General features: G+C 44.2%; 3 protein-coding genes and 1 long non-coding RNA gene across 4 annotated transcripts; 1 reads left to right on the top strand and 3 right to left on the bottom strand.

The window, feature by feature from the left end:
* Positions 1-14,507: 14,507 nt before the first annotated feature.
* LOC309891532 (medium-chain specific acyl-CoA dehydrogenase, mitochondrial) lies at positions 14,508-29,465 on the bottom strand. The gene is made up of 12 exons (XM_082785894.1): positions 29,331-29,465; positions 26,380-26,479; positions 26,026-26,123; positions 25,848-25,917; positions 24,335-24,435; positions 24,168-24,248; positions 22,299-22,429; positions 20,989-21,097; positions 20,037-20,177; positions 19,864-19,959; positions 18,974-19,222; positions 14,508-15,836 (listed from the first exon to the last, which is right to left on the bottom strand). The coding sequence occupies exons 1-12, from the start codon at positions 29,352-29,354 to the stop codon at positions 15,765-15,767; spliced, it is 1,272 nt and encodes a 423-aa protein (XP_082642020.1). The 5' UTR covers positions 29,355-29,465; the 3' UTR covers positions 14,508-15,764.
* Positions 29,466-29,582: 117 nt separating this feature from the next.
* LOC309891533 lies at positions 29,583-34,201 on the top strand. Its single transcript, XR_014319528.1, has 4 exons — positions 29,583-29,719; positions 30,167-30,224; positions 30,867-30,978; positions 34,087-34,201. It is a non-coding gene; the product is annotated as an uncharacterized lncRNA (long non-coding RNA).
* Positions 34,202-42,070: 7,869 nt separating this feature from the next.
* On the bottom strand, positions 42,071-45,706 carry CARD8 (caspase recruitment domain family member 8). Its single transcript, XM_082785957.1, has 3 exons — positions 44,429-45,706; positions 43,683-43,814; positions 42,071-43,599 (listed from the first exon to the last, which is right to left on the bottom strand). Exons 1-3 carry the CDS (start codon positions 44,966-44,968, stop codon positions 43,309-43,311), a joined length of 963 nt encoding a protein of 320 aa, XP_082642083.1. The 5' UTR covers positions 44,969-45,706; the 3' UTR covers positions 42,071-43,308.
* Positions 45,707-66,313: 20,607 nt separating this feature from the next.
* On the bottom strand, positions 66,314-67,249 carry LOC309891608 (olfactory receptor 14C36-like; the record flags this gene model as incomplete). Its single annotated transcript, XM_082785956.1, has 1 exon — positions 66,314-67,249. The coding sequence occupies one exon, from the start codon at positions 67,247-67,249 to the stop codon at positions 66,314-66,316; it is 936 nt and encodes a 311-aa protein (XP_082642082.1).
* Between the last annotated feature and the right edge of the window lie 6 nt (positions 67,250-67,255).

Genomic DNA, 67,255 nt, shown 5'->3' with positions numbered 1-67,255 from the left:
ATGCCTTGGGTTGGAAGGAACCTTAAAGATCATCCAGTTCCAATCCACCTGCCATGGGCAGGGATGCCACCCATTAGATCAGGTTGACCAGGGCCTTGTCCAACTTGGTCTTTGAACATTTCCAGGGATGGAGCATCCACTTCTCTGCACAACCTGTCCCAGTACCTCACCACCCTCTGAATGAAGAATTTCCTCCTAATATCTAATCTAAATCTCCCCTCTTTTAGTTTAAAACCATCCGCCAGTGTACTATCATTATTCGTTCATGTACAAAGTTGCTCTCCATTAATTCACCAGTCCCATTTGAGTATTGACAGGCTGCAATGAGGTCTCCCTAGGGCCTTCTCCAGGCTGAACAACCCCTGCTCTCTCAGCCTGTCTTCATAGGAGAAGAAGCCCCTTGATCATCTTCATGGCCCTCTTCTGGACCTACTCTAACAGATCAACATCCTTTTTGTGTTGGTGTTGCCGGACATGGATGCAATACTTCAAGTGTGTACTTTTCCAACCTTAATGATGCTATGTGGCCTCCCAAGGGTGGAGCAGAGGGGGACAATCCCCTCCCTCCACCTGCTGCCCATTCTTCTGTTGATGCAGCCCAGGATGCAGTTGGCCTTCTGGGCTGCAAGCACAAACTACTGGCTCATGTCAGGCTTTCCGTCCACCAGAACCCTCAAGTCCTTCTCTGCAGGGCTGCTCTCAATGAGTTCTTCTCCCAGTCTGTCCTTATGTCTGGGACTGCCCCAACCCAGGTGTAGCACCTTGCACTTGGACTTGTTGAACCTCATTATGTTTATGAGGGGCCACTTCCCAAACTTTTTCCCAGGTCCCTATGGATGTTTTCCCTTACTTCTGTTGTATCAGCTGTGAGGTGCAGAAATCAAACTTTACAATTTGAGGAGAGTTATAAAGCAGGTATGTTTATTGCAGCACTGGGTGCAAGAGGGATCGCTCCTCCTAGCTTGCACACCAAGGGTTACTGCTAGGGTACTTATATTAATGGAATATATACATATTAATCTCACTTCACCCCCTCTGGGACATTGTCACTGGGATATGTGCTCAGATTTGCTACTGGCTGAATCTGCGAAGGGGAAAGCAGCAGCAGCATCCCCCAGCCTGGGCAAACCCCAGGGCACTGGGCAGGGCCCCAGCAGCCTGGCATGGGCTGTGGTGGCTGCAGGAGGCACACTCTGCACCTCATTTAACACCCTGCAGGCTCTGCAGTGCCTGTGACACAAAAAGTCCAGGCTGGCTTCTAAATGAAAATTTCAGAATTGAAACGTGTCCTAAAAATGGAGTCCCTGTGTGGTGGGAAAACAAAATAAAACAAAAACAACAACAACAAAACACTAATATTTAAGATATAAGAGGTCTGATGAAGAAGTTTACCTAGCAAAAAGAACATCGTTTTCAACCAAAACCTAGCAGTTTGATTATTCCTGTTTTCTGAGCTAATAATACTGGGTGTGACACTCCTACATGTCTAACCAGGGTGTCAATTGTGGCAGTTAACAAGATGCTTAAGGAGTCCACCCCTTCCAGGAATGGGTACTTCCTTCTTAAGATCTAAATGATATTCTGGAGTCCATCCTTCCCAGGAAAGCGCACTTGACTTTGTTAATGTTATAATGTTTTTTCCTTACCTCTTTCCTTATTTTGAAACAGTGTGTAAATCGGGTCTCTGCAACAACCGAGTAGAGAACACGAGGACAGAGAGAGGTGCTGCCATTCTTTCCCTCTGAATACAGTTAATAAAGCTTCTTATTAAATTAATAAAGCTCTGAAATCCTAAGTGTGTTATTATTCACTTGGAGTCCTGATATTCTCCAACACTTTATATGTTTAAAAATGACTCTTTGCAGGAATGAAAACCAGTGAAGAATCAGTACATTATGCCTAATGAGGTGTGAAAATCCAAAAAATAAAATACTGTTTTGCAGGATGTTGGCCAAATAGTGGGCTGGGGAGCACTGCTTTGCTAAAAGGTTCTTTCCAAAACGGAAAGATTGCTTTCTGTACTGTTGGCAATTTATTTCTACTGCATGAAATGACTCCTTTCTAGACCGTCTCCACTTCCTTGACTGTTTTCAACTCATCCACTCCCTTATTACGTCATCTGTCCTCTATGACCCTGTCTTTACAGGTTCCAGCTCCGCCCTTTCTTCCTACACTTGAGTTTGACAGACAGTTCTGCCTGCTTGTGCGTCCTCTCCTCTTGCTGCTGCTGCCACCACATCGGTTGGGGTATTTGATTTTTAATGACAGGTGGTAACATTCACATCCTCTCCTGTAGTTCTTGGAGTTGACTTACTGTCTCAGGATCCTATAATTTCTCAAGATTTAGGACCAAATCCTTACCACAAGATTTCTGGAAAGTACTAATGTGAGAAACACTCCGTAGCCAATAACTTAGGCTCAGGCGAGGATCTCAGTGAAGTAGTAATTTATTCGCGATTGCAATGGCGGGCGCCCCACAAGCAGGAGAGAGCGCATCTACTAGTTCCAAAACACAGTTTATATACCTTTTGATGGCAGGACCCTCCCCTGTTTCCCCACTGAGTGGGTAATCCAGATTCACAATCTATCTGATGCTTCACAAACAATGCATGGCCTTCAGTCGCCGGCCTGTTAAATTTCAAATTTCTTTTGACATTTTTACTGCTTGAAGTGGTAATGTTTCTTCACTTATCTGACTTGACTTGACACCGTGATTTTCACCTAATTGTCCTAAGGAGTCTGATTGTCTGCATTTTACAAGGTCGCCTGCTAAACTTTCTTATCACTGTAAGCATATCTCAGTACCACATTCCCTCCTTCTAAACAATGTAACTCTGCAAAAACAACATTTCTATTCCCACAATTCCCCCCTTTTCTTTTTTTTTTTATAAACTGTTGATTTTTGCAGAAACTCTTTTTATTTTTATTTATTTATTTGTTTTAAGTGTAATTTGGTAAATATCTTCCTCTTCACTTTCTTTGCTCTCCATTTCCTCTAATATCATTTTATCTGAGTAGGGTGGTGGATCTATGGTCATTTGTTTCAATAATGTGGTTTCAATTAACCGCTGGACAAGTCCCCTTACACAGGGGATAATGCAACAGCCAATAGCTGTCAAAACTCCTGCTACTATAATTGAGGATGTAAATATGGACGTTACCATCCCTTTCCATTTACCAAACCAAGATTTCAACCATCCTGTGATGGAAGTGTCTGCTCCCGAATTTTCTGCCAATTCATTGGCAAGGGTGGTAAGCCCTTGCAATGCTCTTGTTACTGTGCCATCCGGGGCAGTATTGTTACGGATAAAAGTACAACAGTTGCCCAGCATCACGCATACACCACCCTTCTCCACAAGCATCATATCTAATGCTATCCTGTTTTCCCAAGCCATTTTGCTGATGACATCTAGTTGTTCAGCGATTCCTCTCATCGTATCCTTGGTATAATTGATGAATCTCTGCTGATTATAATAGAAATAATTAATCCAATCCACATTTTTATTGATTGTTACCCACCAGAACAGTAACTCAAACCCTGCAGCAATTTAATTTCTGGCTTTATATTCATCCCGAACTCCTCTAGGTACCCCAATAGAATCTATGTATACTCTATCATCAAATGATATTCCTAAGCTTCCTTTACTTCTTCTGGGTATTTGTGATGTTTCTCTTTCAAATGCCAGGGTGAAGGGTATAGCTGATTGAACAAGTGCACAAGTGCCTTCCCAATTAGATGGTAGGGTGGACCGTAAGATCTTCCCTCCACTGTACCACCAGAGATCTGCCCTGGGGATCTCTAGTCTTGAGCAGTTTCCCATCAAGTCCTTGGTAGCACAAGGCAAATTCTCCCAGATGCCAGGTAGCACTCACACCCTGCCGTGAGAGGCAAGCTGTATGGTTACCTATAGCTGTAGAGAATGCAGGGGGAACTGTGATATTGTTATCATGCAAGAAACAGCAAAGAGAGACTTACAGGCCTCATTTCCCCAGGCAGTCTTTTCTTGGTACAATGCAATCATACATTGCATCCCTTGGGAGTCTTTGGTCCACCCCCATGGGAAGGGCACTATCTGGGCAATCGGTCATCCCAAGGCACAAGCATAGCAGTAGCTACGGTTGAGACTCTGGACAGTATATTTGACCCATTCTATCCAGGCATTCACGTCCCCATACCCTGTTTGAATCTCAAATGTTTGAACTGCCACATTTCAGAGGGCCTCCTGTTTACTCTCCTGTTTTCTCCTTGAGTTTCTCCCTTTCTCTGATGGCAATAGAGGATTGTTTCCATACAGCTATTCTCAATCTGGCTGTTGTGTCTCTCCCAGTTATTTGTTCTTTCTGCTCAATTGTCATTGGGCATTTAAATCTCCACAAGCTAACACCTCACAAGCATCAAACGTGACGGCTTGTGGTACATAACCCTCTGTCACAGTCACCCATATTTTGATGGGGTATCCCATTTTTGCTATTATCTGGTCATGCCTTTTCCAAGTTACCAATTGACCAAGGCCTTCTCTGAGGCCTAGAATCACTAAAAACAAAATTAGTAATCAATTTTTCCCTGTCATTATTTTTAAACCTTAGGTTTCCAAATAATTATCGATACAAAAATAAGATGTACACTACTACTATAACAACCCCCCCCTTGGGAGCACTGCAGTTCGCTATAGGTCTGTCCTTTCTCTCAATCACAAGTCACACTCGTTAGTTACCTGTGAAAATAAAAGGTTAGTTTACATTGTAAGCTCTTATCCTGCTCAGAGTCCACTACGAGATTTTTTCTCTTCAATTTCAACTTCCAACAAGTCTTTTGTAGGAACAGCTTCCCAGGTACTAGCGTCGACAGATGCCTTCACTCGAGTATAGTGAGTCCAACCTTTTTCCGCAGTTCTTACGGCTGTTTCAGTGGTCAGTAATTGTCCTTCCCATTCAGGCCGGAGTTGACTCTTTCCAGGTCCGAATCAGGACCCGGTTTCCTGGGTGATGGTGGTGAATGGGGAATTCCAAAGGTGGGGTTTGAGCCAACAACCCACAGGTCCTGAGAGATGACAAAGAAGAAGACAACCCCAGAATACAGTTCTTAAGGAAACTCTCTTATTTTGAATTGTGGTATCTCATCCCTTCTGCCCAGATAGGGCAATCTGAACAGCATCTCATATGGTGAAATTCCTATATCCTTTCTTGGTGCTGTTTAAACCTGTAGGAGTAAGCATTTTACCCAAGGAAATTGGGTTTCTAACACTAGTTTAGTTAATTGCTTCTTTAATGTCTGATTCATTCGCTCCACCTTCCCAGAAGAGGAGGGGTGCCAGGGGCTGTGAAAATCCCACTCAATCTCTAAGGCCTGCTTTAACCCTTTCAGTAAAGCTTACACCCATCTAGTCACGTGGTCAATTAGGACAAACAAGTAACTCAGTAAAGTTTACCTGTATACTTTGGAAAGGTCAAACCCCTGGCTCCCGTCCCCCTCTAAATGGGTTACAGAACACCTTTTTATTTACCTTTTGTCATATGGTACATCCTCTACATATGTGCTTCCCTAAAGTGTATATTCCTACACAGACATACTTTCTTAGCACAATATCACACATTGCTTGCACCTCCCAATGACTCTTTTGATGTAAAACAGTTAATATTTGCCTCATTATCACTTTATTCAGCATTTCTCTCCCATCAGGGAGTATCCGTTTTCCTTCAGACTTCATGGCTCCTGATTCCTTAAAAAAATCATTCTTTTAAAACTTTTTAGTTCTTTCTTAATTTTCAACAATTCCCTGAATCCTCTCTGGATTTATTCTTCATTTTCCCTCAGACATTAGATGCCTTAAATACCTGACTTCTCTTTCTCCATATTGTAACTTTTTTTTTTTTTTTTTTTTTTTAATACTCTCAAGCCCTGCTTTCCCAGAAAGTTGAATAGCTTGTTTGTTAGTAGCTTTCTTCACAACTCTTTTCTCCTGTCCTGACAACAGAAAATGATCCACATATTTGTAACATTAATACCTCCTTGGGAGGTTGTAATTGCTCCAAAATCTTTTTTAAAACTTACTCATATAGATAGGTGGCCCTGTAAACCCCCCAAGGTAAAATTGTCCACCTATATTGTTGCTTCCGTCCCCATTTCAGGGTCTTTCCAGTTAGAGGTGAATATACATTTGCTCTCAGGGCCTGAGAGCACTCCATTAATTACACTGTTATTCCAGTCTAATAATTTACTAGTTGAATGCCCAATTTAATCATCAAATCCCTTCCCAACAAGTTAGTCTCTGCCTTGGATACATACAATAATTGCCCAGTGATCATTTTATCCCCTAGTCTCAGCTTGGTATCCCCCCCAAAGTGGCACTGTTATCCCAGCCCCACTTTTTAGGGTTTCATTAGTTAATTTAATCCCTGATACTTTACAGGTCAGTAATGACCTAGCTGTTCCCCAGTGTATTGGGTTTGATGGCAAGGTTCGGGGGCTGTGAGTAGGGGGGTGGGAAACTGCAGTGGCAGCCCCCGTGAGAAAAAAAAAAAAAACCGGAAGCCTCCCCGTGGCAGATAAGGGACAATTTCATCTGGCCTTAAGGGGCCCACTGCTGCCCAGAGCCAAGCCATGAGCAATACAGTCCGTGCCTCTGTGAGAGCACATCCACGAAAACAAACAAACAAAGAAACAAACAAAAACCTGCTTCTCAACAGCAGTTGAGAGAGCGAGAAACCCCCCCGCAGACACCAAAGTCAGTGCAGAAGGAGGGGGAGGAGGCGCTCCAGGCGCTGGAGCCGAAACCCCCCTGCGGCCGCTGGAGAGGCCCCTGGTGGAGCAGGCTGTCCCCCCCTCCCCGATGCTTGGGAAACTGAACAAACACCACAGCAAATATGCAAATATACCAAAACTTCTAGACTGTTACTTAGATAACGCCTACATCACCTTTCCCTGCTCATCAATTTCAAACAGCTCTGTTAAATATTACATGCCACACCTTTAACACCTTCGGCAAGACTTTTAACACTTCCTTTATCTTCCTCCAGCCCGCACTTTTCTAATACCAGCACCAAAGGCTCAGTCAGAGTCCAACTTAATTCCATACCTTTTCCCTCCAAGATACTGAAACAACATATCAATATAGCATATTTCATCCCATTTTCCTTCTTTCCTCCTTCTTCCACTCCAGATATTCCTATTTGAAGTGGCCAGCCTGGCCACACTTAAAACATCTTATCAAAGCCTGTCTCTGCTAGGACTCGGGCCACAATACAGGCAGCCCTCTTTGCCTGCCATTCCTTCATCTCTCTTCCTCTCCTTTCCATCCTGGCCCTGACTCCCCCTGAAGATTTTCTTCATCTTTCTCCAACCCTCTGCCTCACTACCCGCTGCACTGTCAATACCATTAGTTTCGATCTCTTTTTTTTTTTTTTTTTTTCCTTCTCATCTCCCCTCCAGACACACACCTCCAGGGCCTCCCGCAGGAGGGTCCCCCAGTGACTGTTCACTACATTCCCCCACCTTCTGAAGCATTTTCTGCGTATTTTGCAAGACTTTAATCACACAATGAACTTTCAAGAGCCCTTGGGATACTGGGTCCTCAGGTCTCATCCCCAAGTACTTTCTCATTCTAACCCGAAGTCTGTCATATGATTTCTGTGTTGCACACTATTATTATTCCAGCCAGGATTGGCAAATGGGTATTTCTGCCCTGCCGGTATTACCCCTGGTCCTGGAGGATGAGCTCTTTCCCATTCTTGTATAGCAGCTCTCCTCCTGATCATTCACATTTCTTTCCCTGTAAACAACATACTTATAGACATAATTCCCTCCCCCAAGAGTATAAATCAGGTCGTAGGAACTGGTCTAATTGTTCAGCTAGGCTGTTGGGGTCCTTGAATAAAGACTTCCTCTCCTTCTTAAAAAGTCCTAACCTCTCTGCTGGTAAGGAGGAGGGGGTAGTTCACCTAAGAGGATACACAGTTAGTGTTAGTACTGTTAGTATCAGGGAAGGCAAAATTCTCAACATATCTTCTACCTTGTTCTAATTCTTGCCAGAGCCTAGAGTACAATCCTTCTTTAGGGACAGTGTTAATTACAGTCCCTGTCTCCCTTCCCGGAGTGACTGCTGCTGCCACCAGTTCAATATTAAGATTATAGGGAGCATAACTTGGCTCCTTCTCTAAAAAAGGAATCTTATTGTTTACACATAAATTTAAAGCCTGAATTTTCATCAGACCCGTATTTTGGCCAAAATACTGCTGTTTCCTTAATTGATTGTTTTGTCCAGACTGATACACAATGTTTAACCTTTTTTTTTTTTTTTTTTTTTTTTTAATTACTTTTCTTTTACAATCCCTCTAATTTTGGGATTATGTTTCCAATTTCTTATCATTTTTCAGGAAGAACTATTAGTAGGCACTCCCCCAGGGATATCTCCCTGTCCCCTGGAACTCATATTTTCCCATTTTTCCTAACCCTCGCCAGTATGTGCTACAGAAATTTCCCTTCTGCAGTGCACCACACACCAACGTACTGAAAAATGGGGGTGTACCGCCAAGCACTTCCCCGTGCCAGCGTTACCGCACACCTATGAGTTTACCAGATTCCCTGGAACTCGTACTTCCCATCTTTCCTAACCCTCGCCAGTATGTGCTACAGAAATTTCCCTTCTGCAGTGTACCACACACCAACGTACTGAAAGATGGGGGTGTACCGCCAAGCACTTCCCCGTGCCAGCGTTACCGCACACCTGAGTTTACCAGATTCCCTGGTGTACTTCCAAGCACTTCCCCGTGCAAGGATTACCGTACACCAGATTCCCCTGGTGTAGTGCCAGCACTTCCCCGTGCAAGGGCTTACCATACACCAGATCACCCGACCCCCAAGGCAATACTTAATATTTCTTACCTTGGTCTGTGCACAGAGTTACCGGATCGATTCTTAAAAACCCGGAGTGCCTACCTTCTTCCTTTCCCCACTACTTCACGGATCCTGCCTCTTTAACCAGTCTCGGGCCCTCTGTCAGCTTTCCGCAGAACCGCCACCGTCGATGCACAGGACCGCTGAAATCAGCGGGGCATGCCTTCCTGCTGCTGCGGCGGTGGGGCTCCCCAGTAGGTGACTGGATCCCGGACGAGCCCCCAAATTGTGAGAAACACTCCGTAGCCAATAACTTAGGCTCAGGCGAGGATCTCAGTGAAGTAGTAATTTATTCGCGATTGCAATGGCGGGCGCCCCACAAGCAGGAGAGAGCGCATCTACTAGTTCCAAAACACAGTTTATATACCTTTTGATGGCAGGACCCTCCCCTGTTTCCCCACTGAGTGGGTAATCCAGATTCACAATCTATCTGATGCTTCACAAACAATGCATGGCCTTCAGTCGCCGGCCTGTTAAATTTCAAATTTCTTTTGACATTTTTACTGCTTGAAGTGGTAATGTTTCTTCACTTATCTGACTTGACTTGACACCGTGATTTTCACCTAATTGTCCTAAGGAGTCTGATTGTCTGCATTTTACAAGGTCGCCTGCTAAACTTTCTTATCACTGTAAGCATATCTCAGTACCACATTCCCTCCTTCTAAACAATGTAACTCTGCAAAAACAACATTTCTATTCCCACACTAAGATTCCCAACTTCAACGTGGTATTCTCTTCATGAAGAAAATGCATTTTTTTTTTTCCACAAACTTGTCTTTTATTGGAGTAAGTACCCTCAGCTACTTAAAACCTCATCATCCAGCTTCTGGATCCCCAGTTTCTTAAAAGGTAATTGAAGTTCCAGCATATGAACTTCAGCATCTGACTCTTCGTTTTGGGATACATGCAAAAAGGCATATCCCACAAAGTTTTGTGCATTTTTTTTTTCCTCTCCCCTTCCTTCACCTATGAAAGTACTCCTAATTTTCCTTAGTGGCAAAAGGCAACTTGAGCAAAATTAGTACCTGTTTCTTATAACACAAACTATATACAATTAGAGCTTTGGCAACTATGAGGCTGGTTGCTGCCAAGGGTAAGAACTCTTTGCAATATAACTGGAGCAAAGTATTCTAAGTAGCAGAAAAGAGTATTTTGGAAATGTGATGGTCTCATATTATGAAGGAAGCAGCAAGAGAGCTGTCTGAGAATACCAGACTGAAGTCTATGACTTGTAGAATAGTGACCATCTCTTGTGTATTTTTTCTGTGAAAACTTGTTTCTTAGCTTTCCAAATTTGAATATGACTGCACACACCTTTTTTGAGTGTCAATGCCATACTGCCTCCTCCCTGAGTCATCTTGCTGGCTGTACTGGGCTAAACTTGAGCAAACACAATTATCAGTTAATTCTCTGGAATGAGGAAGAGCCCATGAGCAAATAGAGGTGTGAATGGTAAAACTGCTTCTGCACTTCTTGTTTGTGGATCAAGGGACTATGAATACCCTGGGGGCTGCTTCTGTTGTCTGATAAAAAGTTTGGATTCATTACCCAACGTACAATAAGCCAATCGATATGCTAGGTTGAGATATTGTTTATTTCAGAATTGCACAAGTCTGAGTACCATGTGGTTTTCCACAAGGCTGGCACACCTACGGATTTTCTGTGCCACTCTTTATACAATCTCTTATCAATACCTTTATGTTTTTACAATCCCCCAGCCTCTGACTGCTTACATAATTATAAAGCTAACATGACAGAATCATTCTGCACATCTTCAGAGTGGAAGGATTCCTGGTCGGGCTGGGGTCTCACAGCCTAGAGCGTGATTTTTACTATTATAATGAGGGTAGTTGATGATTAAATGGTATTACTTGTAGAAGTTGGAAAGGAACATTTAGAGGTAGCATGCAGTAACTGCTTATTTAAAGCATCTCCATGTAAAGAAAAACTCACCTGACTTGCACACAATTCAGAATTCTGCCTACAATAAATTCCTTCATACAGGACAAAATTAATTATATGGCCTGCCCCACATCAGTAGCATTTACTTTCCCCTGCAAGTCAGAAATGCAACTAAGGTACATCAAGCTCCTTTGTATTCTACCATCCTTTTTAAATACACAAGCTTCAGCAATACGAATGAGAAGACTGTGCTTGTGCAAGTGATTTAGGGCTTGCTAGAAGTACAGCACATGAAAATCTTGTATGTATTTCTCCTAGAATGTAAATTGCAGGGAATGAAATAAAGATTAGTTTTGTCAGCATCAACAAAACCACCTTTAAATCTCTATTGAAAATACAGAACAAAATGCTAGAATACTAGGTTTTACACAATGATAAAAATTAACCAAAAAGATGCCTCTGTACTGTTTTCTTTTCCAGCTGACGGATTATCTCCTCATTCACTTTGTGAATGAGGAGATAATCCGTCAGTCCTAGTTTCATTCACTTTGTGAATGAGGAGATAATCAGCTCAAGCGATCTGGATCTTTACTACACATAACAGTGAACAAATCATTTTCAGTTTATGTATAGCTATATATATGCAAATCAGTTCAACTAGTGGTAATTTGTAAATAGCTATACAATTTTAACATCTGTAGTGCCCCACTTGATAATTGCAGGGCAGTAGATTCTCAGAATACTGGAATTCTTGATCAGCCTTAAGTATTTGGGTTCTCTTTGGTATCTGGGCAGAAGTAGAAACAATTGTTTTTAAAGCAAGACTGACTAGAGCTGCAGATTTTCTTTGGTACACTTAAACCTGGAAGCTAAACCATAAAAGCTACATCCAGCCTAAAACCCTGAGCTAAAGCAAGTTTTAATCAAACTGATTCAAGAACATGATCTTGATTGTTGGATTTTGCAATTCTGTGATTATTCTGGTACACTTACCTGGAAGATGTTGACTTGCGGAAAACGGACTCCACAATCAGTAAGATTGTAAAGCAGGTATGTTTATTCAGCGCTGGGCAGCACAGGGGTTAGTCCCGCCAAAGTCGTGTGCACCTGACACAGCAACTTGTCTTGGTTTTATGCAGTAAAGTGTTACATATGCATGAAGTTTCACAATACACCTATACATATTCATAACCTGTCCCGCTCCATATTAAAAGTAGTTCCAAGGAGTCATTTCCATAAACTCCTCCCATCTGCGCTTGCACAGTGTATTCTGGTGGTGGTCATTGGGGGTCAAGGGGATGAAGATTGATGACTCTTCCTCGTCACCGCTAGTTGACCTCTTGTCTCTGTGCAGACTCAGTTGCTCTTTGGCTCTTGTCTATCCGCAGGACCAATTTCTTAAGATAGGCTCACACTCTTATTAGGAGACTAACCTTGGGGCCCAAGGCTTCTTGCTTTAATTAATTTGAACATCCTAGTTTCATGCTGTCTATCACTTTATCTCTACTTGATAAGATTCACCTAACTTCCTCTCCCAGTTCCCCCCTTTTCTAAAATTTAGTAAATTCTTTTCTAAAAGGTTAGTGATTTATTGTATTCTCCTAACTCCCTCTCTCAATGTGACAAGGCCCTTTATACATACAGGAAACTAAATGGTGTTTTTGGACTAAGAACGTGCACAAGACAAGCTGCTTAAATTTACCATGAGACTTTACGATCATTAGCATTTGCTAACACTTTTCAACTTCGTGTCTCTAAAGCTATATTCAGTTATCATAGAAGTATTTCCTAGTACCATCAGTCATTAATCCAAGAACTACACATCTCTAATACATCAATGTAAACGACCTTACAGTGTACCCCTGCCTCCTAGTGCTGGATTAGAATTTGGAAAAGGAATTCAACTGGACAGCTCTGAGAAGCTCAAAGGTTGGAACCTAAAGAAACTTTAGCTTCCTGGGTCTCTGAGTAATTCTAGAGCTTAACTGGTGATAAACATCTACTTTAGATACGATAATACATGTCAACACTCATCAGGGATCCAAGAAAGCAATATTCTTCTGCCCTAAAGGTTTCAAATCCAACACCTTAATTCCTATATACTTTCTTCCAAAACCAGGATACTATCTTATTTTTTTGTAACACCATTTAAACATTTCTTCCATGAGATGGGACTGGAGATGCAAGTAATCAAGCAATTTTTTTAGAAGCTTTTGAGTATTGTTTTCCACCATGGTTTGCATGAGAAGGAACAGGAAAAAAAGGCATAATAGATGGTTATAAGTTAAATTTATAATGCTAGTCACTATGGTGAAAAAATAAGACTGAGAATAAATCCTTTTTCTCAGGGGGGAGAGTACAAGCCAGATAACTAAAATGCTCATCAGACTGGTATCATTTTTTTTTTTTTTCTTTTTAACGTAAAAGCAGATCTGAGAACAAGAACTGGTTCCTACCATATTTCCTTTGTATAGTACTAAAACGTAGACGTACTGCACTTGAATCATACATATTACATAAATGCATAGCTTATATAAATACCAAGTAATTAAATATTATAAAATACAGTAATTATACAGTAATATGTGCATCTATATAGACACATACATATATGCATAGATATATAAAAATTAAAACAGTACTGGGCTTTCACCTCAATGTGCAGAGAATTTTAAAAATCCAAAGGAAATCATTTAAAGTTCCAGGAGAACCTGTAGCCAGAGTATTACAAAATTTATCAGGAGTGCAAAGTCACCATTATGAACTTTAAAGCATATCATTCTATAATTTGATTTATTTATTTTAGAAAGTGATAGGACTAACTCCTGAAGGTCTGTCCATTAGTGTTTGTTTTTAAGTAACATACTGAAATAGTTTTTGTTATTGCTATCCAAGAGTACTTGTTTTCTAAGTTTGCAATCATCAAAACCATTGATTAGAAATTGCTTTTCTGCAATTTACCTAGACAGCATTGACTACACAGAAAACAAACATCTGACCTGTGTTGGCATTTATCCCACCACTCTCACTGTGACGTGATGTGACAAATACCAGAATCTGTCATCTGTTCCTTCAGTGCAGCTGTCCCATCTGTCTGACATTTAGCAGCCCTTTGACTGTCTCCTGTAGCTCCATCTCTCTCTTATGCTGGGGAGCCCAGAGCTGGATATGGCACTCCAGATGTGGCTGAGTAATTTTTCCAAGAAGTCCAGGGAACATGCGTTCTGCCAGCACTGCCCAGCAGAGTCTAGCCAAATTTCAAACAAAACACAAAATTCTCAAGAATTCCTCTTCCTTTGCTGTTCCTGCTGCAAACAGTTAAGTGCATACACTGATGGAAAGGAATATACCTTTAAATACATTGAATCTGAAATAAAAATGATCACATAAGTCATTCTTACGGAAAAGTTTCACTTTGACTTGAAGTGAATCATCGTGACTGAACATTTACTTAAGCAAGTGCACCAGTCAGAGAGGCTGCATTCCTTCAAGCCGCATACCGTCACTGCTGGGTTGGATCTCAGTCCTCAGAACAGTCGTCATGCAGGCAAAGCCTTCACACTGCTGAACTGCAACAGCCATGCAGCTGTTGTGGGCAGTAGCACAGGAGGAACTGAGGTGAAGCTATTTGCCTGTTTCAGACGCTGGACAACTTATGCAAAATACAATTTAAATGATGTGGCAAACAAAATGAATAAAACCACCACGCCTCTCTGTTTAAAATGAGGTTTTATTCGAATGCAGCAACGGCTGTCAGAAATAACATTTTGATCATCTAACTTTACAGTGAAAAAACATTGTGTTGTGAGGTTCTCGTTTCTTGCCCTTTTTGTACTTGGATTTTTGGAGTAATATTCAAATTTAGAATAGATATATTATAAATGAAAATATGGCAATGTTTATTAGAGGTTATTTTATGTGGCATTGGTTAAAATTAAAAAGTTAAAAATTGAACAATCATTCTTATTTATGCTATAACAAAACCACATAATTACTTTTACCAAAAGCTGTCCATAACACCCAGCTGTAACGCAGATGTCTTGCACAGGAGAAGGCACAAGTATTTTCTTCATGAACACAACAGGTTTCTTTGAAGAACAGAGATAAAGGCTTTCAATGACATTTTTTTCAGTGCTGGATTCAAGTGAATAACGTGGTTAAGAAATTGAAAATAAGCCCTATTATGCTGTGTCTTTTGAAAACAAGAAGTAGGTTTTGTTCATATTGCTTCAGGGACACACATAAAATATAGACAAACTACAAATAGTAATCCTGTCTCTGTTTGAGAAAAATAATAGTGCAGTGTGTTCTAATTTATGATAATACATGCTTTCGAATGGTCCAGAAATTAATATTCTTTTTTTTTTTTTTTAATACAAATTTCTAAAGGCCAACAAAACCAACATGCTATCGTATTTATTTTCAGCGAGCTCTAGGTGACCTAGAGACAATCTGCTGCAACATGGTATTCCTGAGGAATTAGAATAGCATTTGTAAGTAACTATTTCCCTGAGATTTATTAATTTGATATCCATCCAAATGCCAATGATAAAAGAGACGGAACAAATCTGTATCATTATAAACAATACAGAAACTCTCCGTATTTAATTCCTCATGCTGAATTTCCACATGCTGAATGCCTTCACTGACCAAAAAAAAAAAAAAATCTGAATTTTGGTAACTTTTAAAATCAAATAAATCTATAAATTTTATAGGGAAGGTTTTTTCCCTTCCCCCATCAAAGGCTGAATATTTGAGTGAAAATGATTAAGTGGGGAAAGACAACAATCAATCACTTTGGAATTCAGAGGGAGTGGATGGGAAGAAGTAGTGTTTAATAATGTATTCAATAAAAAGATTTTTAAGGAAAAGGACTTTTTTTCCACAAATTTTCCATTGTATTGAGAAACACACTAAAATCCTCTTCCATGAGAACACAGAATACTACCATAGTGCCACACACATTTCTTTAAGCCTTAAATTTGCTAACATGTTCACGAGCTATGATCATCCTTTGAATCTGAGCAGTTCCCTCATAAATCTGAAAAGAAGAATTGAAACAATGTTAGATGATCATTCTTAAAAAGGTTTAAATTGATCTTTCTACACTTTTAAACCTCCTTAGCATACTAGATTACAGTGTGGATTGGAATGTTAAATCCAAGAAAAATAGAACTGAAAAATTCCAATGTGATTAAGTAACTACATTTGGCTAAATAAAATAAATCATACACAAGACACTGAGAGACAGTCTCATATCCTCTCATCTAAATTCAATAATTTTCTCAGGCAAATAGACATAGGGAGCCAAAATGATCAAGAAAACGTGTTATCTGAGGAAGAAAATACATAGTTTAGGTTTTACAAACTAGGTTTTAAAACAATGGGTGAAGAGAAGATGACTTGTGCTGAGTGTTGTATTTTTGTTGTCTAGCCTTTCAAGGTCACATCAAGCATTTGCTTTGATTCATTTACTTCCATTTCTTCTTGTTAACTAGTACTCTCTCCAATACAGTATCCCTTTTTTTCCTGTTCTTTAACCTTACATTCTTGCATCGTCTTCTAGAAACATTCTGCATCATCACCCTGTTTTACATGGCTTGATGGCAGGAAAGACAGAGATGCAAAACACTGTATATATGAAGCTCTAATGCAGTAAGAAGACTCTATGCTCCACAGATATACTGCAACAGGATTTGAGGGTGGAAGTAACACAGCTTAGGGATTCAAGTGTTTCAGTTCCCAGGTCTGCCAGAACTTGGTTTGCCGAGTTGCTCAAATTCAGGTAAATTCACTTTCTGCAGTCATAAAACAGGGACAGTATTCTCAAGAAACTTACAAAGCTTTTTGGAAATAGAACCACTATAATCTGCAGTCACATTAGTTTTTTGCTTCAGAGGAAACTTTTCATTCTCAAAGGGAATCATCGGACTGCTGCTGCTTACCCTACAATGATCCAGGTTATAGAGCAGATTTAGTTTGGTGAAAGTAGGTGCTTTTTAGAGCAAACTTAACTGGAAACTCTACTCCCTCTATACACCAAATATGGTCCAAATCCTAATGAAGCCAAAATTGTCTAGGCCTATAACGATTTACAGATTTGTTTACAACTTACAAGCCTTTACAATTACACACATAATGGGGACATTCAGTCCAAGTAACCAAACAGGCATGCTGTGAACTTAGCCTCTCCAAACTGGATATAGTGTAGCTGGAGGGCATTCAGCAGCTATTCCTGCAATCTGCTAATTTCCTCCTATTGTACTAAATTACTTGCTGATGAAGACAGCCATGGAACTCAAGTGTAAAGACATCAAAACTCTCAGTCTGCTTAAATAAATGCAAAAGAGGTTTTGGCTTATAAGCAACGGAAGCAGCTTCTAGCACCACCTTCAACTGAAGGGAAGTAGTAGAACTGTGTAATACTGAGAAATATCAAATATATGGAAGAAAAGAACAAGTGGAAAATGAAGTTTTATACATGAAACCCATGGCTAAAAGCATGTACCATGTGGAATTGGGCCATAATATAGTAAAGCATTATCAAGAGACATGGGCAAAATTATTCTAAAGACAAAATCCTTCCTTGTATTCTTTTAACGGATGAAGGGAAGCAGAAAAACAACAAAAAATAATACTAAATCTTATTAGATTGAACAATTAGAAAAGTCTACCTTGACATGCACCTGTGATGGATCAGTATAATAGAAGATCTAAATAACTAGAATTCTGTAAAATTAATCTTAACTTTTAAATAAGCTTCCAACCCTCACAACATCTTTCTCTAGAAAAACATAGAACCTGACAGAAAAAAAGCCCAAAGTAAAATTAATTATATTACTCATTCATCTTGCTTGCAGGACTGCAATTAGTACTAAGGACCTTTAGATTCCAGAGTAGTAGCTGTCTTTCCTTAAACAGAGAAAACCAAAATATTGGCTAGGGAGAATCATAGTTTTCATTTTAAAGTCAGCTATAAGAGAAATGCTAACTACATAGGATCTTAAGAACGACAACTGTTATAACTAACTAACCTTTCAGATTATGGTTCACATGCATTTCTTGATACCTATTCTGATAAGTTTTACCTAGCCGCTATTACTATCAGAAAGAGGTGAAAAGACTACTGGTTTTGCTGAGCATAATTAAAACATTCTTGCTGAATAAAGAACTGCAGCATAACATATCCCAAGACAAGAATTATGACATAACATGGAATAATTTCTCAGCAATAATAATGCAGAAAAACCTGGGAATTATGAGTGACTACAGGCTAAACATGAGTAAGTATAGGTTTGGTTTGTTGTTAAAAACAGGCTAATCGTTCCAGGTTGTGTCATAATTCTGTTAATACAACATATGCAAGACCACGATATAGTCCATGACACTCAATGTTGGTGATATATCAACTGAAATATTCTGCCTGGGTTATGCTACCAAAGTTTCAAACATAAGGTTTGGAGTACAGCCAGAAGCAATGAAGAGACTGGAAACAGAAAAGGAAAAAATAAAAATAAAAAAGTCATTCAGCATGACTGATGAGGAAAAAGGTGAAGAAGCCGCTGTAGTGTTCTCTTCTAGACTAAGATAAGAAAAACGTGAGAAGCTCCTAAAATGTCATTACCAATCAGTTGTTCTGCATACTGTCTTTGGATCTGAGGTGTAAAAGGAGATAATTTGCAACAACTGTTATTTGAACTAGGTATCAGGCTGAAGGAAAAGCTAAACTATAGGCAGGCACCAGTCTATGATACATATGGAAAATCAGAGAATTTCCAGCACCGAAGGTTTTCAAGAACAGCATCATACATAAACTACACCTACTTATAGAATACCAGAGGAAGTATTGGTATTTTGAGTAGTGTTTTCAACAGTGTTTGATTCCAAAATGAAGAAGATTCCAAATGAAGAAGAGCCTAAGAATTTCAGAGTTACCATATACGGAAAAAAACACACCATTAAATTTATTTGTTACATGTAGGTTAAGCTGTTGATCTAGTGCATAGTATGCAAGAATTTGCCCAATTTGAGTTTCCCTTTTTTTAAATTGAAGGATACTTACTGTCATTCTAAAAAATTATTTCATATGTGTACATCAAGATTTGAAATAAGTAGCCATTAGGTATTTCTATATAAAATTTAGGCATTATTGTAGAGATCACATTCTCTTTTACTTACCTGGTAGATTTTAGCATCCCTCATTAGTTTTTCTACAGGATATTCAGTATTAAATCCATTTCCTCCAAAAATCTGCACCGCATCTGTAGCTACTTGGTTTGCAATGTCACCAGCAAATGCCTTTGCAATGGAAGCATAGTAGGTATTTCTGCGGCCAGCATCAACTTCCCATGCAGCTCTTTGGTAAGCCATCCTAGCAAGTTCCACTTTCATTGCCATTTCAGCAAGCATGAATGACACTGCTTGGTGCTATGAATGATGAAATACACTAGATTAACATTGCCTGCTTAAGATTCTGTGACATCCAAAAAGAATATAATCTTTTTTATACACTAATACCTTCAACAAAGTAAATTGTACAAGATGAGTTCTACAGAATATGGATCAAGCTGTCATAATTCTGTGTTGAATTAGACTTTTAAGGTTTTCATTCTAAAATTCATTTAGTCACAGGGATTAAGTACTGAATTATGAAGTTGTGTTTCAGTATTTATGACATCTTATTTAGCTAGCTGTTTATTTAAATTTCTTTAAAACTGGTAAATTGTGTGATTGGTAACATATTCTAAGTTTTTATTAATACTGTGTATTGTTTCATATAGCTCAGAGAGGCTTATACCTTTCCTGAAAATCCCTATTTATTAGTATTGAAGAACTTACGTATGTCTTGAGAGTTTAGAAGAATTCCTGGAGTAACTGCATGGCTAGATTTACTTAGATGTCACTGACCTATGTATTTGAGAACCTAAGCAATGGCAGAGATACAGTAACTCATACCCTAAAAATCAAGGAACAACCCTGAAAAATCACTAGTAGTACATCTACTGTACTGATGTGAAAACATAGCTTATATAAGTGAATACGTATGAATAAATATGTAATTAACTTACTTCAGCAATCACTTTCCCGAAGGTTTTTCTCTCCAAAGCGTATTTAGTAGCTTCATCGAGTGCTCTTTTTGCTAACCCAACAGCACCAGCTGCTACCTGAATTAAATACAGCACAGAATAAAAACAAAAAAATTCCTATTACATTTTATAAATAAATTATTTTTGATACTTACAGGTGGTCTGGTCTTATCAAAAGCTCCCATTGCGATTTTAAAGCCAGCTCCCTCAGCTATTAATACATTTTCTTTCGGGACTCTCACATCTTCAAAGACAATACCTCTCGTATCTGAGCAGCGTTGACCCATGTTCATTTCCTGAAAAGAGAAATTTACGGAGGTGCAACTAACTTGGATTTTTCTAAGGTGCAACACATTATCTTGCTTTAGTTTACTCAAAGCATAAGGTAAGCTTCTCCCCTCCAGCTCCTCCCAGACACTTCAATTTCATCTAAGAATTACCATATACGTGACAAATAGTAGTTCTGCATTTACAGACCAGCATGCCCTTTATTTGTCTAAGCTGGGCAGTTTATCTTACGCCTATATAAAATTGATTCTGTAGCTACAATCACTCACGTGGTCTTTCTCAAGTTCAACTGTATCATTTGAGGTGGGAAAGGAAAAAGTAAAGAAACTAGTATGCAGGCAGTAGAAAAAAATAACTGTAACAGAAACACACGCACAAAAAAATAAAATGGAGTTTTCAAGTTTTCAGATTCCTTCCTTTTTTCCCCCTATTTATTTAATTTGCACCAGAACCTCGAGAGCCTTCCTTAAGCAGTAGCTAAAATTAAAGCTCACTGTGTAATTATGGTTAAAACTGTCCACCTTCTTTTTTATCCTTTGACGGCGTATTTCTCATCTACTGGCATTGATCAATAAAATGGTTCTCAAAAGATTTTTTTGCAGCTATTCAAAATCATTTTCTTTTAATCCACTCTGAATAATTCTTTATCTGACTGAGTAAAATTATGTCTTATGAATAGTTTATGTTGTGAAAATGAAAAGATGACAATGTGAAAACGTTCAGTTGCGTAACATGTTTTCTTTAATTGCAATTTGTTGTGATTTGATTTAGAAACAAATAATAACCCCTGGTTTGTCAAGTAAGAGATACTTTCTTTACCTTTCTTCCAATTTGGATTCCAGGGCTATCTGCCTCCACAATGAATCCAGTAAAAGCTTTGCTTGCAGGAACTTTTGGATCTGGATCGGTACGAGCAAGCAAGAAGTACCTAGTGTAAAACAAAGAAGTGGAAACTCAGTTTATCCTCACAATTAACAATGTGTGTGTATATCTATATATTTAGTGTCTCTAGCATGTAATAAATCTATAAGGAAATTAATAATCCATTCTTCTTGCCCCTTACAAAAATAAACCGACAGTGTGCAATGGAGAGAAGTGTCACTGCATCTCTTACTGCAACATTCAAGATTTAATAAAATTACTTAATATAAACATGCAAAGATTCTCCACCTTCTCCACTTACTTTAAGTCTTTATGGTATTATCAGTTTCACGAACAGTAAAAAAGAAACCTGTCACATCACATATTTAAAAATGAATTCTTAGGAGATACAGTGTTGCACAGAAAATGTTATCATCTGATTTCAAAGATCTTAATGTTATTCTTCTAAGTTGTAAATAAGTATTTCAATTAGAAATTAAACAGCTGTAAATCACATTCATGGTGTTCGGTAATGTCAAAAGATACATGTAGCTGGTACATTCTCTTTGATAGTTCTACCTTTTACAAGGAAATAAATAATTAGAAAATTCAGCTTTATGAGTCAATGCACACAGCTTTTTCACTTAAATTAAGACAATTTATGTGTTGGGGATGAGTGTGGTATTATGTGAGACACGATGAAAAGAGGTCTATATTGTCAAGCATGCTCCACAGACACACCACCACAGCAATATCTGGATTCTTTGTCTGTTAGAAAATGTCTTCCCTTATGAAAATAAAATGTAACACCACAATCCAAGAGTGTTTCTAGCCTCACTAAAAGTGAGAGATGTTTTGAACAGAATCAGTAGCAAGTGATCTCGATCACTGCACCTTCAAAGTAAAGTAGTTGGTAATATGGGCTTCCTGAGTATTTTGCAAGTTAAATCACACTCCTGCTGTCCTCCCTTGAAAAAAAAGCAAAATTATTTTGTTTGGTAGCATCAAGGTTTAAGAGGTATTCTTGAATGTATAGTTGCCATATCATCACTTAATTTCCTTTTTAAGCTTTGCACAGCCCTGAGAGTCTTATACCTTATGCTGATACACTAATCACAGATGCAAAATTGTATTGGGGTGAAACATAATGAAGACTTGGATTTACAACAGAACTTTAAAGAAACACTAATATCTAACTTTGGGGAAAAAAAAAAGCCAGTACAGAACAGAATAATAGAAAATGTAGGATGAGTCAACTGTTAACACACCAGTTTGCTTTCCCACCGTTTGTGATCCACATTTTCTGTCCATTAATAACATATTCATCTCCTTTCTTCTCAGCCTTTGTTTTTATACCAGCCACATCGGAGCCTGCTCCAGGCTCTGTTACGCAGTAAGCCTAGAAAAAAATAAAATATAAAATCTTGAGGAAAAAAGTTCTTTCTTTAGGAACCATATTATTGCAGACTATGTGCACCAAAACCACATAGTAAACCCTAAAATATTATACAAAAAACCCTACCACAAAAAGCAACAACTATTACCCTACAAAAAACCTACTACCCTGCAAAAAACCCTACTACCAAAAGCAACAACTGTCAAAGCAAATATGGGTTAATTTTCCTAATAAATGCATATTTAAAATAATTTTTAATGATCATAGAATGGTTTGGGCTGGAAGGGACCTTAAGGACCATCTAATTGCAACCCTCCTGCCACAGGCAGGGATGCCACTCACTAGATCAGGTTTTCTTCACCCTTTGAGTGAAGAATTTTATCTAACCTCTAACCTAAATATCCCCTCTTTTAGTTTAAAACCATCACTCCTCATCCTGTATTATCTGAGTGAGCAAAGAGTCTCTCTCCAGCCTTTTTAGAAGAACCCTTTCAGTATTTCAATATACAGGCCACAATGAGGGAGCCTTCTCTTCTACAGGCTGAACATCCCCAGCTCTCTCAGCCTCTCCTCACAGGAGAGGTGGTCCAGCTCTCTGATCATCTTTGTGGCCCTCCTCTGGACTTTTTCTAACAGGTCCACATTTTTCCTGTTTTGGGGGCCCCAAACCTGTACGCAGTACTCGAGGTGGAGTCTGAGAAGGGCAGAGCAGAGGGGGACAATCATCTCACTCGACCTGCTGCTCACACCTCTTTTGTTGCAGCCCAGGATGTATTTGGCCTTTTGGGCTGCAAGCACACACTGCTGACTCATGTTGAGCCTTTCGTACACCAGATAAACATGATAAACAGAAACATTTTGTAACTCTTAAGTCATCAATTCCTCATACTTCACAAACTGATGTAAAAGCTGAGGATCTTTAAAATTTGCAAATAAGAGTACAGTGTAAATTTTTATACCTACTGTGTTCTTCATTTTATGGGGCTTATTTATTCAGGTTGTAATGCATTGCACATGACTCTTTCTTTCTCTGTAACAAGTACTGCGCATGTCATATGAATATGTGCTTATATAAGCCTCTTTTAAACTCCCACACCTCTTCTTAGATTCACAGAAGCTTGTAATTGTTCAGGTAGGAAAAGACCTCTAAGGTCATCTGGTCCAGCCTTTAACCTAGTACTGAAGTCCACAGCTGAACCATGCTAAATTATATATCTACACATTTCTTGAAGACCTTCTGGGATGGTGACTCAACTACTTCCCTGGGCAAACTATTCTTATGTCACATAATCTTTTCAGTAAAGAAATTTCTCCTATGTCCAACCTAAACGTCCCCTGGTGCAACTTGAAGTCATCTTCCCTGTCTTATCACTTGGTGCTTGGGAGAAGTGCCCAATCCCCACCTCACTACAACTTCCTTTAAGGCAATTGTAAAGTACAATAAGGTCTCCCCTGAGCCTTCTCTTCTCCAAGCTAAATGACCCCAGCTAAACAACCTCCTGAAAGGGAAATAATTTTCTTTTTTTTGGTAAGTGATTAGGATGGTTTTCCAGGTAATATCTTCTATTTTCTCACTGTTCGCATCAAATTTACTATTCCTTGACTTTGAATAAATGACACAGTGTATTTACATGCAAAAATAGGCTAAATTTTAAGTAGATACCACTGCTTTCTTTCAAAAAATGACTAATACCAATGAATGTAGGTTAGGAACATTCTACAGTGTATAAGTTATACTTACACACATCATTGGTTCTTCTGTCATTCTTCCCAAGTATTTTTTCTGTTGCTGCTCATTTCCTGCAATGATTACTGGCATTTGCTGAAAGAAAATATTTATACTATTAATCTGCTTTTTTAAAACGCACAGACTTCAGTTTAAAGGAGGTAAGAAATGACAGAACTTACCCCTAGGGAATTTGCTTCAATGGCAGTTTGAACCCCTGTGCATCCATAAGCTAACTCTTCCGTAATAAGGCAGGCTTCAAAACTGCCAAGGCCAAGACCGCCTACAGTTGAAATATTTAATTTACTAAAATGATTTTAAAGTGGGACATACTAGCAATTTACATAAATTAACTATCAAAAACATACTGCCCCGTATACACTTGATTGTGCGCTGCGTTTGATCAGACATCCCACACCAACTTTTTAAATAAAGTTTTGTCAGAATGGTAAGAGATGATTGGAAAACTACATTTGACTGCTCCAAGGTTGCATGATTGATATGGGGCATGTTACACAGAATGGCAACAACTGTTTGACTACTTTACATTTGAGAATGTCCTTTAGAGTTCTTAGGAAGCAGAGAAGTGACCACAAAGGCTCCTGAGCTACCATAGCTCCTATGAATACCGAGTTATTCATGTTAGTCAGCCAACCAATCTTGTAATCTGTTTCTGACAGAAACGGACTTTGGGAAGTGCTTCGAAATACAGTAACAATGCAGCAACATTTGTTCAAAATACATGCTCCATCCTCTAGGTGTCTCCCTCAGCCTGAAGTACTCTTGGTATCCTTGTTAACGCTAACCCTTGACAGACTTCCCTTCAGTGAATTTGCACTCATCTCTTTTTAACATAGGTAAATATTTTAGCATCAATATCATGCAGCAGCTATGAGTTTCACAAATTAACTACACACTGCATAAAATGAAGGGGATATAGAGATTTTAACTGTTCAGCAGATGTGACCAAGGAACGACCTGGCTGGAGAATGGGGTAGGCTGGCTGGGAGCAGGAATGCCAGGGACAGAGCAACTCTGCCACAAGTTTCTCTTGGTACCGTGATGAGAAATGCCACAGCTTTGTCTTGTAGAAGTGCTCAGGGGCCACCTTTGGGCTGTGGACCTGGTCTGGGGGGTGAATATAATGCAGGGCTAGCATGTTCCATGCTGATGTTCACAGTGATCAGTGCTGGTGCAGGGGCCTATAACAAATGGGCTCATGATGCATCTTGGCAGGCTCCTTGTAGTGGTAGGACTTCATCCAATGCATTGTTCATTAAATCTTTTTACATTTAAGGAAAAGCATGTGTTTAATTCACACTATCTCCTTTACTTTATTCAGAACCTGCCATCTGCTGACTTCACTGATGCCTTCTAGTTGTATGGAAAGGGATGATGAGCTATCAATCCCTTTTCACACTCTTCATGACACTGACATTTTAGTTATTTCTCATACAGAAGCTGTTCTGTATCTTTTGCTGTCTTTATCCTTTTTAGGAACCCCTTTCACTTCCATGATAGCCTTTGAAGATGGAAGGCTCAGACTACATAATGAATAAAACAGGAAATTAAAAGGTTAAACTTAATTATTCAAATATGCAACTGTTTATTTTATACAGAATCCCTAATTACACATATAAACACCTCCAAGTCCTTTTCTTAGTTTTATTTTACAGATTAAAAATATTTACTTACCGCAGCTTTCTGGTATGTGTGAATTTATAAGACCAAGTTCCCAAGCCCGTTTTATGAGTGGAAGAGGATACTGAAATAAATGAGGAAAATCACCTTCTGATTAATCACAGCCAACATTTTAAATTTCATGCAGGGTAATATAAAAATCTAATTGTCCCCTACTGTATGATAGATTTACCTCTCCAGTTTTATCATATTGTGCAGCAACAGGAATAATTTCCTCCAGAGCAAATTTACGAGCAGTAGCTTGAAACTCTTTCTGTTCATCAGTAAGTTCTATTATAAAAAAGAAAAAAGAAGTCACAAATTCTACATTAGCTTTAATTTTGCCAGTTGTCAGAGTAGGGGAAAAGAAGAGTAGTGTCATTCCTCTCAAGACAATCTAAACCACCACTTCCTGGGCCTCTCTAGTAACCAAAAAAATTCAACTTTCTCTTCATACTGAACTGCAATACAGTGTGTTTTTTTTTTTAAACTAACTCTGCAATTTGTCCTTAGTTGCTGCACTCCTTTCAAAGAATGTGATACCTACCGAAGCTAAAGCCAGCTCCAGGTTTGCCTGTATGGACATTTTGAGCAGGTTTACTAGAATGTGATCGCCATCCAAGCCCTGCAATGGTTTGGAGCATCCGCTGAAGAGAAACAGAACAGGAGATATAAGACATTGATAGCTCAAGTCTCCTAAAGCTACTAACCTGATGGCAGCACAACTTTAAATATAGATTCCCTGTTTAGAAAACAGTATCGCATCAGGTCCAATACAGTGACTAACATGATCTAGAAGAATTCCTGGCTACCTTCAACTTTGTTCCTGTGGTAAGCTGATGCAAACTGATGGCTTACATCAACATGGGATCCAAGACAGCACTGAGCTTGTGTGAACTGGTGTACCCATTTCTAAGATTGCAAAATCAATTATTTAAAAATAACTAAGCATAATATAGCACGTCTTCTTTAAAGAACATAAATCCACATATGAACATGCTCAGAGACATAATAATACGTATATTTTGAAATGTACACTAATCAAGCCAGAAGTTATTGCCCACTACTAAGCACTCCACCCGTCCAGTGTTTACCTATGGTCAGGATTAGTATGATTCTGAAAACAACAATCTACGTAATAAACAATAGGTATCAGAATATTTTGACCTAATAATGCCCAAGATTCCCTTCTAGCAAGTTGCAGTAATGTATATATACTTAGTGATTACTGTTGTAGTGGTGTCATCACGGCCTGCATCAGAACTGGCATGGCCAACAGGACTGGGGAAGTGATTGTCCCCTTGTACGTGGCACTGATGAGCCTGCACCTTGAGTACTGTGTACTCCAAGAAGGACGTCAGGGTTCAGGGGCATGTTCAGAGAAGAGCAAGGAAGCTATAAAACACATCTTATGAGGAGTGGCTGGGGGAACTGGGGTTGCTTAGCGTGGAGAAGAGGCTGAGGGGAGACCTCATCTCTCTCTGCAACTACCTGAAAGGACATTGCAGATGTCAGTCTCTTTCATCGTGTGACAAGTGATTAGGTTAAAAAAAAAGTTTGATGAGACCAGTCACTTATTTTGTAGCATTAGAAAATTGAATTAATCATAATAGTACAAAAATATGTCAGAATTTGTATTGGAAACTCTAGAGACAGGAGCGGAATATAGCTGGGTAGGCTATAAGTAGTTAAAAAACAAAGTAGTGGTAGATGACTGCTCTTAAAAATAAGAATGCTACGCAGAGAAGGTTAAAAAAGCAAACATGGGTATCAACAGAGTGAAAAGAGGTATTTTTAAAGCATACTGAAAACATCTATAAAGTTGAAAGGTGAAGAAATGCTGGAAGACGAGGCATAGGACAGGGGAAGGTATCACATAACTGAATACTTAACTATTAAGTTTATTCACAGTTCGGGATTGTATTTTCTATTAGGCAATATATTACTCATTTGGAGTTTTCACAAGCCATAGCATTGCAGAATAGTAGCATGATATTTTACTTACGTTTTATGCAACTGCTACCACTGTTGTAATATAGGATAACAAACAAAATCAACAAGCATCTAGACGAACCTCAATCATTCAGAATTTTTTACACCTTCCTTTATCTAGTAGAAGCCAAGATGATGATGACATTGAGCAAAAGCTAGGTACTAGAAATCACCTTTTTTTTTTTTTTTTTTTTAAAGGAGCAGCCCTTGATAGTCATACACAGCTTTTTCACCAAAATGTTTTGTCTCAATTAGAAAAAGTACTGAATTCAAAATAATGCTAAGGGTGACATCCTACATAAAGGAAACAGTGAAATTCATCCCAGAAAACCTATGTCTGTTGGGGTATGCCAGATCAGCACGGAAGGTTCTGCAGAAACACCACAGACAGACACATGGAAAGGACAAGGTGTGATCCATCCCTGGCTGTGGCGCAAGCAATCAAGTGACAAAGGACCACAGTTTGTAACCTGTAAGAATTTGGGTTGCCACCTATTTCATCCGCTTCCCTGTTGGACTCGGTGGGACAGCTGGATTCAGTGCCAAGGTGCTAGCGATGCTCACACAACTCCTACAGCTCTCTGCAGCCAAAACCGTGACTGTGAAGGTGACGTGTCCGGAGGCTGAACTCGGAACACCGATGTACATGGTGCATGGTCACTGTCTGTCGCCTTCCTATGGCTGGAAGCTCTCTGCCTGGTGCCCTGAACACCCGCTGGCCTGGCACGCCACCCGCCCTGGCTGCAGGCCCAGCCCAGCGGTCATGCCTCAGCACTGACCCAGGGCCCTTCAACTTTTACCTACTTCTGGAAGTGGGGAAGCCAGGAAAAGGCCCCTGCGAAGGCTTAGCAAGGTGCTACCTGAGCCCTGAACCACCTCCACCCTGGAAATTAGGAGGTGCCGGTGGGTCAGCAGCTTTTGATGTATACAGAAATCCAGGTTTATAAAAGCTCAGCCCTTCAGAAAAACAACCTTTCTCCACTGCTCAGTAACTTCTTTCCATGTAAGCAATGTTTCAAGTTTAGAGAACTGCAGCACTTCAGAAAACCAATATTTATGTACTGCACATATAAAAACAAAAACAAACCAACATAAGCAAAACAAACAAACACACAAAACAACTGTGTAGGCAGCACAGCTAGAAAAGGCACTGTATGAAACACTCTGAACCGTAAGCCCTGACGCTTAGAAGCAGGAAGCAAAACCCGTTTTTTTAATTTTTTTTGTTTGTTTGTTTTCTAACGGCCCTGCGTGTGCAGCACAACAGCAGAGAGACACGAGCAGCGCTCCTGAGATAAACGCTGCCAATTCATGGCCGAGACGGCAAAAAAACAAACAAACAAACAAACAAAAAAAAACAAAACACAACAAAACAGAGCAGGGCGCGGACTTCAGCCCCGCACGGCTCCATCCTCCGGGGCTCCCGAGCAGCCCCGAGCCCTTCAGACCTCCGAGGCCTCCGCAGCCCCCGGCCCTGCCCCGCGTCCCCCCAACCCCGCCGCTCACCCGGGTGGCTCCGAAGGCAGACATCTTGGCCAGGGCCGCGGAGGCTCCCAGGGGAAGGGGGGGGCGGCGCTCCGGGGGCAGCGGGGCCGCGGGGCCGGGGCCGGGCTGAGGCGGGTGACGGGGAGAGGGGCGGGGAGGGGGCGGCCGGCCCGCAACGGGGCTGGCCGCGGGGGACGGAGCCTCTCGTCCCTCCCCTCGGGTAAGGGGGAGTTTATTTCCCTCTCTGCTCGTTACAGGCAGTGTGGGAGGCGCGTTTCGGCTACCAAATGGCTCTCTGGATGCAGTCTCCTGCCAGCCGCCTACGTCTTCTTCCTGCTAGCAGAGCAGTCCCGAGGCCTGTTTCACCGTGTTTTCGTCCCTCAGGGAGCGACGAAATGAACTTCGCGAAGGTGTGCCAGGAGCTGGGGCTTTGCAGGGGGTAGTTCTGTGGAAGCGTAGCCACAAGTGCTCTCAGTCCTGGCTGCGCGTTAAAGCAGCGAGCTCTGAGTTATTATATTATATATAAAGCAGCGGTGTTCTTGCAAACATCTGCAGTAAGGTAACTGCAGAGTGCAAAACACGTTCTTTTGAGTAGCATCGCTCCAGTGTCCTAAAGCAGAATAAACGCTGAAATAACACTTCCGAGAGAAATGGCTACTTTGATTTCTCTATTAACGTTTTTTTTCCTATTTGAAATTTTAACAGAATTACCAAAACATAAGGCAGTTTTCTGAAAGCTGGATTTTTGCTAACCTTTTATTTTGCGTAACAGTTTAAAGTAAAATGTTGAAGGTATTTTTAGCATCGTTATTGCCTTGGTTTGCTCAATTCTTGATTGCTTGTTTTGTGACTGCCAGGTATGGCTACTGGTTTTGTACTCAGTACAGCAGAAGCACTTCACTAGGAAACTGGCTGGTAAGTTACTTTTTTGTCATATAGATGAACTGTTTGAAAACAAGCTGATTGTAATCTTGCATAGGCTTCATACTCCAGGCCTTTACTGAATGAAGGCATGTAAGCAGCATTGACTTAGTGCACAGACTACTAATTTTTCACTCCAGTATCACTGGATTTTTTTCTGCTGTACTTTAAGGGTAGATGAGTAAAAGGTATAGGCAAAATTTATAGCTGTATGTTATTTAAATATTTCTTGAAGATTTTTATATCTTTTTCCTGTTTTATATCTTGTTTCAAGTACTTTATACCTCTGAATCGTATGTCAGTGGGACTTTTAAATATAAGCACACAAGTCTGTGTTGTGTGTTTTTGTAGGGTTCTGTGCCATAGCTCACATTTCCCAAGTATGGTGTGGAAGATTGATTACTGAGCAGTCCACTTACTAGTATTTTGACGGCAAAGTGACAGTAGGGGTAATGTAGGCTGGGTTTTAAGAGGCATTTGTATCTATCCTATCCTGAGTTGTAAGACCATAACATTGCATTTAGTAACATCTAGTATACGTAACATTCAAGAACTTAACTGTCTAAATGGGTGTTGACATAAGATGCAATGTTAACAGTAATTTTGCAGTCAAACCTCTATAATTATCTTTGGCAGCTGTAGCAAAACATGAAAGAAATCCTACCTTAAGGCACAGGAGTTCAGTTTCCAGAACAGCTGATGGAACTTCTGCCCACACACTGAAGACAGGAATCAACAATGATTGCAGGTATCCTGTCTTCATAGGAGAGGTGCTCCAGCCCTCTAATCATTTTTGTGAGCCTCCTCTGAACTTGTTCTAATATTTCCATGCCCTTGTGCTGGGGGCCCCAGAGCTTGTGGTGGTTTTACCTTGCTAGGCAGCTAAACTCCACCACAACCGCTCTCTCACTCCCACATCTCAGAAGAGAAAGGGAAGAAGAAAGGAAAAAAAACAACTCACGGGTTAAGATAAGGATAATTTAATTAAAGGGAAAACAATTAAGATAAAATTGTTTTTAAGGGAAAATTAATTGAACTAAAGGGAAAAAGAAGAGGGGACAAAAGAAAAAAAAGTCCATGTGGAAGCAGAGAGAGAGGAAAGAAATTACTCACAAATTAATCACTTCCCATCTATGATTGATTCTTGATCATGTCCCTGAAGCAGGGCCTCCATACACGTAGCTGTTGTTCCGAGACCATACATTTTCATAACAAGAGCCCGCTCCTCCCCACTCCTTCCCCTTTCCCACCTTTTATTGCTGAATGTGACATCATATAGTATGGAATATCCCTTTGGTGGGTTTAGGTGCCCTGGTGATGTCCCCTACCCCCAGCCTGCTGGCTTTTGGGGGGATTGGAGGGAGTCCTGGAGCTGTGCCAGTATTGAACAGCAATAGACACAACACTGGTGTGATACCAGTGCTGTTGTAGCTACAGGTGCAGAGCACAGCCCTGTATGGGCTGCTGCAGGGAACGTTAACTCCATCCCAGTCAGACCCAGCACAGAGCTGACCACAGGGCTCCAGGTGGGGTCTCACGAGAGCAGAGCACAGGGGGAGAATCACCTCCCTTGACCTGCTGGCCACGTTGCTTTTGATGCAGCCCAAGGTACAGTTCGCTTTCTGGGCTACAGGTGCACGTTGCCAGCTCATGCTTAGCTTCTCATCCACCAATGCCCCCAGGTCCTTCTCCTCAGGGCTATTTCAGTCCTTTTTCTGCCCAGCCTGTGTTTGTGTTTGGGATTGCCCTGGCCCAGGGTTCAAGGACAGAGTATTTATTGATGATACAGTGATTTTTTTTTCCATTTTTTCTCCACTCTCCACATTTATTCCAGTTTAGAAGTTTGCATGTGTATTTGCTAGCAAACTTTAAGCTGGACCTGCCAGCGAGTAGTAGGGCCCTTGGGTCTAAGCTGGGGTATCAGGCAGGTGGTGGGGTCTGTGTGCTGGTACTCCCAGGGGGACCCCTGAAAGTGGTGTGCATTGGGGGTGAGTGTGAATGCTACATGTGTGCAGCAAGCACCATACTGGACCAGCCAGTGAGCTGGGGACCTGTGGGGTAGGTCAGGGGCTGGCGACTGCAGGAGTTGTGGGTGGACAGATGGGCCATGCTGATGCTTGGGGACCTGCAAATGTATGCATGTTTTTAAACCCTGAGTGTGTTTGTGTACCTGCACTGATGACTGTCTTCCCCTGCCAGCCAAAGAGAAGGGGACTTGGCTGGCTGTGTGTCTTGTTTTACCCGAGTCCTGCGTGTAGGTGCTGTTGAAGGCAGCTCGTGTGACCAGCCGTGTCACTGTCCTGTGTGTCTCTGGGGCATGTGCTCAGCATTGCTGCTAAGTGAACCCCATGAAGGGGAAAGCGGCAGCTGCATCCCTTACTTTGGGCAGAGACTCCAATTTTTCAACAGTTGGGATGGAAAAAAAAAAAAAGGTGTTTATAGAACATTGGAAGGACAAGAAGCGATGCAAATGGCTCAAACTGCAAGCCTAGTGATGGGATTTGTAACTGATGGGTGGGTAGGGGGAGAGGGAATGAAAAGAGCCACTCACTGCAGTAGGTTGCAACACCTCCTGTAAAGAACAGAGCATTTGCAGCTATCAAATTGATAAATTATATTGGCAGGAGAAAACCTGAGAGAACAAGTCTAAGGCTGAGCTCTTCAGGATTTGTGAGGAATCAGGTAGAAAAGGGAAATGCACCACTGCAAAGGAGTAGCCTCACCTTACAGAGATTTAACTGTGACGGAGCTGAGCAGTAGGGCTGAGTGGTGCAGAGGACATTGCTGAGTGCTGGGGAACAAACATCACAACTCTGCAAGTAAGGTGCTCACGGGGACTGTACATCCCTCTTTACACAAACACACATCCCTCTTGCAAATGAAAGGTGACTGGACAGGACAGCCCAGGGTCAGTGTGATTGCCAGTGGCACAAGAGGTGCTTGTCCCCAAGGATGATAAAATAAACTCCTAACCAAGGAGATACATTATTTTTTCCTCCCCTAAAATTCCCCTTCTAGAGATCCTTAAAGACTGCCCATGAGAATGACAACCTTTTGAGCAGAGGGATGGGCCAGGTGACAGTTTCAGTGCTGTCCTACAGAGCTCTCACCCACGCCCCAATATCAGCCCTAAAAGCATCCACAGCAGCAACACTTAGGGTGTGTGTTTGGGGGGTCAGTGCAGGGGAAGGGGCTGAGATAACATTCCGACCCCTCTGCCAGAGAGCCAGAGATATCAGGCTCATTCACCAGAGCAGCATGAGCACTGCTTAAAATGTTAATTCTGCACACCCTCTGAATTTGCTACGCAGCCCACGCTGGCTGAGATTAGATGCAGTACAACTCCCTGGGAGGCAGGAAGCCCCTGCAGGGAGCTTGGGAATTGCTTGTCTATCTTTTTTTTTTTTTTCCCCTCCCCGGAATGCTGCTGTCACTTGTACAGCCCTTCTCCTTCCTCTGGCTGCCGGCCTGCATAGGAATGCAGGCAAGTCCCTGCACACTCCTGACATCTCCACTTGCTGAGCCTGCTAAACCTTTTGTAATGTTCAATCTGCTCATTGACCTGAGGACAAAGGAAAATGTACAGCACTAGCCTGCACCCCACAGTGGTCTTGGAAGTAACTGTAAATCCCCCATAACCATGGGCAAAGAGACCTCTCCACCAACACGTGCCATGTGACACACCTCTAAATCCAGTTTGTGATTCACAGGCCAGTTATTCTTGTGGCAAGGAAGGGGAAACTGGGGGGGGAAGGGTTAGACTGGGGTGTGTAGAAAGGGTTACCTGCTGTGCCCTGCCCTAATGAGTTACCTGTTCTCCTACAAGCTTGATACTGATTGCTTTGTGTCTGCCTAGAGCTGCAAACTAGGGCCTGAGCACTCTCCTGGAATGCACTAGGAGCAGCAATCACCAAAAGTCCTGATTTGAGGAAACTTCAACCTAGGAGATGAGAAAGTCCTTTTTGTCTCCTGAGGCCTGGAGCCAATCTAACGCTTGCACCTCGCCTGCCAGAAGCCGTGCTGTGCATGGCAATGAAGGTCAGGATGGTTCTAATGATGTGTTCAGATGTGTTTTGTTGTAAATTATCTATTAGCTGCTGCAAAATGTAATGGGGGGGCTTTCATTTCTCTAGTGGAGGATGGGGGTCTTATGATCTTGACAAAGCTTTAGTAAAACTGTGTAAATCTGTCCATGGGTCCTGTTTCTTTCATGGTCGTGGAACATCCCAAGTCAGTTTTGTGACAGAATTTGGCTCCCCAGGTGGGACTGCACTGACTGTTTGCATCCAGAGTCTCCGGGGATGGTCTGGGCTGTGAACTGGGTAAAAATCACCTGGTTTATGTCTCTAACAGATGTGGTGGTGGTAAGATAAAACTGTAAATTCACAGAAATCTTGCAGAGTGGTTGTGTGTTAAAATTGTAATTCCACATAAATCCTGAAACTTAGAAATTGGACAAGATATAGTGAGTGATTGATGCTCCACTAGCAGAAGTTTTGGAAAATTGGAATAAAATTGGTGGCATCTATAGGTTGTCTTAAAAAAAAAAGGTAGTGGAATTTTGTCAGACACCTTGGCCTGCTATGACTGCATTAGGGACTGCAGACTAAGGGTGGCCAGGAGTTGGCTGTTTTAGCATAGATTGCCTAAGGTTGTTGTGATTATTACTGCAGGACCAATCCCCTGCCCTGGTATGTTTGGGCAATTTGGAGAACTGAATTGCCCAAACAAAGTGGTCAATTTAAATAAAATGAGTCATAGGGTGATAGAAAAAAGGCGTCAACTTACAGTGTTTTGTCTATGCAAGTTCAAGCAACTGCTGCTAGTGGTGAAGGTGTTTCTGCTGTGCTGCTGTTGCCTCTGGATCCCTCCTCTCTTGCTCTCTTGTTTTGCGTCCCTGGCTGTTCATCCTGCCCTGCCAGCTCTGCTAAAGGAATCACAGAATCACAGAATTTCTAGGTTGGAAGAGACCTCAAGATCATCGAGTCTAACCTCTGACCTAACACTAACAGTCCCCACTAAACCATATCCCTAAGCTGAGGTTGTTTTCCCTTTGCCTGCCATCTTCCTTTCACCCTCCCTAGAGGCTGCATTGGCATTGTCTTTGGTGCAGGTGCCTTTTAGTGCTGCGCTGGGTTAGTAACTGCAACAGAGGCAGCAGGAGAAGGAATGGCAAATTGGACAAAGGTAAGAGGTGGTCAGCAAGGATCAGAGTACACCCCTCTGCTTCCAAATGAGGTTGGAGAAACAGCTGTGAATATTTGGGGAAATAGATCCTGAAACAGGCCCTTGGTTGTCTTATTGTTGGTAGATCAAGCAACGCCAGATAACAAGAAATATTTTACTAAATATACCCCAGGATGGCAAGGTAGAACAATAGAAGTAATGAGCATAACCACATTTGTGTATAATGGGAGAGATGAGGATACGAAAAAGCTAGACAAAAGAGGAAGTAGCAGGAGCAAACAGCAAGCCTTCTGGCAGCCGTAATTGGAAGGGATTTTAAGAGGAGGCAAAGAAATAGTAGAAACCAGAGAAGCAGATATCAGAGTAGAGGCTGAGCGACATTAGAGGATTGCTGCAGTTATTCCAAGCAATCAGAGCACTGGAGAATGCCCAGGAATCTCAAGGAAGGGGACTTAGAATGCAGGTTAGGGAAGCCTGATAGAGCAGGGGACAATGAGAGGAAGATAAGCAAAGATATTTTTAGATCACAAACCCCAGCACTGGGAAATGAAACAGGAATATACCTCCCAGGTGGATCCCAGGAAACGATAATAGATACAAACATTGGAAATAAGGTTATTCATGTTTACTTGATACCAGGACAACTTATTCCACAGTAACCGATGTCCCAGTGGGCTCAGATGTAACAGGAAATGTAAATGTCATAGGTGCAGAAGGAAAGCAGGGAACTGTTTCAAAGATAGAAGATGTGATGGGCCTGCTATTAGTAGACCAATTCTTTTTGGTATTAGAATCAGCGCCTACAAATTTATTAGGGTGGTACTTATTCTGTAAATTGTGAGCAGAATTGGTATGTGATCACTCAAGGTATAACTGTAAAACTTCCAGTAGAAGATGTTCCAACAATAATGTTTATGTTCTGGCAGAAAATAAACAAAATCCCTGAGGAGCTGAAAGGCATACCAACATCTTTGTGGGCATGGAGTTCAACGGGTATGGGGCTACTAAAATCAGCAGCCCCAGTTACATTGAAAACTAAAGGAGGAAACTTCCCCCCTTAAAGCAATACACATTCCCACAAGAGGCTAAAGATGGAATAAGGCTGACATGTGAAGAGTTGTTGAAGAAGGGAATTTTAACCCCTTGTAAATTTCCTTGTAAAACAGCATTATTGCCAATAAAGAAGCCCAAACGTGCCCCAGAAGGAAAGCTGGTTTTTAGATATGTACAATGATTTTCCAGGCAATGGATAAGAGCATATGGGAAAATAGCTGAACCATTTGTGGCCTGCACAAAAGCAGATGACTGAAATGGACTTCAGATTTGGAGAAAGCTTTCATAATCCTGTAGAAAGTTTTGATGTCAGCACCCACACTCAAGATGCCAAATTACAGTAAGCCGTTCCATTTACTTGTGCATGAAAGGAAAGGAATGTCCTCTGGGTCTTGGCTCACACTTTGGGAGGGCGGATGTACCCAGTGGCTTACTGTCAGCCCAGTTGGACCCAGTTTTTAAAGGCATGGCAGGAAGCATTGGAACAATAGCCTCAGCAGCACTGATAGTAGAAAAACGTCAGAAGATTATGTTAGGACTCTAAACACCCTACGTGGTGTTGAATTGATGTTAACTAAATGTGCTTCTTTATCTATATGAGTTTTCAGAGACTCCACAAGTATGAACTGCTGTTGATGACAGTAGATAACAGTCTCTTGAGAAGATGCAAATCCTTGGACCTGGCAACCTTGTTACCATTGGTGGATGAAGGGGAACCACATCATGGCTGCATAGAGGTAACCTAGAATCAAGAAAAGATGACCTTTTCTTGATCTGTAAGACCAAGGTGAGCTCTTTCTTGATCTTGACAGACATTTCAGATCCTTAGAGACCTTAGCCTGCCAGCTCCAGACTGGACTCTATCTGTAGATGGATTATCTTACTACCTGGAAAGAAGGTAAGGAACGGGGTATGGCACCGTGACCCAGAACAGATTGCTAACAGCAGAGCGTATTTCTCCTAAACACAATGCTCAAGCAGTTAATAACCCTGACATAAATCTGCAGGGAAGCAGAATGGTAAAAAGTGACCATCCATGTGTAGTAGAAATATGCTTTTGATATCTTCCATGCTGCAGGACAGCTGTGGAAACAGAGGTTTCATGACCTCTAGTGGCAGACAGATAGTAAATGCTGAATAGATTGAGAATTTGTTAGCAGCTATTAACCTTCCACTTTGAAGAGATCAGTGTGATGCATCAGACAACCCACAATAAAGAAAAGACTGATTTATAAAAAGTAAGCACCAATGCAAACACTAGAGCCAAAGCAATAGCAAGACAGCCTTTGGGAAAAAATCATATATCAGGAGACTCTTCCTAATTTGCTAATTTTATATGAACAAATAGCAAAAGAAGAAATAGAGGAATGGAAAAGACTGGGTGCACAGATAGATAAAAGAAGAAGTAAATCAGGTTTACCAATTTTGGCCAAAAGGTACTTGATTACAATGGCAAAAATCCATCACCAACTAAATCATTTTGGACATACAGCATTGGCAAAGACAATTCTGAAAGGACTGGTGTGCCTCAGGAATTTATGTTGCAGCAAAACAGGTGACTAAAATTTGCCCAGTTTCTCAGGTATACAGTTTGAAGGTGGACAAGGAGGAAAAGACTCTTGGAGACAAACCATGGGCTACTTTCCTGTTCCAAAACCTGCAAGTAGATTATACAATGTTGAAAACACATTATGTGCATGTCAAAGGGATACAAATATATGTTAGTAATTATTGACTAGTCAGGTGTTGCAAATAGATTTTTACACAACTTTGATTTAGCAACAATCTAAGATTTATTAATACTTTTTATGGTAAGTCACAATATTAGATTGTATTATTCTTAATAGCACTTAATGTGCATTTAATCATCAGCCAATTTAACACAATAATTCAAAGGAATTTGCTACAATTGAAACTGTGACTTGGCTAACGGTTTGAGAATGGCAAGGTTCATATGAGACTTACTGCAGGGTATTGGGAGGGGGAGGTCTAAAGTCAGTTTTGTGCATACAATCTTCCTCCATTTTTGGTAAATTACTCACTCTTCTCCCTCATTGGCCTTTGTCTGCAGGTGAGCCTTGACACTCAAGGCGTCAGCCCTGAGAGACACCCCACCTCAGAAGTGTCCCAGCTTAGGGACACTGAGGGTCACAGCCTGCTGTGATCCCTGGAGAGCTCCATAATTTCTCCACGGGGAATTTCAATGGGTACCTGCTTTAAGACAGTACCCCCTTTGTTCATGGTTATGGCTTTGAGCATGCACTTGGTGCTCCGATATTGATGTGCTGTCTGGTTCAAGGAATGGTCGCATCAAGGCCTGCTGTGGCTCATAAACCCAAGGAAGACTTACGTCAAGTGCAGGAGAAAAGCATACCTACCACAATAGGATGCCCCAAAGCAATCACCTTTATGGAATGCAGAGGCAGGCAGTATAATAAGATACTTATTAAAAGATATGGTGATCAGGCTTGGAATTCCAGAAGAGGTTGATTCAAACCAAGGGAGCCATTTCACAGTTCAAGTTTTAAAAAGGTGATGCGAAACATTAGGCATCACGTAACACCCGTATACCCCATATCAACCACCATCATCAAGGACAGTGGAATGAATGAATCAGAGCTTGAAAAATACTGTATTTAATACTTGTGCAGAAACCAATCTGAAGAAGACAATCATTTTAATGCATACAAAGTAGAGGCCAAAAGAGATAAGATTAATGCCAGCTGGAGTATTATTTGGGAGATATTTTCAGATTCCAAATAGATTTTCAGATTCCAAAAATTCTTATGTAGCTGCAAAGACTATCTTATGGGGAGGGGGTGAAAGGTTGACTCAGTATGTGTTTATGATCCACAAGTACATAAAATCTTCACAATACCAAGCTCAACTACAGCAACCACTGTCTTCAGAAGGGAAAATGCAGCCCTATGAACAAGAAGATTACATAAAAAGAAAAATCAGTTAAGCCCAAGGTGGGAACAGCTTTCTTTCAGGGGATATTGTTGACTTCTTTTTCATCAGTACTTGTAAGAGGGAAAAGCACTGGGATGCACTGTTCTCATATGAAATTTGGCAAGGCTGAAGAAGTTAAAGTTCCCTTGAAAATTATATTGAAAAAAAAAAACAAAACACCAAAAAAACACAAACACAACAAGCAAAGAGAAATAGAGTCACAGAATCATAGAATATCCTGAGTTGAAAGGGACCCACCGAGGATCATCCAGTCCAATGCCTGGCACTACACAGGTCCACCCAAAAATTCAGTGCACAGTCCAAACGCTTTTTAAACTCCAACAGGCTTGGTGCAGTGACCATGCCCCTGGGGAACCTGTTCCAGTGCGCGACAACCCTCTCAGTTAAGAACCTTTTCCTGATACCCAGCCTGAATCTCTTCTGTTGCAGCTTGACACCATTCCTGCGGGTCCTATCACTGGTCACTAAAGCGAATAGATCAGTATTGCTTTCCAGCATCTCATCTCCCAGTCTGTACATATAGCCCCATCCCAGTTGCCCCAACCCTTTGCCCCATCCCAGTTGCAGATCCAGCAGTTGCTCTTGTTAAACTTCATGCAGCTGGTGGTTGCCCAACTCTCCAGTCTGTCCAAATCCCTCTGCAAGGCCTTTCCACCCTCAACAAAGTCAAAAACACTGTCCAGTTTAGTATCATCAGAAAATTTACTCAAAACACCTTCTAGTCCTGTATCCAAATTGTTTATAAAAGCACTGAAAAGAACTGGCCATAAAATGTAGCCCTGGGGGATCCCACTGGTGACTCACTGCCCGCCTGATGTGGACCCATTTAGCACAACCCTTTGAGCCCTACCAGTCAGTCAATTGCTCACCCATCATATGATGTTTTTTCTTTTAGCTGTATGCTGGACATTTTGTCCAGTAGGATCCTATGAAAAACTGTGTTGAAAGCTTTACTGAAATCCAAAAAGATTACATCAACTGGGTTCACTTGATCGGCTAGATGGGTGATCTTATCACAAAAAGAAATCAAATTTGTTAAACCAGACCGACCCCTCATGAACCCATGATGACTGGGATCAATGACTGCATTGTCCCCCAGGTGCACTTCAGTAACTCCCGGGATAATCTTCTCCATAATTTTACCAGGCACTGACATGAGACTGACAGGCCTGGAGTTACCAAATAGGTGGTTCAAGATAAGTAAAATAGATCTGTCATTAATTGTAATATTGTTGTGTGTGGCTAACAGACAGAAATGTCAGCCCTGCTTACAGCTCTATGCCATTGATTTAATTATGGCAATACAGGCATAATGCACTTGGATTGCTAAATTCCTGATCATAAACCAAACTCTTGCTCTCCGAAGGACTTGAATTTAAGCCTGCACAGTGTGCCTGGGCTTCACAATACCATTCACTGCAGCAGATATGGGATCTGGAAAAGAGGATTGGAAGAGAAAATAGTAAGGTTGTAGTGCTTAAAATTGAGAAAATTTCCAGTATGTATCTGGAACAAAGCAAATGTCCATAGTTGCCCAGACCAGAAGAAAAACATCACTCTGCATGTTTGTTCCCCAGCTTCTGGGGTTGGGATGGCAGCAGCCAGCCTTGTGTGTAGTTCTGAGTTCTGGTATGGGCCTGCAGAAACTGTGCATACATTGAACCTTCCTGGGCTGGGGGAGCGATGGGTTGTCCCAGGGTAGGACAGAAACCCAGGCCCTGCTGTGCTGGTGTGCCATGGACTCCCCCCCCCCCCCCCCCCCCCGCCCCTAACAATGCTCACCCTCTCCCTATTCTTTTGCATCCCCCACTCCCCTTTTTGGCTTCCCTCTCTCCCTTTTCCTCAGGCACCCCCTGAGGGGGCTGAGGGAGTGGCAGTGAGGGCACTGGATTCAGGGGTGCCAGAGATCTCGGGGTTACCCAGGCTGTGGGAGATGATTGTGGGGGCAGCCCTAAGGCAACAGGGGCCAGTGGGGGTGATTGTTGTCCCAGGGGGGTCTCCTGACAGGAGCTGTCAGTTGTGGGGACACCCAGGAGCCATCCCAATGCCTGAGCCCCCTGGTTCCTCAGGGGCAGCTGAGGCAGCCGTGTGGGGTTGGTAGACCTGGGCTCTGCTGGAACAGCACTCAGAGTGCAGGCAGAACACGGAAAGTGACAAACATGGGTGCAAACAGTCTTCTTGTGCTCTAAGGACAATTCTTGGCTCAGAAGCACCATTTCAAGTTGTTTTTTTTTTTTTTTTTTTTTTTTTTTTTTTTTTTTTTTCACACCTGCTGGCTCTGGGGTCAGCTTTTTCCCCATGTGGTGCAGTGCACACTACTTCATCAGTCCCCCTCAGCAGCACTGGCTGCTGGCTCCTCCTGGGGTTCCCCATCTCTCACCCTCCCTGAGTCCTCAAAGTCCTGTGTTCACTTGGAACCACCATCATCCTCAAGTTGGCCCTCACGACCCTTGATCTTTTGGATGAGGTAGGGATTGGTTTCCTTCAGCACATCAAGGAACAGGTCCTTGCAGTTGGTGTCCCAGCTGGGCATGAAGCTGTAGAGGAGGCGCATTTTCTCCTGCGGGGTGCTGTTTGCTCGGATGCAGTTGTACTGCTCATTAGTCAGAACACGCATGTAGAGCCGATCCAGAATGCTGTCGACAAATGGCACACACTGGATCAGCTCCTCTCGGTGTTTCTCCACAAAATGCTGTCCTGGTGCACAGGCTGGAGATGTACAGAAGGGTGAATGGTTGGGTGCTGCTGCCAGCTTGGCAGGAGACAACCCACCAATGTTAATACTGAAGGTCCCGTTACTGCTGTCCCTTGACCCTTAGGGCATAGGTGGCATGGAAAATTAATCCATCTTGTATCTCCCACTTCCACTAAGATTTTGTGCAGGAGAGAGAGATATCCATAACCTCAAAGCAGATCTCATCCTGGTCCTCCTCACCCTAGACAGAATCTATTTCTAGAGATGTGCTTTATAGGCCACAACTCTGAAGTGCTTTGGGGCTTTGATATAATCCTCTGGAGCTGTCGGGGACACCTTGTGTTGGCAGATAGGACAGAGTTGTGTCCAGGGACACTTCCCTCTTGGAGCTAAAGTGGGACCTCCTGGGAGTCTCCTAGGGGACCATCTGGATGAGCAGAGGGACATCATGGAACCCCAGTTCTGCACTGACAGGAGCCAAGATGCACCAGCTCCGAAGACATCTGCATGTAGAACCCTGAGCTGTGGTTCTTTGGTGTTGTAGTGAATCCTGAAGCACTGATGAAGGGGACACGAGTCCACAGATTCTTCTGCATTATGGCCTCATGGCCCTTCCCCTTCTGGCAGTCTGGGCTGTATTAGGGAGAATGAAAACAGTCATGAACTCACCTTTATGTCTGACCTGGAGAACAGAGGATGGCTCATGCTCCAAAAGTGAGGGACCTGCATGGGTGAGCAGCAGAAAGGAAGATCTCAAGTTAGGTGGAAAGCCATGGCTGGCATTCTGTGGAAATAGCTCATGTCCTCATACTGTCCCATTGTCCCTGGCCTGGATATCATACTAGAATCATAGTTATAGCACATCCCGAGATGGAAGGGACCCATAAGGATCATCGAGTCCAACTCCTGTCACCACACAGGTCTGCCCCCATTCTCCCCTGAGATGAGTATGTCTGCTGAAGGGAAATCTGCCACTATGACTGAGGAAACGCTCCTTCCACATTTGATGTCTTCTCCTTGGCCCTCCCTGCCAAAACTCACACACCCCAAAAGATGAACAAACCTGAGCATGTTGGAGTGGAAGAGGTGGCCAGCTGCTTGATGTCACCTGGAGAAGAGACAGAAGGAGAATGGAGAGTAAGTATTGAAGACAGGAGGATGGGACATGCACTATTTGATGTCTGAACATCTGCACCTGAGCATGTCTGCACCATGCTCCCTTCCCAGGCCAGGGGACTGAACACTTGGACATCCTCCAAGCCTGTCAGAACCTGTGACACAGGCCTGCATCCTGCTCTCCCTACCTGCTCTAAGGAGGGTGTCCCAGAGTGGCCTGCAGTCCCTTTTGCCATCCTGGACCACCTTTGTCAAGGTGAGCTGCATTCCTTCCTCCATGTCCTTGGTGTAGATCTCAGTGAAGAGCTGACGTCTGTCCAATGACAGGTAGATGAATTTCAGCTCCTAGCAGAGTCAGGGTAGTGTGTCAGGATGATCCATGAGAACACTATTGTTCACCCTGGTCGTGAGGTATGAGGCTCACTTACTTTGGGGTTTATCTCTGCCCTTGAAGGACTGGATATGCGATACCACCTGTTAAATCTCAGTGGTCGGATGGTGTTGGGAGGTTTGTTCACCAAGACCGAATGTCCATTTCTCTTCTCATCCTCATCCACTGCCTGCAAAATTGTAGCATAGTGACTTGAGAAGTGGTGACGGGAGTGCCAAGAGGGCAGGGAGACAAAGTGCTAGTCTGATTGCTCTGGTAGAACTCAGCTGAGGAGGAAAAGCTACAAGCAGTTTGAAAGAGCAGGATCCCTCTGATGCCTTGTGGGACCCTCTTCAACAGAAGCCTTTCCTCCAGGTGATTTCACCGAATGAACCCAGTCTTTTCCTGATGCTCTTGCTGCACCAGAGTCACAGAGAAGGTGTTGTTTAGTGTCCCCTGAGATAAACTGTCTCTCCAGGCCACCCTCTGATGGCATGTTGTTGCTGCTGCCCCTCACCTCTCCTTAGATGACAGGCACACTGCCTGGACTCTGGGGATTTGTGCCCCAGTGCAAGCAGCTAAAGGTTGGGCCTTGCTTCTGACCACATGGCCAAGGCTGTTTTGTGGTCAAGGGAGAGACGTCCTCCCAGAAGCTGTCTGGTAATGTGTGCCATGGCCAGGGGGAGGAATTGCAGTCTGGAGGCACCTGTCTCTCTTGACTGCATAGAGGATGTGCACAGGTGACCTGGGTGTGTACCCTGGGAACCAACAAACTTGAACGAACAGAATCAGAGTCACACTCACCTTTTCCAGGCCACGATGGTTGGGGATTAGGTAGAGGTGAAAGGTGATGTCTGCAGCACTTAAGACCTGATAGAGGAGTACAAGGGAATGGACGGGGATGAATGGCAATATGTCAGAAAGCACTATGACACCCATGGGGGAAAAGCTGGGGTCCTGCAGCACAGCATGGAATGGCTTCACCCTTGTAGGCTTCTCCAGGAGTAGGTTCCCATCAACAACGTGGGCAATTTGCATCCAGAAAGTGTTTTGCTTCCCCTCTGTCAATGGACAAAATATGTTACAGATTGGCTTGCCCCACCAGGGCAGCCAGCCAGCAAGTGGGTGTGTGCTCCTGTAGGGCCTTTGCTGTCTCACCCACCAAGCCATCATCTTTGCCACAGTACCTCCAAGACACAGGAAGTGTGGGATATAAATGGCCTCTACAGTGCCTGGTGGGGCATGGATGTCGAACACGGGGCCAACCTCCATCCATACAGGGGGGATCCCTGAAGCCAGGTGACGCTCCCAGAAGGAGTACTTGTACTCAATGCTGGTGGCCATCCTCACCAGGAACTCAAGGTCTGTCTCGACACAGCGGAACAGACCAGCCCGAGGAAAATGAGCTCTGCAGAGTGGTGGAATGAGAGGAGAAAGGAACTGTCAAGTTAAACACCAGGCTGTGGGATCACCCTGCCCTTTTCCTTGGAGTGTCCTGCTTTGAGGCTTTCCTCAGCACAACTGCCCGATGTGTAAAGACATGGCAGGGATCTGCCCTGTAAAAGCACCTATGTCTCTCTGTTGCATGGATGTCTTCCTCTGTTGGAGACTTTCCTGGCCTAGAGATCTTTGATTGGTATGAATCAATCCCTTCCACCTCCAGTAAGAACTGGCCCATGCTTGTAACTGTTTGTGCAGGGCAGAATGGAACACACTCAGCCACCAGGTGCTTACCTGTATATCTCCTTCTTCCCTCGTTTGTCCCCAATAATCTCTGGCTTCATTTCTTCTGCCCAGTCCTGAACAAGAATCACAGAATCACAGGGTGTTCAAGGTTGGAAGGGACCTCAGGAGGTCATCTAATACTGTTTCCCACAGCATTCTCTTGGAGAAATGGGCTGCCCATAGCTTAAATGGGTGTACACTTCTCTGGGTAAAAAAATGTCTGGGTGGTTGGGCCCAAAGGGTTGTTGTGAGTGGAGTTAAACCTGGTGGGCAGAGGGCCACAAGTGGTGTTCCCCAGGGCTCAGTACCAGGGCCACTTTTGTTTAAGACTTTTATCAATTATCTTGTTGAGGGGATGGAGTGCACCCTCAGTGAGTTTGCCGCTGACACCAAGTTGGGTAGGAGTGCTGAATCTGCCTGAGGGTAGGAAAGGTTTGCAGAGGGATGACATTCAACAATGGTAAGTGCAGGGTCCTGCACTTGGGCCACAGCAACCCCATACAGTGGTATAGGCTTGGGGAAGAGTGTCTGGAAAGCTGCCCAGAAGAAAAGCTGAAGGAATAAGCAAGAAGGGTGGTTAGGCATTGGAACAGGCTGCCCAGGGAGGTGGTGGAGTTGCTGTCCCTGGAGCTATTTAAGAGGTGTGTGGATGTGGCACTTAGGGACATGGTTTAGTGGTGGACGTGGTAGTGTTAGGTGGATGGTTGGACTTCCTGATCTTAAAGGTCTTTTACAACCTAAACTATTCTACAGTCTGGTCCAAAACCCCTGTTCAAGCAGGCCCACCTAGAGCAGGTTGCCCAGCACCATGTCCAGAGAGTTTTTGAAGATCTCCAGGGAAGAAGACTTCACAACCTCTCTTGGGAGCCTGTCAGCACTCTCAGGCTTTCCTCATAGAAGTGCTCCAGGCCTTTTGTCATCTCCATGTCCCTGTGTGGGACTCTCTCCCATAGTTCCGTGGTGCTCTTTCTTGTACTGGGGAAGCTCTGTGCAATAGTACAGCCAGTTGTGTGTCATCTACAAACTTGGTGATGGTATGCTCTGTCCCATTATCCAGATCATTAATAAAGATATTAAACAGGACAGCACCCAGCACAGATCCCTGATGTACACCACTAGTTACTGGACTACAACTAGACCTTGTGCTACTGACCACTACCCTCTGGGCCCAGGTGTTCAGAGAATTTTGAATCCGCCTCACTGTTTGCCCACCCTGCCATCCATAAACAGCTTCTTTATGAGGATATCAATAGAGGACAATGTCAGAGCTGTGGATATTATCTTACTGAAGTCCAGGAAGGCAATGTCCATAGCTCATCCATTAGGCTGGTGGATCAAAGAGCATGTGCTGGTCTTGGCCCTATGGGCTTCCTCCTGGGTGCTTCTCTGGCTCTGACTCAGGGCCTCAGGCTCAGAAAATGCATCAGGCTTTTGTCCCACATGAAATGAGTCAAAGAGCTCATTAGGATTGTATCCAGATGCACTGAAGTGACTGGAAATGAATCCCCCTTTTCACTTCCCTTTGCTGGTCAACACCAGAGATGGATGTGTACAAGGGTAGCCTGGGAAACCACAATAGCATGAGCAGGCAGAGATGTGCAGACCCTGAGCCCAGCTGCTGGATGTCTTCATGCACTCACATGCTGCCCTTGGAGAGGAGCTCCAAGAAGCTTTTGTAGCCAAGGTGAGGACAGGAGTAAAGAGAACTCAGTACTGCCTTACCTCTTCAGTGCGACATGACATGCAGATGGCACCTGAACGTGTGTTGCTGCCCGAACTGGGACTGGTGCTCTTATCAATGTCTCCAAAGAGTGGTAACATGGACACTGCTGCCCCATGGACGCTGCTGCCCTCGTCCGACCAGTCTATCTTTTTAGAGGGCAAGTCCGCAGCTCTAGCTGTCAAGTAACAAGGAAGTGAGCATCCTTTCTCCCTAAGGCCTCAGGAGCTGTGATGGCCTCCCCAACTCCTGAGGTCTTGTAGGAACTTGAGCCTGAATGCTCCAGAGGAGCTGTCCCAGTCCAGAACCCACCTTTACATTTTCCCCTAAACCCCTTGAGATCCTTCCTCTGCCTGCCCTGTGGGTCTATTCATGAAGGTTGAAGCCAAGAGATCCCAGCTGACATTTAAGCCCCACATTTCTTGCTCAGCAGCAGGAGGCCTGAGGAATGGCCTCATCCCATCCTCCCTGTACTTCCATTTCCCAACAGATCCCTTAAAAAAGATGGCTTGGGGAACAGCAAGCAGAAATGCAGCTGAGCTGTAGAAGACACTCGCCACTGCCTGGAATAGCGACATGCTGTATCATGTCGCTCAGCACATAGTATGAAGGAGGAAACCAAAAGCCAAGGACTGTCTGGATCTTTAGACATTTTAAGTAGCATGACTACATAGAATTTGAATTCATGTAGCTGCTGCTCTGGGTAACTCTCCATTCTGCACACAGCTCTTAGGTATTTGGCTGCAGTGTGGATTTAATTTTGTTTTATCAGTTGTGATAATACACTTGCCAGGAATGTTTCTGACTTTCTTATCCTGAATGGTACTGGGAAGAGAACTGGAGTGAAGTCAGTGGAACCCTCACTGCTGTGCGGCATAGCCACATGGAAGCTCCCTTTGTGCTATTCCCTGATTATGGTTGCAAGATACTTTGCTGCCTTTGCTTGTAAACTTTGAGTTTTGAGTGGCTACCCAAAGTGGAGCTGTGATCATGACCCACCTTGCTCCAGCTGAGGCAAATTTGCCTCTCTCTCCAGCACTGAGAAGGAAGGCAGACTTGCATCCCTCCCTTCCACTGTCCAGGACAGGTCTGAGCTTGGCTGAAGGGAGACATTCCCTGTATTGCATTTCCTCACAAGGATCATGATTTACATTACCTAAGTTCAGCCATAAGCTCTTTGGGTGTTTCGTAGATTCTCATCTCAGAAGTGGAGAGATTGTTCCCTCCAAAGCTTAGTCTGTACTAGACCAGGTCCCTGCCCAGGATGCACAGGGGAAAGGTGGAAATTCAAAGCCAGCTGTGCTTTTGGAAGGGTATGTCTTGAGGGATGGAGGGGACTTTGGGAAGGTGCTGTATTCAGAAAATAAGGAGCTAATAACGCTGATCAGTAAAGAGTACACTCAGCACTTACCGCACTGACGTTTAAGGCCAGACGCCTGGAGAACTGCAGGAGAGAGGAGTCAGTGGTGAGGTACAGAAAGCAGGGTGACCTGATTGCTTCGAGGGCTTGGGAAAGGCTGCTTGGAGTAGAGCAAAGGAGAGACAGCTTCTAAGGAAAGAGATGCAGATGAGCAACAAGAGGAGGTACTTGCTCTGGAGTGGGAAAGCAGCACCTTCCACACTGTCCAGCGCATAGCTCCAGGATGGGGACCACAGGCCAAGGACTGCCTGGATCCTCACCCATCTTGAACATTATTATTGTACCAAATGGGACAGGAGGGGACTTTGGAAGGGTGATGTATTCAGAAAACAAGGGAATGATGATGTTGAGCAGTTCAGAGTTCACCCAACACTTACCAGCCTCACCCAGAATGTCAGACTGTGCCCAGGGACCTGCAGGAGAGAGGAGTCAGTGGTCAGGTGCAGAAAGCAGAGTGACTTGATTGCCTTGAGCGCTTCGGAAAGGCTGCTTGGAGCAGAACAAAGGAGAGGCAGTAAAAGAAATGTAGCTAAGCAGCAGGAGGAGGTATTTGCTATGGTGTGGGGGAGCAGCATCTTCCAGCACTGTTCAACACATAGCTCAAGGATGGGAACCAAAGGCCAAGGACTGGATCTTTACCTATCTCTGACTTAATTAACGCACCAAATGAGGTAGGGTGGACTTTTGAAGGGTGATGCATTCAGAAAATAAGGGCATGAAGGTGCAGAGCAATTCAGAGCTCACTTTGTCTTTCTGCAATGTGTTCCCAAAGATCTGCAGGAGAGGGGAGTCAGTGGTGAGGTACAGAAAGCAGGGTGACCTGATTGTTTCAAGGGCTTGGGAAAGGACTCTTGGAGCAGAGAAAAAGAGAGACATCTTCTAAGGAAGAAAATGCAGCTGAGCAACATGAGGAGGTACATGCTCTGATGTGGGACAGCAGCACCTTCCAGCACTGTCCAGCACATAGCTCCAGGATGGGGACCACAGGCCAAAGACTGCCTGGATCCGCAACCATCTTAAAATGCATTAGAGCACCAAATGGGACAGGAGGTGGCTTTGGGAGGTTGATGCATTCAGAAAACAATGGCATGAAGGTGCAAAGAAGTTCAGAGCTCACTTTCGTATCTTGCAGTATGTTCCCTGGGACCTGCAAGAGAGAGGAGTCAGTGGTGAGGTACAAAAAGCAGGGTGTCCTGATTGCCTTGAGGACTTGGTAAAGGGCTGTTGGAGCAGGTCAAAGGTGAGACAACTTCTAAGTAAAGAAATGCAGCTGAGCAACAGGAAGAGGTATTGCTAAGGTATGGGAGAGCAGCACCCTCCAGCACTCTCCAGAGCATAGCTCAAGAATGGGGACTGAAGGCCAAGGACTGCTTGGATCCTCAGCCATCTTAAAATGCTTTAGAGTACCAAATGGGACAGGAGGGGACTTTGGAAGGGTGATGCATTCAGAAACCAAGGGAACGATGGTATATATACACACAGCACTTACTCTGTAATATGGCTCTACCTTGTGCCTGGACAGCTGCAGGACAAAGGAGACAGAGAAGTGGAAAAAATTAGGGTTAAAGCACTATATCTGCAGTCCTGGAATTCAGCTGGAAGCATGAGTTTTCCTAATGTGTTCTTAATAGCCTCCTCTACTTTTGTCGTTTGACAGTAACTGGCGTGCTGCCACCTCCTATAGAAATGGCTCCTGACCATCCCAAGGACAAAGGTGTTTATATGCAACAGTAGTTGGCTCATTATCCTGAAAGGCCCAGCCCCTGTCTTGACTTTTTCACAACTGGGAAGATAGTAAAGGTGCATTTCTTACCTGTATATGCTAAAGTGAGAATTGGATTTGTTGCACATAGAACCTTATACAGGCAATATTTCTTTGTGACATCCCACATTGGCACCAGTTCATAGAGCTTCTGCATTCTCTTCTGGTTGGTTCTTTCTGACATGATGCTGTCAGACTGCTCCGAGGTCAGTACACGTTCACGGAGGAGAGCCATGATGACATTAGCCACATTAGAGGATCGTTGGATCACAAATTGTTTGTAGCGCTCGACAAAATTTGCCCCTTGTAGAGAAGTGGAGAATACATTTGGTGCAATTCATACCTCACCAGGGTAGTTCCAGCAATGAAAGAATCTGAATGGTTGATGTGTCAAGCTTCCTCCTTCCCCCAGGGAAGAGCAAGGTCTGATGAAGGTGGGATGGTGGAATTGGGCAGGAACCCCTTGCCCTCCACCAAGGAAGGTGCCCCAGCTCTGTGTAGCCCAGAACCCCATCCAGTGCATTCTGCTTTTCTGCACTGGGGCCCATGGGGAAAGGTGGGGTTGTGCAGGGACCCTCCAGCTGCTTCTCTGGGGTGAGGCTGGAGCAGAGAGCATGTTGCTTCATCTACAAGTTATTTACACCAACTGCAGACATGTGAGTGCACCCCAGATATCCCAGGGAGACCTGGGTAGAAGGAAGCATTTGCTCTCTATGGGACCAGGTTCTGAGGTGTGTGTCTTGGCACAGCATTTTGGGCTGAAGGCAGTGCAGTGCCAAGGGGAACAGCCTTCTGCAGCACTTGCAGTAACAGGTATGGGTCACTTGGACTCAGGGCTACTCTAGTCCCTGCCTGAACCTCATTTCCCCCAACTTACCATGGGTCAGCCTGCGCAGGAGTGCATATGCCAGGGTGCTCCTTCCCATGGCCCTCAGCACTCTGATTGTAACCTCCACACAATAGGGCTGTCCGTAGTGGCTGCACAGCAGCTCAGCGAGGGCTGCTCGTGACAGCCCCATCAGGCTCTCCAGTTCGATGCGCTCATACTGCTCCTTGGGCTGGATTTTACTGAGTTCCCTTTTGAATCTCGGGAAGGCGTATCTTCCTAGCTCTTCAAGGGTTTCCCGCAAGAGATCTGCCATGATTTTCTCCATACTGCCTCTTGATGCCCCAGTTCACCACGGTGCTGCTGCAAAGAGAGGCAGATGCTTGCGGATGAGTGGCTGTTGCAGGATGCAATCCCCACCCCGCGCCCCGTAGAGCAGGAGTTTTTTGCTGCAGGGAGGCAGCAGAAACGTTAAGGACATCTTTCAGCTGGTGCTATGGGGACTGGCAGGTTATTTAGGGATTCTTGGCAGAGTGATGAAAGACCGTAGAGCTGTGGTTATAATTACAGTTGTTTCAATTCATAACCATTTAAGCAAGCAGTGTGGCTTATTCTTACCAGCAATAGCTTATTGTTGCACAGAATTTATGTGCAACAAAGTACACTATACTTATTACCATAGCTTTCTTACTGTCTAGAATTCTTGCTTTCCGTGACTTGTCAGTCATTTCCTGTCTGGTAGCTGTAGAAAGTGAAATTGAAACCTTTTTCCCCTGTGGGAGCGCTGGGATGTCCCGGGATAGGGTGGAAACCTGTCTCCCCCCGTCCCTCACACTGCTCATCCCCTCCCCATCACCTCACATCCCTGCTCCCCTTCCCAGCTTCCCTCTGCCTCAGCCCCCCTGCTGCCTCGGGGACCCCACATACGAACCCCCCACAACCTCGGTGCCTCCCAAGTTCCGCCTGTGCATGCGCAGAAGTGGCGGCACCTTTGGGTGCTTCTCGGGCTGGGTGGGGAGCAGCGTGCAGGGGGGTGCGGCCGTTACCGAGCCCTGAGGGAACGGCAGTGGGGGCATGGCGCTGGGTGGGGGAGGACCATGCGTGGGCATTCACCCACAGACTTTAATCTGGGCTGGACAGCAAAGGGCGGGGGTCTCGGGTTGTGGGTCCATGCTGCTATGCCCCGGGATGCTTGTGTCTGTGGTGTGCATGAGGGACCAGTGTGTGACGGTGTGCATTTGCAGTGCACTGAAAGCTGGAGCAGCTAGTTAGTAGGTGGCCCCTGAAGTAGGTAAAGGGTTTGGGGTCTGGGCAGGGGTTCCAGGTGGACAGAAGAGCCATGATAGGTACTTGAGGGATCCACAAATGCGTGTGTGCTTGAAAACCTGGAGTGTGGAGTGTGCCTGCAGTACTGACCTTCTGTCTCTACCAGCCAGAGAGGAGGCAGGGGGCTCAGCTGTCTCTGTTTCACAGAATCACAGAATGGTAGGGATTGGAAGGGACCTTGAAAGATCATCTAGTCCAATCCCCCTGCCGGAGCAGAAACACCTAAATCATGTCACACAGGAACACATCCAGGTGGGTTTTGAAAGTCTCACAGAATCACAGAATCACAGAATTTCTAGGTTGGAAGAGACCTCAAGATCATCGAGTCCAACACCTGACCTAACGCTAACAGTCCCCACTAAACCATATCCCTAAGCTCTACATCTAAACGTCTTTTAAAGACTTCCAGGGATGGTGACTCCACCACTTCCCTGGGCAGCCTGTTCCAATGCCTCACAACCCTTTCAGTAAAGAAGTTCTTCCTAACATCCAGCCTAAAACTCCCCTGGCTCAACTTAAGCCCATTCCCCCTCGTCCTGTCACCAGGCACGTGGGAGAACAGACCAACCCCCACCTCTCTACAGCCTCCCTTGAGGTACCTATAGAGAGCGATAAGGTCGCCCCTGAGCCTCCTCTTCTCCAGGCTGAACAAGCCCAGCTCCCTCAGCCACTCCTCGTAGGACTTGTTCTCCAGGCCCCTCACCAGCTTCGTCGCCCTTCTCTGCACCCGCTCAAGCACCTCGATGTCCTTCTTGTAGCGAGGGGAAAGGAAGAAGAAGGAGACTCCACAGCCCCCCTGGGCAGCCTGTTTCAGTGCTCTGTAACCCTCACTGTGAAGAAGTTTCGTCTCATATTTAAGCAGAACGTCCTGTGTTCCAGCTTGCACCCATTGCTCCTTGTCCTATCATTGGATGTCACTGAGAAGAGCCTGGCTGCATCCTCCTGACACTCGCCCTTTACATATTTATAAACATTAATGAGGTCACCCCTCAGTCTCCTCTTCTCAAAGCTAAAGAGGCCCAGCTCCCTCAGCCTGCTCCACTTCCTTAATCATCCTCATGGCTCTGCACTGGACCCTCTCAAGCATTTCCCTGTCCTTCTCCCTTTCATGTGAGTCCTGTGTGTAAAAGCTGTTGAAGGCAGCCATTTGCTGAGGCAGCCTGTGTGACCAGTCATGCCAGTGCTCTGTATCTGTCTTTGTGTCTCTGGCATATGCTTGGCTTTGCTACCAGCTGAAACTGAAAAGGGGAAAGCATCGACTATGTCCCTTGCCCTTGGGTGTTGACCCCGGGTCTACAGGCACCGGGCTGGGCCCCAGTGGCTGGACAGGAGAGGGCTTGGGTTGGAACAGCTGGAAGAGGAGGCCGCGCTCCTGACATCCATGCATATCTGGTGTAGTTGTCAGGATCTGGTCAAGACTGTGTGTATGTGATGAGTGCCTGATCATTTGCTAATGTGCCCCCAGTGATAAATTTCCAAGGAACCTTTAGAACACTATTTGGGCACATAAATGCCCACCTGTGTTAGTGAATTCCTGCTTTAACTGAAATGGCTTGCAATGATTGGTTCAGGCCTAAAAACTGGAATTTGTACTTTGGGTGATAAAAAGAAATGCTTACCAAAGTATTTTCAAAATGTCCTGTTGCTAATAAATCACTTCCAACTATGAAATCGATAAATGATATTGGCCACAGAGTTGGAAGTAACCTGAAAGAATCAGGCTAAGGCTGAATTCTCTACAAATTGGACTTGTCAAATTTGTGAAGAATTGGGTAGGAAATGCTAATGTGTAGTTACAGAGGATCAGTGTATCTTACATGGTTTTCAAACTTGATGGAGCTGAGCAGTAGAACTGAGTAGTAAAGTGGAAATCTGTGATCTATGGGAGGGGAAAAAAGCTATCTGTGATCTATGGGAGGGGAAAAATCACTTAACTCTGCAAATAATGTACTTAGTGGAAATCTCTTGTGCCCCTTTCATAGGACAAATCCATATTCTACCATTCTGCCTGTAGATGAGAAGAGGCTGGACAAAGTAACTCATGGTCAGCCAGTATAATGGTCTGTGGCAGAAAAGGTCCACGTGTCCAGCTAGCTCGTATGTGACTGTGGAATGTCTTTTTAAGGATCTGGGACCCTTCTAGGGATCCTGAGAGAAGTTGCCTGTCAGAACAGCAAAAACTCAGGGATGGAGGATGAGCCAGGTAGCAATTTCGGAGCTGTCCTGCATGGTTTCACCCTCCACCACCCTGGGTAATTTAAGAGCTAAAGGCAACTGGAGTGGCTGCACTCAGTGGTGAAGTGGTGAAGAGGGGTAACCACAGGGCAAGGGACTGAGAAAACATTCAGAGCTCCCACCTCCACCACAACAGAGACAGAGATATCAGGTTCATTCATCTAAGCAGCAGGAATTTTGCTTTAAAGGTTTCAATCATATTGACCACACTCTAAATTAACTACTCCACCACCACCAGATTGAAATTTGATATTTTTAAGGATGAATAAGGTGGGGTCAATCAACTGAAATGGAGGTAACCCCCACTCCCATTCAGCTGCTTGGAGGTGGTGTGCTTGGGTTCCTATGATGCATCCAGGAATCTTTCCCTGTGAGAGATTCTTGAGAATATAATGAAGGAAGAGGTGGGCAGACTCTCATAGAATCATAGAATGGTTTGGGTTGGAAGGGACTTGAAAGATCATCCAATTCCAGCCCCTTGCCAGACTGTATCTAACTTGGCCTTAAACATTTCCAGGGATGGGGCATCCACTACTTCTCTGGGCAACCTGTTCTAGTGCCTCACCACCCTCAGAGTAAAGAATTCATTCAGAATATCTAATCCAGATCTACCCTTTTTAAGTTTAAAACCATTCCCCCTTGTCCTATCATGACATTATCAGATACAGAGCTCACCCTGAGCTTTATTGTAGGCCTTTTTTAGGTACAGAAAAACAGCCATGAGGTCTCCCCAGAGCCTTCTCTTCTACAGGCCCCCTTTCATAGGAGAGGTACTCCAGCCCCCTGATCATCTTTGTGGCCCTCTTATGCACTCGTTCTAATAGCTCCATGTCCTTCTTGTGCTGGGGACCACAGAGCTGATCAGAGTACTACAGGTGTGGTCTCATGAGAGCAGAGCAGAGGGGGAGAATCACCTTCTTCAACCTGCTGGCCACGCTGCTTTTGATGCAGCCCAGGGTTCAGCTGCCTTTCTGGTCTGCAGGCACACATTGCCAGCTCATGTTGATCTTCTCATCCAGCAACATCCCCAAGTCCTTCTCCTCGGGCCTGTTGTCAATCCAGTCTCCACTCAGCCTGTATTTGTGATTAGGATTGCCCTGGCCCAGATGTAGGACTTTGGACCTGGCCTTGTTGAACTTCATGAGGTTTTCACAGGCCCACTTCTAAAGCCTGTCAAGGTCCTTTTGGATGGCATCCCTACCCTCCAGAGTGTCAACCACAGCACACAGCTTGGTGCCATCAGCAAACTTGCTGAGGGTGCACTTGATCCCACTGTCCATGTCACCAACAAAGATGTTAAAGAGTTCTGGTCCCAATACTGACCCCTGAGGAGCAGCAATTGTTACTGATCTCCACTTGGACATTGAGCCATTGACCGTGACTCTTTGAGTGCAGTCATCCAGCCAATTATTTACCCTCTGAGTAGTCTGTCCACCATATCCATGTCTCTCCAGCTTAGAGACTAGGATATCATGGGGGACAGTGTCAAATGCTTTGCACAAGTCCAGAAAGAGTATATCAGTTGCTCTTCCCTTATCCATCAGTGTTGTAAACCTGTCATAGAAGGCCACCAGATTTGTCAGGCATGATCTGCCTTTAGAGAAGCCATTTTGGCTGTCACCAGTCACCTCCATATTTTCCATGTTACCTAGCATAGTTTCCAGGAGGATCTGCTCCATGATCTTGCCAGGCACAGAGGTGAGACTGACTGGCCCGTAGTTCCCCAGTTTTCCTTTTTTCCCATGGGGGTTATTTTTCTTCTCTTCTAGTCAGCGGGAACTTCACCAAACTGCCACGACTTCTCAGATATGACAGGTAGTAGCTTACCAACTTTGTTTGCCAATTTCCTCAGGACCCATAGATGCACCTAATCAGGACCTATGGACTTGTGCACTTTTAGGTTCCTCAGCTGGTCTTGAACCTGATCTTCTCCTACAGTGGGCAGTTCATCATTCTTCCAGTCCCTGCCTTTGCCTTCCTGGGCACAGGCCATGTGGCTGGAGCTCTTGTTGGTGAAGATTGAGGCAAAATAGTCATTACCTATAGTTCTATAGTACCTATAGAATTCTTTCTTATTGCCCTTGATGTCCCCGGTCAAATTTAATTCTAAAAGGGCTTCTGTAACTTGATCCCTGGATACTCAGGTGATTTCTCTGTATTCTTCCCAGGCTGTCTGTCCTTGCTTCCTCTGTAGGCCTCCTATTTCTGCATAAGTTTGGCCAGGAACTTCTTGTTCATCTATGCAGGTGGACTGATTTCCTCTTTATTGGGATGCATTACTCCTGAGCTTGGAGGAGGTTATCCTTGAAGATTAACAAGATTTTCTGGGACTTTCTTCCCTGCAGGGCTTTGTCCAATAGTACTCTACCAAGCAGGTCCCTGCAGAGGCCCAGTTCTGCTCTCCTGAAGCCCAGGATAGCAAGCTTGCTGTGCTCCCTCCTTGCTGCCCTAAGGATCCTGAACTTCACCAATTTATGGTCACTTCAGCCAAGGCTGCCCTTTAGCTTCACATTCCCCACCAGCCCTTCCTTGTTGGTGAGAAGAGTCCCTGCATAGCACCTATCCTATATCTCAAAAACTTTTCTCCTGCTTCAGTTTCAGGATACAGTTCAATTTGCCCATTTCAGGTAGGAAAGTGCAACTGGCAATGAAGACTGAGGCAAAGAAGTTGTTGAGTACCTCAGTCTTCTCTCAGCCTGTCTGCTCTCTCTGTTTAATGATACTCTCGATGGGTGGATCCTGGACCTGGTTCATCCTCTCCCTGCCCCTTAGAGTCTCAATGGACCCTGTAAACAGCACTCTTGGCTGCTCTCTCAGCTAGGTTACAGTGGGATTTTGCCTTGTCACTAAGGGCAGGCAGGTGACTGTTCCTCTGCAGCCCATGGTGTATCATAGTGGAGCAGATCTCCACACTGCAACCCATGGAGAAGCCCATGGTGGAACAGGTGGGTCTGTCCTGAAGGAGGCTGTGGCCTATGGAGAGTCCCCTCAGGAGCAGATTCCAGATCAGAGCTGCAGCCCTTGGAGACAAGTAGGTGATCATGCAGGAGTAAGTGATCTGGCAGGAGCTGCCAGCTGTTGGGAACCTATGCTGGAGCAGTTCTCTCCTTATGGATGGAACCCATGGTATGGACCCATATTGAAGCAGTTCCGGAACTGCACCCGTGGAAGCTCACATCAGATAAGTCCAGGAAGGATGGCATTGTGTGGGAGGGATCCCACACTGGTCCAGGGGCAGAGAGTGACCATGAAGAAGAGCCAGATGATGAAGTGTTCTGGATTGACTGCAACCCCCATTCCCTGCATCATGCAGGGAGAGGAAGCTGAAAAGGGTGGATTGAGGGGGTTGGGAGGGGGAGAGAGGGGTTACGGTGTTTAGTTTTCTTTTAGTTTCTCAGTGTTCTAGTCTGTTAGTAATATGCAATAAATCATATTAATCTCCCTATGCTGAGTCTGTTTTGTCTGTGATGGTAATTGGTGATCACTTTCCCTGTCCTTATCTCTACACTTTTATTGAGATAACACCTAGCTCTTTTTAACTGTGTTTTCTCCCCCTTTTCCTCTGAGGTGAGGTGAGGGGGAGTGAGAAAGTGGAACAGATATCAGGGGTCTCAACTGAGATGCCTTGGCCTGCCATGACTGTGCACCAACTCGTGCTCCAGAAAGGCTCCCACAGGTCCTAGGTCACACTTCCACATTCCAGATGGGGAATCCAGCTGCCCAAGGAGGGCAGTGGTTATCTCTGGGTGGGCAACTGAATCAAGCCCTGAATGAAGATGTTAGGCAAAGGAGAAAACGTGCCAAAAAATGGGTGTTAAGTAACTTTATAAGTCTTCGTTTTCAGAATTTTGAGGGTTGTCTAGTAATTCTCATAAAATGTTTCATAGTCCAAGGACATGGACGCTTTCTCTCCTTCTGTGTAAATATAGATTTATTCAGTCATTTCCAAGAATACATTTCATCCCAATACTTCCAATGGTCTAACAGTGTCTCAAGGATATGTTTATATTGGCACATTAATATTTCATAACTAAATAGATCTGGGAGTAATGAAGATTGGACAGATATGACATAGTCCAATCAGGAGCTAAGCAAGCTAACTTTTGGTACAGAGAAAACACTGATAAGTTCTCCAGGACATTTTAGAACTAGTGCAAACACCAATAATAAAAGCAATGGTAAAATGCCCATTTTCTTCATGATGGTATCCTAAAGTTCATTACTTTAATTCCTGAAAGTCACTCGTTGGGAAAAACAAACAAACATAAATGAGCTGCCATGTTTCAATAGAAGCCTTTTTTTTTTTTTTTTTTTTTTTTTTTTTTTTTTTGCTGTTAAGCAATGACTTTACCTGCTAACACTTTCCTCCTATCATCCTTGTTTATGAGCTGGCTGAGCTGGCCAAATCTTTTTATTATATACAGTGTGACAACACCATGGCCCTCTAAGAGACAGACCTCAGCTGATACACAGAGGCCCAGGGCATAGCTGTATCATTAGAGTCCTTCTGCACTCAACACCCAGAGGGTGTTGACCATGCCTAGGGCGATGATGGGCAGCTGGAGGGGAGGCCTTTTGGTTTATGCATGATCTTTGCCAGGAATGCAATTTATCTTGCCAAATTTAAGGGGTTGAACTAAATAATGCAAACTGAATGATTCATATAAATTTGGTTATTTATCCAAGCCCCCATATGTGGGCCTAGAGACATCATAGTTGTGAACTGCAACTCCCTCAGGCAGAAACTGGCCTGTACAGAGGGGGATGAACACTCCCCCTGACTGAGTTCCTGCTCGTTCAGACCAGGACTTAATTGGTTTTGTCCTTTTTTGTCCAATAAAATCTAAGAACCACCTGAGCCCAGCCAGGCAGTCTCCCACCTGTCACTGTAAGGCTGTCATCCATCCCTGGGGCAGAATTCACTGTGGGTGAATCTAACTCAAAGTTCAAAGAACTAAAGAATCTAAATCTACCCTCTTTTAGTTTAAAGCCATTACCCTGTCAGTCTGTGAGGATCCAATGTAAAATGGGGTAGGTAGATTATTCTCATGCCTGCAACTTTTTTTTTTTTTTTTTTTTTTTTTTTTTTGATTACGTGAAAAGACACCACTGGAAATAAGCATCCATTCCCAGCAGAGAGAGGGGACCCAATGTGAGCTCCTGGCAAGCAGGCAGTGCCACAGAGAGAAAGCTCTGCCCAGGAGCAGCTCCTCTGCACAATGCAGCAGGGCTGGGGGCACTGCCTGCAGGGGACAAGGGTGGCTGAGAGAAGGGAGGGAGATGTTAAAGGCAGTGTGCAGAGGGGATGCTGAGAGCTCACTGTGGGAGAACTCTTCACAACACTTCACAGAGTAAGTATCTGGCAGAAGGGTACAGTAGATGAGTGTCCCCCAGGAGTCTTCTAAATCTGCCATATCCCATGAATGATAGGACATGTCACAGTGTCTGTCCTGGCTTCTCTAATGTGGAGTACGGTGGTATTCCCTGGATCAATGATTCCCTGCCAAAGCTGTCAGAGGGACAGGACATGAGGGTTCCTTCTCACAGGACCGGCTTCAGGCTGCACAGGCAGGGTGCAGGCAGGGGTGGCCAGGGCTGTGGTGCAGAGCAGGGTCCCTGCTGTGCCCCAGGGGCTGTGTGCCGGGACAGGGCCTCTGCTGCCTGCCAGGCTCAGTACTCAGCCTGAGCGGGGAGCTGCCCAGGGTGCTGTGGGGAGAAGCTGTGGGTAGAAGGAGCCTCCCCTTTCAGGGCAGGACAAGGTTCTGCTGGTTCTCAGAGGTGAACCAGCAAGACCTTGCCCTTGTGGTTTCTTGTGGTATCTGCATGTTTACTCTTTGCATTTTTTGTTTTCCTTTTGCTATCCTATGTGCTGATCTTCAGGGCTGTGCTGAGGATTCCCTCTGCATCTTTAAATAAACAAAATGATCCTGCACGGACTTGCTTGCCTGAGACCCTTCCTTGGAGACCTGTGGTGGAGCTTCAGGGGCATGTGACAGTGTGGAGAGGTGGAGGGGTGAAGAGTCCTGGCACAGCAGCACTGCCAGGGTGCAGCTGTGATTGTTCCCTGTTCATGGGCAACACCCTCAGAGATGGTGAATTCACCTGCCTCTGTCCACAACATGCAAGAGAGCTGATGGCAGGCTGGCATCTTTCTGGAGGGAAGTGAGAGCTGCCAGGAAAGCCCAAGCGCTTGGCAGGGACTGTGCGTGCCAGGGAGTCAGTAGCACATGGAGCCCATAGAGCATGTCCCAGGTGGAGCCACCCAAAGGTAAGGTGCTAAATCTTGGTGGGAACAGGAAAGGAGAGCTCTGCAACTCCAGGGAACACAGCAGGCAGAGGGAAAGCAGAGCAAGGTGCTGTGTGTGTGCAGTGCTGCTGCCTGAGGAGCCCCAGGGCCGGTAGTGTGGTGCTGTGCTGTGCTGGGGAGGGCAGCTGGCCTGGGGGACTGCAGGCTGTTTGGGGGAGGGGAATCTCCTGCAGATGGCAGCAGCAGCAGGGACACTGCCACTGCCCTCCACTTCTCCATTTGTTGCTTTGAGTCCAGCCCAGCAAGCTGGGCTGGGGAGGGGACAGGGAGATGCAGATAGCTGGGGAGGGTCTGGGCTGGGCTGGCCTCCTGGGAGAGACGGGGAGAACCAGAAGAGCAGGGGCTGGGTTGGGTCCTTGTTCTCTGGACACGCTGGCAGATGCTACCCTAAGGCATGGTCCCAGAGCAGCCTCTCCCAGCACATTCCCAGCACTGAGCTTTTGGCCCAGCTCGCACAGGTGGTTTGTTCCTCCATGGAAGGACACAGAATGACTGTCAAAAGGACATGTTTGCCTTGTCCATAATGAGACTGCACTCAGTATGTTAGTGGTGAGATGAACCCAAGTGAGTACAAGAGCCCTAGGTTGTTCCCTAGGGGTGCCATGAAGTGGGACAGACAGTGTCTCAAAGTCACTTCCCTTTGAGGGTAATATTCCCTGGGAAACCACATGATTGAAACAATGCCAGAAATTATGAAATATTCAGCTCTTACAGTAATTACAATAATAATTTGCCTCATTCTCAACTTTTCCCTAAAATGCTCATTCAGTGCTTGATTCAGTTTTCCACACAGAGGTGTCTAATTCTTTCAGGATGCCCTGGAGGAGCTGAAGATCTCACAGAGGAAATGTGAGTCGGGATGTGTGGGAGGTCTTCTGCAGCATGAGGTGGTTAGCAGGCAGAGTACCTGAGTGATTGTGCAGGGCACTCCCTGCACCCAGTGCTCCTGGGTGGGCTGAGAAGAGGCCTCCTGAGCACAACAGTGCCTTGTAACCCTGTGGATCCTGGCTGTGAGGTCACCTGTGTCCCAGCACCTGGCTGGCCGACAGCAGGGAGACAGAGCCTCAGAGGTCATAAAGGCCATCAGAAAGCTGCCCCCAACAGGGTGACACATTTGGGGAGGTCAGGGGGAAAGTTGGGAGAATAAAGGTAGGAGATTGTGGAGAGAAGGTGGAGAGAAGATTGGCTTGGCTAAGAGAAAGGAAATTTTAAAGAAGTGACAATGGTTCAGGTAAGGCTGATGGTTCTGCAATATTCACTGGGAAAATAAAAAGTACCTGAAGCAGAACACCAAAGCTTACCTCTAAGCCTCTGCACAATCCATAACTCTGGAAGGCAAGATCTAATCCCTATGACCAAAACTGAACACATAATGCTCAAATCCCACATTCCTGCACTCTAGTCACCTAACTGAAGCAGTTTGGCTCCATGAGGCTGGGCAGGGTTTGGGAGATCCTTGAGCAGTCGCTTGGTCTTGGAAGAGGCAGGCGATGTGACACGGATCTGGTCAGGCAGTAGGACTCAAGGATGAGATGGGTGGGGATTCTCTGCTGAGGTCATCTGTGCCTCAGGATCTCAGGAGACAGCAGGAGGTCCGTTGTTGCAGGAAGCACGGCCGAAAGCACAACAGACACCAGTAGAGTCAGATCATGCTCCATTTTATTGCCCGAATAGCCTAACTTTTATAGTGAACTTAACAGGGGCAGACAGTGTTTCACACAAGATTATTGGTCAAAAGCACTCAGACAAGCAACTACAAGAAAACAACCCCACCTGCAAGAAAACAACCCCCTTGTGATTAGAAGTCACATAGACCTTGTCCTTGAAGCCAACTACTGGTAAAAATATTTTTCTGAATTCCTCAATTGGGCGATGTGGGAACACTGTCATGGGAACTTCTCATAGTTGCCCTGGTAGCTTGGTTTGCTCAGCTACAGCAAGCCATGGGATTTTTGCTGTTTCAAGAAATCCCTCAACAGTCCGTCGCTGTGCAGGTGGGTGTCAGGGCCTGATAGGCCACCTTCAGGCACATGGCTGGTGCTTGTGTGTGTATTTCAGCTGTGCAGAAGAAACTAATAAGCTACTGACATGCAGGTGGCTTGAAAATTAATTACGAGATGACTCCTGCCCTACTACCTAACAGAGCTGTACATATCTATCTCCTGCCCATTGACAAGCTTAAAGGCCATGAGCAGATGCATGGCCTTGGACGATGACTATGACCTTGCTTTTATGTGTTTTTTTATTAGGCCACAAAGAGGGTGCCAGGTGGGCATATTCTTATGAGATGCCAATGGTGCCTTAGAAACTCCAAATCCAGTAGTAAGTAAATGGCTTTGCTGAGGACTGTGATGTCACTTCTGCCTCTGGAGCTGATAGGCCAGCAGCAGGAGCATGGCTAGGCAAAGGACTGGGAGGTCCCATCTTTGTAAAGTAGCTGCCAGGTCAACCTTTGCCTCTTGGCTGGTAGATAGGCTTTTAGGTTCACATCTCCCGGCGTCTTTCACAGGCCTGCAGAAGACACCTGGCTGGCAAGGTGCTTTTGTGATGCCCTCTGCCCGAGTACCTGATAGGCCCATTCAGAAGCAGCCTTGGCTGTGGATTGTCAAGTCTCTTTTGCCTCTGTACAGGAGTGGAAAGCAGCAGGAATGTGGCTTGGTCATGTCTATCTGAGGACCTGAAAGGCCAGCAGGAAGGCCACATGTCTTGGAAGATCATGGTGAGGTTCCTTCTGTCTAGTCAGATGACAGGCAACAAAAGGCTGATGGGTTAAGATGCCTGTGTAATGGGTAGTTTCCAAGATGATGGAGCTTTTTTTAGTAGTTGGAAAAAGTATGCAAGAGAAAAACTGGAGAGGGTAGAGACATCAATGAAGGCACAGAAATACCAAAGACAGAGCAAGGTGGAAAAGCAAAGATGGGTGTTTGCAGCCAAGGGGGAAATGGGGCCAGCTGTGGGACAGCACAGGTCAGCTGTTGGCGGAGGTGGAGAAGGGCACTGGCAAGGCAAGACTTAGCCAAGAAAACAAAGGTCTTGTCCCCTTGGCTATGTCAGTTTTCTCTGCCACCAAGGCCTAGGAGGAGACATTGCTCTCAGCATTGGGACCTCATCTCCTCTTTGCACCCCCTGAGGGAGGCCAAGAAGTGTCACACCACTGTCTTTCACTTGGTACTGTATACCCCACTGCCCAAAGAAGAGCCTGGAACCCCACATGAGGACAGGAGCTCTCTGCTCAAGGCTGGCAGCAGGGCTGCTCAGGGCTGGCAGCAGTTTCATTATCCTTTCTGTGTGATGAAACAAAGCCAGGATTTTCTCAGAGTCAGAGTCATTACAGGTAGGCCAAGGCACCTGCCCAGTGCCTTGGCCTACCTGTAATCATGGTCTCCAATTACCTGCTCTAAGGAGTCCATGGGGCCTTGTCAATATTCTGGGTCTGGCTGGGATGGAGTTAACTTTCACTGCAGCAGTCCATACTATGCTGGGCTCTACATTTGTAGCTAAAACAGCACTGGTATCACACCAGCATTTTGTCTACATCTGTTCAATACTGGCACAACACCAGGACACCCTCTAAACCCACAGGAGCCAGCAGGCTGGGGATGGATAAGAGGTGGGGAGGGGACGTCACCAAGGCAGTATTTTATTTTATTTTATTTTATTTTATTTTATTTTATTTTATTTTATTTTATTTTATTTTATTTTATTTTATTTTATTTTATTTTATTTTATTTTATTTTATTTTATTTTATTTTATTTTATTTTATTTTATTATTTTATTTATTTTTTCTCCAGCATACTTTCTTCTCCCCCTTTCCCTTTGAGGAGGAGTGAGAAAGCAGTTGTGATAGAGCTTGGCTGCCCACCTGTGTAAAGCCAACACATCAAATCATCAGGAACTTCTCCTGACTGCCATGAGTTTTCAAATATTATGTCCCCTTAGGACTTGAATCACTTCTGGCATCAGACCTCTCCACTGATACCTGCAGTTGCACCTCATAGCTCTTTTGCCCCAACTCCCTCCTACTTTCCTTAGAGAACAGGCTGCACACAGGTAGAGAAGGATGATTCTTAGTTGCAAGCAAACTAAAGTATGATGAAGCTTAATAACAACCAAACACACTGCTCAAGTGTATGCTAGGTCCAGGCTGTATCCAGTGAAGTTCGCCTCCCTCAAGGGATAGTCTTATGAGCATTTGATTTCAGCCAGTAGACATAAAAGGTTACATAAATGCACAATTTGGGAGTTGCCTAAAGGCACCATTAGAAAACATAAAGCAAGGAGAAGTTTTGAACTCTGTGAAGTTTAAAGCAGCAAAATGATCATAGAATCATAGAGTCATAGACTTATTGAATCAAAGACTGTAAGATCATCTTAGTCCAATCCTCCTGCCATGGGCAGAGGCATCTCTTACTACATCAGGTTGCTGAAAGCCCTTTCCAACCTGACTTTGAACACTTTCAATGGCAGGGCATCCATAACTTCTCTGGGAAACCTGTTACAGTGGTGCACTACTCTCATCCTGCAAACTTTCTTCCTTATATCCAATCTAAATCTCAGCACTTTCATTTCAAAAGCATGACCCCTTGTCCTGTCACTACAGACCCTGATATTTCATTTCTGTGCTTTAGTTTGATTAAAAGGTCCTGTCTCAGCAATGCTGGTCTCCTGTCTCCCTTGCCTGGTTTCTCCAATGCCTCAGGAAACATGGGCAGTGCACTCAGGATACCCCTTTTGTTCCAGAGATGCTGGCGGGGAGGCCAGATCTTGTACAACATTCAAAGCATTTGTGAAAGGTTCAGACATGTTTAGCTAAAGCCTCAAGAGAATTGGTGTAAATCTAAGGAATAACCTGTTGGTACCATTATCTACAGGAAAAGAGAAACTCTGGGAATTGTGCAGAGAAGGGGAAGCAGGTTCTTGTTGATGGTACAAGGTTCCCTGTAGTCAGTCTCTCAGTGCCTCCTGGAACTCACAGCTTACCGAGTTCAGAAGTGCCAGCACCTGATGTGATTATAGAAAGCAGATGGAGAAGGCCTTCAGGGAGGCAAAAATGAGGTGCTGACAAACAGGCAGTCTATGGACAAGTGAGGGAGGAATAGGGAAAATAAGTTTTGTTGACTACCGGCCTCTGCACTGAATAAATCCTTTCTTAATGAAAAGAAGAAACAGGAGGCCACCTGCCATGCGATGATAGGCCCATTTACAGAAGGCCTCTGAGTCAGTCTGACTGCAGGGACAAGTCTATTCCCTGCAGAAATGGAATGAATGCAAGCACCTGTGTACAGCCATGATTATCAATGACAGAATGCCTCAAAGCACATTTGTCTGAGATCAATCAGAGATCACTTGTGGAGAGAGACAGGCACTTTATTTCATCTTAATTACCACCAGTAGGATCAGTTTCTTCAGTGCCCCTTTGAGTTCCTGGTTCCTCATGCTGTAGATAACAGGGTTCACTGCTGGAGACACCACTGAGTACAGAACTGTCATCACCAGATCCAAGGATGGGAAGGAGATGGAGGGAGGCTTAAGATAAGAAAACATGACAGTGCTGAGAAACAGGGAGACCACGGCCAGGTGAGGGAGGCACGTGGAAAAGGCTTTGTGCCGTCCCTGATCTGAGGGGATCCTCAGCACAGCCCTGAAGATCTGCACATAGGACAGCAAAAGGAAAACAAAACATGCAAAGAGTAAACATGCAGAAACCACAATAAGCACAACTTCCGTGAGATAGGCATCTGAACAGGAGAGCTTGAGAATCTGGGGAATTTCACAGAAGAACTGGTTCAGGGCATTGCCATGGCAGAGTGGGAGAGAAAATGTATTGGCAGTGTGCACCATGGCATTGAGAAAGCCACTGCCCCAGGCAGCTGCTGCCATTTTGACACAAGTCCTGCCACCTATGAGGGTACCATAATGTAGGGGTTTGCAGATGGCAACGTAGCGATCATAGGCCATGACAGTGAGAAGAAAATACTCTCCTGAAATCAAAAACACAAGCAGAAAGACCTGGGCTGCACAACCTGAGTAGGAGATAGTCCTGGTGTCCCACAAAGTATTGGCCATGGCTTTCGGGAGAGTGGTGGAGATGGAGCCCAAGTCAAAGAGGGAGAGGTTGAGGAGGAAGAAGTACATGGGGGTGTGGAGGCGGTGGTCGCAGGCTACGGCTGTAATAATAAGGCCATTGCCCAGTAGGGCAGTCAGGTAGATGACCAGGAAGAGTGCGAAGTGCAAGAGCTGCAGATCCTGCATGTCTGCAAATGCCAGGAGGAGGAACTCAGTGATGGAGCTGCTGTTGGACATTTTCTT

The sequence above is a fragment of the Aythya marila genome (assembly GCF_965140915.1).
Source record: "Aythya marila genome assembly, contig: HAP1_HAP1_SCAFFOLD_158, whole genome shotgun sequence".
Taxonomy (NCBI): domain Eukaryota; kingdom Metazoa; phylum Chordata; class Aves; order Anseriformes; family Anatidae; genus Aythya; species Aythya marila.
Note: the sequence above shows the minus strand (reverse complement) of the source record. Positions and strands in the feature narration are given on the sequence as shown.

Bases quoted from the DNA above. Each gene is read 5' to 3' on its own strand.
- LOC309891532 (XM_082785894.1), bottom strand. From the start codon at position 29,354: ATGTCTGCCTTCGGAGCCACCCGG. The intron at 26,124-26,379 runs GTAGGTATCACA...TTTTTATAATAG, and splicing joins TGGAGCTGGCTTTAGCTTCG to AACTTACTGATGAACAGAAA. The intron at 15,837-18,973 runs GTAAGTAAAAGA...TCTTCTTTTCAG, and splicing joins GGGATGCTAAAATCTACCAG to ATTTATGAGGGAACTGCTCA.
- CARD8 (XM_082785957.1), bottom strand. From the start codon at position 44,968: ATGGCCACCAGCATTGAGTACAAGTACTCCTTCTGGGAGCGTCACCTG. The intron at 43,815-44,428 runs GTGAGTGTGACT...ACAATTTTGCAG, and splicing joins ACCATCGTGGCCTGGAAAAG to GCAGTGGATGAGGATGAGAA. The intron at 43,600-43,682 runs GTAAGTGAGCCT...TGACTCTGCTAG, and splicing joins GGGCAGAGATAAACCCCAAA to GAGCTGAAATTCATCTACCT.